Below are 70,290 nucleotides of genomic sequence, written 5' to 3' on the forward strand. Positions count from 1 at the left end.
TATTTATATGGTTCTACACTTTAAAATTCTGATAGTAGTTTTTTTTTAATCCAGTGGTTTAACAAAAATTCACTAATACTTCTATACAACAATGTATGTTTCAAATCTCAGAAGAAAAACGAATTATACAAATTAATTGAGAAAATGTTTACACCAAAATTTCAACATAATGTAAAGAGCACAATAAAACATGGATCTCATATGACAGCTGCATAATTGTTGGCTGTAAAATGTTTCTACCGGTATCAAAACCTAGACAAACTAAACATTTCTAGATCGAGGGCGAAACCCTAGCGGTCAAAGAAAAAAGGAATTTTTTAAATTTGCTTGTAAAGATTTTCTAAATTTTTAAATTTTAACATTGGTTGATTTTATTTGTTTTGTACTTTTTTGCCAATTTACTTTAAATATAAATTTTTTTTAATGTATTTTTTTCAATTGATTTTGACGTGATCAAGTATTAACCACTAAATTCAGACTGCAAGTGCACGTCAATACACGGTAGTACTTTTGGATCAAATTTACGAAGACCAAGGTTACATTACAATTTTGTGGGGTACGAATAGAGTTAGAACAAAAAAGAATTTTTTGTGTTTATCTAATTGCAATGAATGTAGAACCGAATGTAAATGCAATGTAAACTATGAATAAGAAGCGTCAGGTCTCCGGTAATTCCCAAGAATCACAAACAGATATGATTATTAAACAAACAATGTATTAAGAACCGTCCTAAAACTAAAATCTCTTAATTAGACTAGCCTACTTTCGTAGTATTACACTCTATGCATTAGAATCCTAGAGACTAACTTCCATTGAATATTAGATTTTGAACATGCAATAATAATAAGTTTGATAGATTCAGAAACTCCCTAACATCAACTTCTATTGGCTAAAAATATTTCACTTATCTATGTTCGTTCAAGCATTTAATCTAACACTTTCAGTGCATTAAACAACTTTCAGTGTGACTATTTCCTTATTTCCTTTATGTGTTTGGCTTTGGTTTTCTTTTATTATTATTGCATTTTGCTATTAACGTGATAAACACGTCTTAGTTAATACTCCCGACCTCATTAGAATTTATAAGAGGTGGTGTAGTTTAGATTATACAAAGCGACCTTATGGTTTTAATGGACATTTTCATATTATTATGAAAAAAGGCTTTTGCTCTCTTCTTTCCTTGCATTTTGGCTTGAATTAGGATTCTCAACGATTTCAATAAGACATGATCTTATGCATTCACATACACAAAGCTGGTGGAATGTTTGTCTCACATTCACAGACAAGTTCATGATAACTTGCAGGTTTCATCATCAAAGTACAGCCCACAGCCAATAGACATAAGCATGATTTACAATTCTAGGTTGGCAACTTTGTGTGGGTAGTTTTAACAAAGGAATGTGCTCCTCCTAGCTTTTACAACAAGTTGAAAGCTCGAAAGATAGAACCTTAAGAGATATTAGAGAAAATGAATGCTAATGCCTACAAAGTTCAACTACCACCTAAAGTTTTTTGTTCCGATGTTTTCAACATTAAACATCTCTTTCCATCATTTTGCGTGATAATCCTGAAGATTCAAGGGTGAGTCTTTTTCTACCCTAGATGACATGATGCAGCGTGACTATTTTCTTATTTCAATTATGTGTTTGGTTTTGGCTTTCTTTTGTTATTATCGTATTTTCCTTTTAATGTGATAAACACATCTGAGTTAATACTCACGACCTCATTAGCATTTGTAAGATGAGGTGTAGTTTAGATTATATAAGGAAGTGATTTAAGGGATATTTTTCATATTATTATTAAATAAAAGAAGAGTTTTATTCTCTTATTTTCTTGTTTTTCGGCTAGAACTAGGGGTCTCAACGATTTCAAGAAAATATTGATGTGAGGCATTCACAAACTAAATAAGATGTTTATGCTATTCTAGCTTATGCTACATCACTAGGTGATCAATCCAAGCAAGATCTAAAAACAATCTAGATGAAAAAACTGATAGATTATTCCCTATTCAAACAAATTACAATTAACAATCCATAAATTCCCTTGAAACCGTAAGCCTAACTAATGGACTACTTACACATAGCATAATAATCATAGAGATATGATGGATACTGCATAATGGAATTAGAAATCATAAACATGGTTCAGAGAAATCTTTTCTAAAGGGATAGATTAGTTTCCTCAAATCTACAAAACCAATAAGTCTGATGAAAAAGAAAGTATAGCCTAAACAATTGCGGAAATAGAAGATATAGATCTAATTCACGTCATGGTTAAAGTTTGGGTTAAACCAAACCAAAAATGAGGAAAACGAGCATAACATTTGATTTAACCAATGGATCGACCTCAAATCAGTGGCATCGGAAAGTAACTTAACTCTCTATTTTGTTTCAAAACTTAAAAGAAATTTATCGGTGGGAAATCTTTTATCTTTTGGTAAACTTCTGACGCATCTACATAGTTCTACAATGATTTTTTACACTCAATTCTACACAATTTGCTCTTAATCAACCTAATTCCTGAAAATACTCGATAAAAGACTGAATTTTTTTTGAAACACACATATTATAACTTGATAAACAGCTCAAAACAAAGATTAGAAATCGAAAAAACACATTTTATCATATTTGAAAAGATAAAAGTTGCCGTTCAGTTGAACTTCTGTAAAGAAGTAACAAAAATATTTTGAAGCGAGAGGTGGCAGCAATTCTTACAGATTCAATTGTTGATGACAGGTTTTAATGTTGATGTGGTTCTTATTAGAAACTATTCTTGTCGCGGAGTGCAATATGAAATTTTATTTAATCAATTATTTGAAACAGTGATTTCATTAACTCTATTGTTATCAAAGTGATAACTAATAGAGCAAAAAAAAAAAAATGACAATTGTGGTATCTCTCTAGTACATATGTGTTTGTTTATAACTTTTACAAAAAAAAAAGTGTTTGTTCATAATGCTACGTTTTTAAAATTATCGGTGGTACTTGTGCGTAGCATCAAAAATTATCGGTGGTACTTGTTCATAATCCTATCCTAGTACTTTTAATTCATATTTTTATTTCTATAATTTAATAGCTACAAAATAATAAAAAATGATTGTAACCTAACTAAATAACTAAAAACAACAGTCTTAATAATTTTATTATATTTTATGTGTATTCTTCACTATATTTTTTAAATAGTAAATTTGATATTGTTAAAACAAAATATGCCATGACATAAGTGAATTCATAAAATTAATATTAGTAAAAAATATAGAAATAATAATGAAAATGACGTTTTTGTTCTATACTCAAATAAAATAAAACTACTCTCTATTTATTGGTCTTTAAAAATGATGAACCTTGATATAGTTTTTAATATCCGCCGACATATGTTTCGACACATAAATTAATAAGATTCTCAAACCAATTAAAGTAGTCGTTCTATACACAACAAAGATAACATCCCGCGTAGATCAACCACTAGTATTTTACTATAAAATAATTAAGTTTGAACTGTTGGTTGAAAATAAAAATTCAGAAAGTCTAGATAACCAATAATAATATAACACTAGGTTAAGACCCGCGCCTTGCGCGGAATGAACATTATATATATAAATTATTTTATTTATTATATGTTTATAACATATTTTAATTATAAATATATATTGAATAATTAAAAAGGTCATTATCTACTATTTATATAATTAAATTGGTGCGAATATATAAATAAATTTAATAAATCGAAAAAATATTTTTTTTATTTGATATGATAAATAATTAAATTTAAATGATAGTAACATATATATGGTATATGTTAATATTAATATTTATTAGATGATGTTTTTTGCTCATATTTTTTTTATCATTTTTTATCTGTTATAGCAAAAAATCTAAATTAGTGATAACAAAATTTTCACTTTAGGAATAATGGTTTAAGTAATTTATAATATTTTAAAAAATTAAGTTGTCAATATTTTTTCAAAATTTTTATCAAAAAAATACTCAAAGTAAAGTTCAAAATTACGATATTTATGTATTTTTATATGGCATATAGTTTAATTTAAAATGATACATATATTTATATATATTTTATTTTTGATACTTATTAAATGAGACTTTCAACTTATATTATTTTTCAGTTATTTGTATCATGTCATAACAAAAGTTTTAAATCATAGATCACAAAATTTGAATGTAAAACTTTTAATAGTTTTAGTAATTTATACTCGTTTTTAAAAATTCAAAATATAATATATAAATATTTTTTTTAATTTTTATTATATGGTTACTATGATTTTTTAATTTATTTTAATAGCTTAAAATTAAACAAATATAATTATAATACACACTTATTTTTATCAAATCTTTATTATTCAAAACATTAATTGTCATATATACTTTAGCCACATTAGGCAATTCCGTAATCTTATTTAAGGAAATAATGAATCACATTAATAATGTATTTATTGTGGTTTAATAAAAAGCTTATTATATATTTAAATGGACCAACATATTTCTCTAAGGATTCTAAGAATCATTATAGTGATGCCACGTGGCTACAAAAAAATGTTGCAATGCTTCTCAAATAATATATAGGGGATGTGGTATAATAAGAAGATTTATTGCTAGCGGCTCAAAATTGTTTGAATCTGTATAGCTGGATATTTGTTTTTTTTTTTTGTGTCAGCATCCATAGATACGTGATATTTTTTGTCGACAGTATTTGATAAAAATTCAGAAGATGACAAATAACTAAAAAAAAAAAAACAAATTGTTAGAAATGTAAGCGATAAAATGTAAAGAAGAGGACACATATTGAAGAGTTTGTAAGCGGGGAACAGTGAGAAACATTAGCGTTCAGTTTTATTGAAGAGTTTATTGAATGGTAGCTGGACTAGAGAGAGTACAGTACCACTGTACGAGGAATCTTGAATCAACCTCCTCGGAGCCTTCTCACCAACCAAAACGTGTACTATCGAGTCTGTTTAAGCCCATAAGTACTAGTCCAGAGGCCCATTTATTTCCCCATTGACATAAGCTACTCCCAATGTCAGAAGTCGAGTAAAACATACAGTTTGACTCGATACGAAAATAGTAAGCCAGTTTTACTGTAAAATTTATGGCATAACCAATTTAACATCTTGCTGACAAAACTCTTTCATCACTGACCATCTTAAAAGGCTTCATCATCATATATAATTTTCATTGTCCAATATCTGCAATTTAGTTTTTTTTTCTTAACAAAGTAAAGAAAAGTTATACTATGTATATAAGTTATTGGTTTGTAAGGTACATAGTCTAACTTTTCGTTACCTTGTTAGGGATCCAATTGATTTGGACTGTCATGGCTGGGATTTTAACAAAAAAGTGACTTCTAAAACTTTTAAGGCTTTATAATGTAAAAACTAAAAAGGAATCGTAAAAATAGTCTAAAGTCACAAAGTATTGGCTTTAAAAAAAACTAACCTAACAAGTGAAAACAAAGAAAAAGAGGACTTTGAGAAAGTTTAGGAAGACTTTGAGGACTTTTAAATTTTAAAAATGTGATTGATAAAAAATAAACATTGAAGACTGCAGAAAAAAGTGAAAGCTTCTATAGCCTAAACCAATCGGACCCTACGTCATTTCAATTTAGATCGTTTTGTATTATATTTTGAAAATATGGATATAGATCATAGGTCATAAAAATCCAATAGTCCAAAAAGATGAAACAAAATGTAGTAGAAGATATAAGCAAGAAGAAAGACCTAGCCGTGAAAACCCGTCTCAGCCAAGGAGTTGAGTTTTTCTCAGCCTATCCATCTTCACAGCCAACTCGGCGACTTTATCTTTCCTGCCTTCATCGAGAAGCGCTTGTTTAAGCCGGCTAAACATATGCCCCGGTGCCTTAATACCCACATCCAACATCTCACTGAAATACTCACAAGCCTCATCTAACTTGTTCTCATTACACAAAGCTGTAATCAAACTAGAGAACATGTGCATTCCCGGAAGCACACCTTTTCCTTTCATCTCATCCCAAATCTTGATCGCCATGTCCAATCTCTCTTTATTACAGAACATCCTCACCATGATCTCGTAAGTACTCACGGTCGGCTCACAGCTCATCTTCTGATAAACCTCATAAGCTTCTTTCGTCCGCTGCATCCGGATCAGATGATGCAGGATTATATCATAAGTCCTAGCATTTGGCCCTATCCCTTTCGTTCTCATCTCTTCCACCACCTTAAACGCGTCTTCGACTCTCTGCGACCAACAATAAGCTCCTACTAACGCGTTGTAAGTAGGAGCTTCAAGGGGGAACCCCGAACTCTTCGACCTCTCGAAGAACTCAAGAGCTTGATTCAGCCTCCTCTCGGAACCAAGCCCATTGATCAGACTACAGAAAATATGAGGACTTGGCTTGCAACTCCTCATCTCCATCTCACTAAAGAATCTAATAGCCTCGTCATGCTTTTTAGCCTTACAATGCGCGTTGATAATGATCCCATAAGTAACAACATCAGGCTCAAAACCTTTGTCCTTCATCTCTCCGTAAACCTCATTAACTCTCAAAAGATTCATCTCCTGACCCCACCCTTCGAGTAAAATAGTGTAAGACTTCACATCAGGCTCAAACCTTTTCTTCTTCATTTTGTCGAACACCTTCTGTGCATCACCAACGTTTCTTGATTTGCTTAAAGTATCCAGCATACGGTTAAAATCACAAACCTCCATCTTAAACCCATACTCTTCCATCCTCTGAAACGCGGTGATCGCTTCCTTAACCTTCCTGGCTCGAGCGTAGCGTCTGGAGATCAGCGCGAACGTGTCTTTGCTCAGAAGCTTCTTGTGTTTCATGTCGTCTACCAAACTCCACGCGAGCTTGAACTGCTTGATCTTGCCTAAGGACTCGATCAACGCGTTGTAGGTCGCGGTGGTGTGCTTGAAACCCTTTTGATTCTCGGCGTATTTGAAGACGGAGAAGGCTAGGACGCCGGCGTTGCTCAGCTTCTTCAGTACTTCTTCGACTAGCGACGGGGAGAGTTCGATGGAAGCTTTGTTGAGGAGGGTTTCGACGGTTGAGTCGGTAGATTTGGAGAGGATCTTGCAGATTCTATCGGCGTCTTGCGAAACTCCGACTTGGGTTTCGACGGAAGGACTGTGTAATGATTTGTGGAGAATCAAGTTTGAAGCTTTGTGAGTCCATTCGAGATTCAAGCTCTGTTCTCCGACAGATAATATTCTACAGTAGACACGACGAGAGAACTGTCTCCCGGCTAAGCGGATGATGCAAGCGAATATCATTGGAGTAGAAACTTAACATTTCATTTTCGATTACCTTTTTAAATCCCCCGGTTCTCGGTTTAAATTTTTCGATTTGTGAAATTCGGTTTATGAAATTCGGTTTGATGTCATTTCTCTTACTTTGTTTGGTTCAGATAATAAAATCAAAGACGTAATATCCAAAAAATAATCAGATCCAATTAACTTTCATTCAGTTTCAATTTATCCAGATAGTTTAGGATAAAAAGTTAAAAAGTTAGACAGTGAGTTTTTGCGATTAAACGCTAGATAATTCAGTTTGCTCGTATAAAATAGTAAATCATTTAAATATATGTTTTTTTAATAATTCAACTTTTTGAGTAACTTGATTATTTCATAACTAAATATAATATATATTTTTGATACAAATTATATTTTAGAATTTTAAAAACCAATTCGATTCATTCCTGATTTAATTCTGGTTAGGTTTCAGTTTTCCAATATAAAAAAAAAACATGAACCGTGCAAGTATTTGACCATCAATTTTCTTTTTTTTTGGACCATCAATTCAATTTCGTTTAAAATGCCAGGCTTACTTTAAACCCTACAAGTCACAGTCCGTTAACTAAGAGATACAACAAGAACAAAGGTGGACAACGACACATCATGCGTTAACAAAAGGAATTACAAAATCATGGGAAAGGAGAAGAAATCTCTCCTTTCTCTTCTCCTCGTATAAATACAGCCCCACTATTGTCCAAAGAATTAACCTTTCAGACAGAAAACAAATGTAATCCTGTGTCGTGTCCCGTGTGTAATGATTTCAGACAATCCCACCATTCTTCTTCACTTGCATTGATTTGTCTGTGAATTCAAATCATCAAGAAAATTCGTTATCGTCTCATCCAGCTTCTTAGCCTGAGGACCAGCTTTCACCACGTTGACATCATCCCACTCCGAGCAAGGATCAGTCCACCAGCTACTATGGCTCGCGCACCAAGCTCCAGGGGTCACCCTGTACCGTCCCCGTTTCAAGATCTCTCTATCGACCTTGTCGAGGACCGGATCGTCCTTCTTGAACTGCCGGGCGAAAGCCGCTCCGCTTGAGGCCATCTGATCGAAATCCGGTGTGGTGAGGAAGTGTGGCTCCATCTTCGGAGGGCTGTCCCATATCATGTAGCGTAAGTCAGCGTTGACCGTCGTGTTAATGAACTCGGGGGCGTTGCAGATGACCGTGTGGAAGTAGCATTCTTCGGAGAGGATGACGTTGTTGAAATACATGAGGAGTATTCTTGGTAGATTGTCCCAACCGAAGATGCTGTATTCAAGGAAAGATCTGCTCAGTACGATCCACGGCGAGCCTGCGTGACATTACATGTTAGGGACTATGTAACCCCAGAAAGTATTATTAGGTGCTGAATATTTTAACCTGTAAAGACTTTGAAAGCATCTGGTGTTGGTCGTTTCTCGGTGGCAGTGAAGAGCTGTGTTCTTCTGGCCAAGTAAAGTGCTGGATCCACAACAATAGGCTTGATTCTCTGAGATCTACCGAAACATACCATTATTCATTATCCACACTGAATGTAACAAACATTGTTAGTATATATATACTTACTCTTTCCAAGCAAGATCACTAGTATGATCAATGAAGTTGACGCTTCTATTCACCGAGGCAAACACATGAGACAGGTCTGAAAGAGAAATCATGAGTGGAATAAAACGTTACTTTTGAATCATATGAAGACAAATAGAAGAAGTGAGTGGATTAATAAATATCTAAAGCTTCTGTTATGCAATAAAGACCAAACATAACAAGCTCACAAAGAGATGTCCAAACAAAGATCTAGAGTGGAAATGATTCATTACCGTCTTGAGTCATCAGGGGATAATCCAAGGCACTCAGCTCAATAAACCAGTTCCAAGAACGACCAAGCTTCAGCAAGATCGACACGGCGTGAAGAGTATCAGCAACCTTAGACGCGCCATTCTCGGAGAGCCGATGAACCTTCCCCAACACATCAACGTTCCCAAAGGCACTCACAGCAGGCACAGATTTCAAGTCGGAGAGAAGAGCAACCCTCTCGGCGTCAGCAGCTTCAGCTCCCAGGTGGAGAAGGTACCGGTTCCTAGGGTGATAAACCGCGAGGAGCAACCGGAAGATCCGGTCACCGTCCCCACGACCGCCGGTTATGTAATAAGCGAAAGATGGCGGGTAGTGAGGACCGTGGCGGATAGGGGAAGGGAAAGGGTTAGAGGTGAAAGCGGAGAAAGAGTAGAGCAAGAGGAGGAAGACGGAGAGGAAGGCTACGGAGAAGAGTGTGAACAGCCATTTCTTCTCAGCTCCCATCGTTGCATCTATGGAGTCTTTTTTTTAGGGATCAGAGTTAGAAGGTTTGAGAGAGGTGGAGGTTGAGATCTTGATTGGGATCGGACTCTGGTGAGATCTCTAGGTGGCGGAGAGAAGAAGCAATGAATAAGACAAGATGGAGGTTAGGGAGAGTGGAAGAGAGAGAGTGAGAATAAAGGTTAGGGTAAGAAGAGAAGGAAGAAGACAAGGATTCTCTCAGGTACAGGTTTCGATCTCCGATCTCAGTCGGTTGTGTACCTTTTTTTTAACTCGCTTGTGTTAACAGTAATTGCAAACTCTTTATTCCACCACTCGATCCTTCTATAGCGCGTGTGTTACACGCTCCTTGATATATGCCTGCGTGATTATCACACGCCGGTTAGTGCGAGGAAAAAAATAAAAATGGGCAGCTTTAAAACACAAAGTAGATTTTGGATTCAGATCTTATTAATATGTCCTAGCTTCCAGAAATAGTAACTAGATCATATCATTTATAACTTGCTCGTTCGATCTTAGTAAGTAAAAACTTACCCTTTTGGATTTTCAAAGCAATCACAGAGACACAAGGTCTTTTGTTTGGAAATATTGTTGGTATAAGTTTGTTTGAATTGTTGTTTAGTTACACGGAGTTGACCTCCTTGCTTACGTTCTCAACATATTCAGGTTTATTACCAAGTTGGTTATTTTGAAACTTAACTGAAACTCTGTTCTCCTTCTTCTTGTGTAGAGTTTCTGACCTTTTCTTGTCAATAGAAGCCGGTTTGAATTCATATGTATATCACCTCAACATAAATGCTTTTCCATTAACAAAATCAACTTTCTTTGGTAATCAAAACAGAAAAAAATAATAGAGGGGCGTTCCGAGAATCGAACTCGGGACCTCTCGCACCCAAAGCGAGAATCATACCACTAGACCAAACGCCCATATGTGATAAACAAAATCGAAACAGCACTTACAGTGAAAAATACAGATCAGAACTTATAGAAGGAAGCATCCTTAGCAGAGGAACCCAGGACAAGAACATACCATTGATCTGTCTTCCGGGCGGTACTCGGTTCTTCTCTAGAGTGATTTAGGAGTACTTGGGAGGATGATCAAGGCGAATCCATCAAGAAGACGACATTCGAACCGAAGCTTCAAACCAACGACGTAGGTCTTTCTTTAGGGCAGAAGAAATCGATCCGGGATCTATCGGAATTTCGGATCCGAACCATGTTGTAATCCGTTAAACCAATTATATACAAACACGTGTCAGTAAGTTTGCGTAGGCATCCCACGTGGAACTGTTTTGGTTTGTGACAGATATTTTATTCCCACGTGTGTAAACCCTTATGTTCGGTGTTTTAACTTTGAAGTAGCGCGGTAGTGGTACGATTTGTTCGGTCCGGACTTAACTTTAAACCGGCCGTCAGTAAAATCTTTCTTGCAAAATGTAAACAATGTGATGGATCAGTCAATACATTAACTTTGGTAAATATGTGACCCATTTGAAAAGCTATATGTTTTGATATTGTATATGTATGCATTCCTACCAACAATGGCATGAACCGTGCAGTTACAAGTTACATGATACCTTATTTCCTGGTTTTAATCATCTAAAATAGAAAGCATCATCCGTATTCACATGCTTGAGATTAGATATGTATTCACGGAAGAGTGACCTTTCTTAATTAAAATGTAAAAAGAGACGGGCCACCGTCATCATATCCAATGGTGGAGAGAGGTTGCTTTGAAAGATAGTGGGATTGGAATATGCGAGGAACTTACTCATAAACGTGTTATGTCTCGGAATTTGATTCTTTGGAATGGATATTTTGGCTACTTCACACATACAAAATATAATAAGTATTTATCTATGATTTATTAATAATTGTACTAACTATATCAATTTTACCAAAAAAAACTATATCAGTCACTTTATATTTTCCACAACGTTTATATATATTTTAAATTATTTTATTCATTATTAACTAATTTTAAAACATAAATGTATCACTTAAAATGTAAGAAAAAAATAAGGAAATGTGTAAAAAAGTTCAACACCATATCTAGAGTAAATAGAATGAAGATGGATTATATGAAAGTAAATTATTGCAAAGATCCAAAAATAATGCCTCTTTACTTCACCATTCAATGGTATCCAAATGGCATGATACCCATGGCCTCTGATTGGTGACACAAAAATCATGCTAATAATAAGAGAGTTAAGCTTTTAGATACTGTGTATAATGTGAATAAGATAAAATCCATACTTTTAAGTTCAAAAAAAAAAATCCATACTTTAATATATATTTCTTGAGAGATCTCCGTATCAATCTGATTACATATAAACTTTAGGTTTACCCTTTTAAATACGACCGTCAAAGAAGGCGAATACGATTCTTCTAAAGTTCTGTCTTTGTAAAGTCTCTTTCTTTAAAACACCACTAGATCTTGACCCGTGCTTCCGCACGGGTATTTGTTTTTAATTTTTATAAATATTTAAAAATTAAATACATATATTATTGTACTAATTAAATTATAAGATGATAATTAGTTAAATATAACTGAGTTAGTTTTATTATTCTGAAAATTTTAAATGATTTTGATTAGTTTAATTTTTAATAAACTAATAAATTAATCTTATCATTTAATCTATTTTATAGTTTTTTATGGATTGTAAAATTGATTTTTTGATTTTGATTTTTTAAATAAATGAATGATTGGATATCTTCTAAATTTATTAGATAGTTAAATATTAGACAATTTCATAATAATTTTTATAGAAATTGCTATTTATAAGGTCAGTGGCATTGAATGGTAATTATTGAGAAAAACTTAGGGTTAAAATTTATTTGTACTTCAGTTTTAATAGTTTAGATCATAACATTTTGTGCATTCGAATCACAAAGCAAGTCCGCATCTCTTGAACTTAAACACAATGGGTTCTGCCTCCAATCCTCTCGTCACATCCTCCGTCGTCGACGACTCGCCGCTTCCCTCAAACCTCACCCAAGACGATCTCAAGAAACTCGCCGCCTACAAAGCCGTCGAGTACGTCAAATCCGGAATGGTCGTCGGCCTCGGCACCGGCTCCACCGCCAAACACGCCGTGGCTCGCATCAGCGAGCTTCTCCGCCAAGGCAAGCTCCGCGACATAATCGGAATCCCCACTTCCACCACGACGCACGAGCAGGCGGTTTCTCTCGGGATACCGTTATCCGATCTAGACTCTCACCCCGTCGTGGATCTATCCATCGACGGCGCCGACGAAGTCGACCCCGCCCTCAATCTCGTCAAAGGACGCGGCGGGTCGCTGCTGAGGGAGAAGATGGTGGAGGGAGCGTCGAAGAAGTTCGTGGTGATCGTCGACGAGTCCAAGCTCGTGAAGCATATCGGCGGAAGCGGGCTCGCCGTTCCCGTGGAGGTCGTGCCGTTCTGCTGCAACTTCACGAGGGGGAAGCTGGAGGAGCTTTTCAGAGAAGCGGGGTGCAAGGCGAAGCTTAGGGTGATGAGCGGCGGAGAGGCGGCGGCTGTGACGGACAACGGGAATTACGTGGTGGATCTGTACTTGGAGAGGGATATGGGAGATTTGGAGGCGGCGAGCGAGAAGATATTGAGGTTGCCCGGAGTGGTGGAGCACGGGATGTTCCTGGGGATCGCGACGACCTTGATCGTCGCCGGGAAATCCGGTGTAACCGTTAAGGATAGGTTTGGGTAAAAGGGTCATTTCATCGAAACAAATTAGGGTTTATGGTTTAAGATGGATCTTTGCTTCTGTAAACCCTTTGACTTATTCTTGGTCAGTATGTTAAGAGTTTGACTCTTGAACTGCTTACTGTTTGTTTGGTTGGTTTTAAACAAGTTCAGATGGAATTGCAAAAGTGGTCCCGAACTTTCTCTATTTTACAAAACAAACTGGATGCTTCATACTGTTACTCAATTGCCCAAAACATCCACCATTTAATATTATGTTTTATTTTACTGTTGGACAAAGTAAGTTTCATACGGAAGCATTGCATTCTCTTAAGTCTGGTAAATCAGCCAGACTAAACTGTGTGGGGTTCTCCAGAACGTGACTCAATATCTCTGATGTGGTGGGTGAAATCGAGACATAAAATGTAGAAATGAACACTGCAGCAGAGACATTAGAAGTGAAAACAACAGATAATGAATGATCTATGTTGGAGTGTTACTATATGTCTGGTGCTGTGGATATTCTATGCGAACTGCCCCCAAAGGGAGGAAGTGTTTGTGTATCCATCACTCAGGTCAGGTGACGAAACTAAACTTTCTGTAGAATACGTATAGTAGACAGGTATAAGATAGATAAAATCATATATTGTATTTCATAGAAGATACGAACGAAAACAATAACATCATTGTGTAGCTTTTTATGTAACATTAGAAGAGAGGAGACTAGAAGTGGAGCAAAGTTTCACTTTCTTGCTTTTAAAATGTGAAGTTGGTGGCAAGAGCCATGAGATTGAACGGTCTTATCTTGTTCTTGTTTCCATTCCACAAAGCTTTTGACATGAGATGGTAAGTACGTTCTGTCGGATGATAAAAATCCCAAAACATAAACTCGTTGGGGTTATTACAAATCTTGTATCCTTCTCTTCCACACTGCTTCAACCCTCCCAGTGTCCCGCCCCCACAACACGCGTTCGACACATCCGAAAACCCTTTAGCCAAGGGCATTATTCAGTTTAATAATAGACATTTGAAAAATTTATCAAAGAAAGAGAAATTAATCAGCTGTATTGTGTACCGTAACGAGCGGGGTAGGTTTGGAATCTGTGAGTGATAGCATACACAGCTCCAAACACTGCAATGGATCCAGGGTACTTAGTGGGGATTATGTTCACTATATCTTCAAGTCTTCTGTTATACTTCTTGGCCATAACATTCATCTTGCCAAAGCATTTATTGGTTGGGGCATTAGGAAGCAAGGCTCTTGCAGGGACACATCCTACTGGACCTAAAGAGAAGATGGCGATGCGACGAGCTCCTAGTTTGTAGATTTGATCAATGGTTTTGTTAACTTGGGTTAACATTGAGTCTACATAGTCGTCTGGAGAGAGTGTAGTGGTTTGGAATGGAAGAAAGTAGTTAAAGATGTCGTTAGAACCAGACTCTAATAAGAAGAGAGATTCTTGGATTATAGATTTTTCTATTTTGTTCTGCTCTACAAGTGTTTGGAATTGCTGAAGTTGGGTTTGGATCGGTGTCACTCTCTGGATTTATACATGTAAACGGATGATTCATAAGAAACAAAACATTAAGAGAGAGAAATGTTATAGTTATATAGTTACCATGTCTTTGTTGGTATCAAGCAAGAATCCACTACCGGCACTGGCGAAGTTAATGCCATTAGAAGGGAATCGTTTTAAAGTTCCGTTCATGATTTGGATATGCAGTTCCAAGAATGGTTTCTGTAATGGAAGACCTATAAATTGTGCTGCAAGGAAAAAAAAGGATAGAGAAAAGTAAGGTGTCTTGAGGAAAAAGCAAGTAATTAAAGAGTTGGGAGACATTATTATTATTGTTACATATGAAGTCAGCTACGGTTCTTCCATTGGTAAACCTTCCGGTAGGTTGGTGGAAGAAGGAAGAGCCATAAGGAGGAAAATCAGCTTGAGCAGTGCAGTTTTTGTTGAAATGATTGTTTCCTGCGTCGAAAATGGAGTCGCCAAAGGTAAAGATGGCAGGAAGGGAGGGAGAAGACTTGGCCAGAGCCACGGGAGAGGCTAGAAGGAGCAGAGTAACGAGTAAGTCCATTGAAGACATGTGTGAGGATAAATTCAAAGACATTAGTTATATATATTAACACTCACATGATTTAGATTAGTGTAGAGTCAGTCACACTGAAATTAAGGTATGGAAAAATTTGCAACGGAAAGGCAAGAGCATTGTTCATGTTTATACAGTTTCTCTTTGGTGTGATTAAAGTTAGGAGTTGTTCCTAATTTTCTGTTTCTTCTTAGTTATATATGATTCCTGTGATTGTTCAATTACCTTAAAAACAATATTAGAAAATAAACAATATTATCTAACTAGTATTTGTTAACTAATTAGAAAATAAACTTTTAAGAATTGTGTTTCTATCATGTTTTCAATTTGTCTATTATCAAAACACAATAACTAAAAAAAAATCGAAATAATGATATCTGCAAGAGAAAAAGATCAAAATAGCACTAAATCAAGTTTTTGTTCCCAAACTAACATTCAAGGCCAAAAATCACAAAAATAGCACTCAAAGGGTGGGGTTTAGGGTTTAGAGTTTAGGTTTTAGGGTTTAGAGTTGAGAAATGAGGTTTTTGAGATAAGATTTCAAATTTTGAAAAATAAAAAAATTTAAATTTTTAAAAGATAAAATGCTATTTTGGTCATTTTAGTTTTTGAGTGCTATTTTTGTGATATAAACTTAGAAAGTTGATATTTTGGAGATTTGATCTATTTACAATTTGTCGAAAAAACAAAACAAAACACACTTATTTTCTTGCAATTTTAATGGACCGTATGGGCCTGACCTCAAAAGCTTATCGATTTTAGGACAAAAATAATAAAAAAAACAAATGGAGAGGCATCAGGAAAAGGAGATTCTAAAAGAATAAAAACATATTCTCAAAGCATCAGAAAATGCCCAAAGCAACAGGGGAGCCTCTCTCCCTCCTTTATTACCCCCCCTGAGACGAAACCCTAATTTTCAAAATTCACCATCCCTAGATGAAGCGCATCGTCAGAATCTCAGTCACCGACGCAGAAGCCACCGATTCTTCCAGCGACGAAGACACGGAGGAGCCCTGCCGAGAAACAACAACAACAGCCCAGGTCCGCCGCCGCCGCGGGAAACGCCTCGTCAAGGAGATCGTAATCGACCCTCCCGATTCCGACGACAACCGCGACGCCTGCAAGACGCGGTTCAAAATCAGGATCCCGGCGGAGTTTCTCAAGGCGACGGCGGAGGGGGGGAAGAAGAAGTTCCGCGGAGTGAGGCAGAGGCCGTGGGGGAAATGGGCGGCTGAGATCAGATGCGGCCGAGCTCTCAAGGGACGGCGCGATCGTCTCTGGCTTGGGACTTTCGACACGGCGGAGGAAGCTGCTCTTGCTTATGATAACGCGGCTGTTCAGCTTATTGGACCTCACGCGCCGACCAATTTCAGTTTCCCGGCGGAGAGTCAGGAGGTAAAGATGGTGGCTGGCGCATCCGCCGTAGCTCGAGTCGCGTGAAGTTGGGGATTTGTTTTGTCATTTAGTTGGTCGTGTTGAATTAGCAATGAAGGTCTGTTGTAATGGACTTTGTAAATGAATCTGTCTGTGCTGAATCTCCTCATGTTGCTTGTGGTCTCTCATGTTATGGTCTCTCTGTGTATGTGTTTGTTACATCGACGACGAGATTGAAACCCTGATATAAAGATTAGGAAAGTTGGGGTTTTTCTTAATTGGGATTTATTCGTTATAAGAGGAAACTCACCTGGAGATAGATTGGAGATGTTTTAAGTTAACCAAACCAATCATACCAAATCCAATCAATTTCGGGTTAGTTATTCGTTAGAATTCAGTTTATATTCGAACTAAATTGAACTGAATATTAACCGAACGAAACCAAAATAATGAATGTTGGGCATTTTTTCAGAGTTTCGGACCCATCGAATTCAATCCAGAAAATATCCAAAATTATATAAGATGTTTATAACATATTTTTTTCTAAGATCCAAATATTTTCTGTGTGTGTTTTGTTGACAGATTGTGTTTTAGTTATTTGAACCTCAATTTATTTTTGGATTTTTATGTTAGTTTGGTCTAAATATAAGTTTAGATGAAAACCCCAAAAACATTTTAATATTATATGTATTTTTGAATAATTAATACAAAGATATAAGATTTTGGTTACACCCAAAGGTTTCTGAATCCAAAACTTACCGAACCCTCTGATCCACAGAAAAAAGGAAAATCTGAATGGATATTAAATTTCTAAACTGAATATTCGAAAATATGAATGACTGGACCGAATCCAAACGATATCTTGACCCTCATGTCTACTTTGAATAGAGGTTTTTCACTGATTAGAGTTCAATTGCAATTACTAAAAAGAAATTAACATAACTGAACCCGGAAAAATAACGAAACCGCTAGTTTGAAAATATAATTTGTAAATATGTAAAGCTATTCGAACACTACACAATTCTTGTTTCTATAAATGTACTTGTGTGTAGTTATTCATATTTTTGTACATGGAAAAAACTTAAAAACAAGAAAAGGAATCAAATCGCAAAAAAAAAAAATGGAATCAAAATGTCTACTAATTTGTCGCCACCATAAAATACAAACATTGTATTGGCTTCACTAAACTAATTTATATGTTTTTTGCATCTTTTGATCCTTGTATGTGTTCAGCTATACATGTTTAATTCCTAATTTGCTAGTAGAAGCCTATGAAAACTTTAGGCGGCCGAAGGAAACGTTTTTTCCTTTTCCTTTTTAGAGGAGTAGAAGAATCACAATACGGCTGACCGCTAAATTCCAAAAGGAAATACTTAAAAATTATGGAGATTGGAAGCAAACATCTCTGAAGAAAACAAGAAAAGAGTGAGGAAACACATTGAGTGGGTTTAAAAAAGGCATACAAATTTTCGCTTGTATCGTTGATTATAAATTTGAAAATGGGTGGTTCCCAACTTGACATGATATAAAAGCATGAAGAGTTTTTGTTTTTTAGTGAGTGCCTTGAAGAGGAAGACACAAGCATCCGTATTGCCAATATAATCAACATTGAAACTAAATTTTAACCATTTCTAATATATTTTGCTATTTTATAGTATAAAATAGAATAATTTTAAGGTAAAATTTATTCTAATTCACTTTAAAATAGCATTCTTATATATTCTAAATATAATTAAATGTTATTTTTCTAAAATAAAGAAAGAGAAAAAAACTATTTCAAAAAAATGGATTGGAATAAATTTACCTCTAAATAATATTATATGTAAATATAGACATGAATTGGAAATGTTATAATAAACATTGAAACTCTTTTAACCAATCAGAGAACTATAAATTTTGTTCTCTTTTAACAAATTACAATGTATTTAAGTTTGGTAATTTCAATACAGAAACTTTTCACCAACGGTTGATCTCAGATGCGTTTTCTTAATTAGGCATCAGTATAATGCCCCAATTAGATGAATGACAGAGAACACATGCATTGGTGACAAAGTGAGACGCTGCTGCATCTTGAAGAGATATAGAATCATAACACGACACTCCGCTAACTTCCACAAATATAAATAACTACTACTACTGCTATACAAAGTAGGGAGACTTTTATTAATATTCATCACAAATCTCGAAGTCTCCGGAGAAACAGCAGATAACTCAGGAAAAATGGACACGGCGGAGAAGGGTCTGCTCGCTCTGAGCGGCGGAGGAGAAGAAGAAGTCAGCACGAGAGATCGGTTTCTCCGGGAGATGAGGAGGCTCAGTTACATAGCAGGTCCCATGATTGCAGTGAACTCTTCCATGTACTTTCTCCAAGTCATATCGATCATGATGGTTGGTCATCTCGGTGAGCTTTACCTCTCAAGCACTGCCATAGCCGTTTATTTCTGCAGTGTCACCGGCTTTAGCCTCGTCGTATGATCTCTTTCTCTATCCTCTCTTCTCTTGAAAAACCAGTTCTAAAAATCACGGCGACCCCCAAAAAATCGACCACCTAAACAATAATCCTCTATTAAACGCCTAACCATCGCCTAGCTATTTTTAGAACATTGCGAAAAACTATGCCAACTAAGATTTTGGAGCTATATATAATTTAGTAAAACATTTAATAAAAAAATTTAGTAAGAATTTTAATAAAAAGAAAAGATCTATGCTTATGTAAATTTTTTTAAAAAAATTGTTTACAGTTTGGATTGGCTAGTGCGTTGGAGACTTTATGTGGTCAAGCTAATGGAGCTAAGCAGTTTGAGAAGCTTGGCGAACATACTTACACAGGGATCTTCTCTCTGTTCATTGTTTCTATCCCTTTGTCTGTTCTCTGGAGTTACATGGGTGAGATACTCTCTTTCATCGGACAAGATCCTCTTGTTTCTCAAGAAGCAGGAAAGTTTGCCACTAGGCTCATACCAGCACTCTTTGCTTACGCGACATTACAACCCCTTGTTCGGTTTTTCCAAGCTCAGAGTTTGGTTTTGCCTTTGATTATGAGCTCAATGTCTGCTCTGTGTTGCCATGTTGTTCTTTGCTGGAGTTTGGTTTTCAAGTTTGGGCTTGGAAGCTTAGGTGCAGCTATTGCGATCAGTGTTTCTTACTGGCTTAACGCGACTGTGCTTGGATTGTATATGACGTTTTCTTCTACCTGTAGCAAGACTCGTGGGAAGATCTCCATGAGTGTGTTTAAAGGAATGAAAGAGTTTTTCCGGTTTGGAGTCCCATCTGCATCTATGATTTGGTATGAACAAACCCTCTTTGTTTCTTTTTTGGTTTTGGTCACACTGTAATGATCATATTATTGTGTGTTATGGTGTTGAATTAGCCTTGAGTGGTGGTCATTCGAATTTCTTGTCATGCTCTCTGGGATTCTACCAAATCCAAAGCTAGAAACCTCTGTTCTCTCAGTGTGGTATGTTCCTTATCTTTTAGACCGGTCCTACCATTTTAGGGACCACAAACAATTTAGTAAGAATTTTGATAAATCTATTTTCTTATCAATTTAGGAGCATATGTTCATTTATACTGATTTAAAAAATTTGGAGAGCAAAGACCAATGTTTCACTTCTCTAAGCCCATGACCGGCTTTGCTTGTATTTTGGAATGAAATATCATCATATAAACTTACTTGCATGCTTCCTTGTTTTAACAGTCTATCAACAATCTCCTCCTTGTACCAAATACCGGAGAGTCTAGGCGCAGCAGCAAGGTTTTTTCTCTTTTTTTTTTCCGATTAATAAGAAAAGGAGATATCTAAAAACCATCTGATCACAGCTGTCTTTATATTTTATTGGTGTTGTATGCAGTACAAGAGTTGCAAACGAATTGGGAGCTGGAAACCCAAAAAAAGCTCGAATGGCGGTTTACACAGTGATGGTTATCACAGGAGTGGAAGCACTGATGGTGAGTGCGATAGTCTTTGCTGCAAGAAACGTATTTGGTTACCTATTCAGCTCTGAAACCGAAGTTGTGGATTATGTAAGAACAATGGCTCCTCTGGTTTCTTTATCAGTCATATTCGATGCTCTTCACGCAGTTCTTTCAGGTTAGAATCTGTTCCTATAGTGTTGAAGTCATTGAATAATTAAGAGACTAACTTAATGAATAAAAACAGGTGTGGCTAGAGGATCAGGGAGGCAAGACATTGGAGCATATGTTAACCTAGCTGCATATTATCTTTTTGGAATACCAACTGCTGTTGTGTTAGGATTTACGTTTAAAATGAGAGGAAGAGGACTCTGGATTGGTATCACTGTCGGGTCTTGTGTACAAGCTGTTTTGCTTGGTCTTATCGTCAGCCTCACCAACTGGAAACAACAGGTTAGTAAATTACTGAAAGTGATACGTACGTCTTTTAATTTGATATGTTGGTTTCATAAATTTAATGATTGTGAAAGCACAACCATGATTAGTCAATGTAAGAGAGTTAAGTGAAAGTGATGTCTATTTAATATTCATATGAATCATGTGGGCATTGCAGGTGAGGAAGGCAAGAGAAAGATTGATGGGTGATGAGTTTGAAGACGACGAACATGTAGAGATCATCAGTTAAAATCAAAAGAGTTATTGGATCATTACTTTGTCATTTAAGAATACACTAAAACAGTAATGGGAAGGATTAGAATGTGCACACACATGTACGTGCACATGAGTTATGGCATCTACTTTCTTCCCAAACACATGAACATGATGTTCTTTTCCAATCAAAGGTTGATAATCGTTAATCAAAAAATATTAGTTATTTAAAAATATCCAAAACAAAGACCTTGTCTAGTTAATTTGAAATGGAATAAAATCCTAACGAGAGACACTAAGTAAAGGGTTGGCATAACTCCCAACCGAATCCAGTCCAAAAAGTCTGAACGCAAACCTGATCAGATTTATAAAAAAAATACTTGAATGGATATTGAGTTAGCAAACTGTATATCCAAACCTGATCATATGTGCTCCATATATATAATATCGAAAGTTAATCCGAAGATATCCGAAATTGTTTCTATATCATAAGTCTTTCCTAAACCCGAAAATGTTATGTCATTTGTTAATATATTTTATGTTTGGTTTATTTGAAGTTCAGTTTCATTTTTAGACATTTGTCTTGGTTTGTAAATAAATATAAGTTCGGATGAAAACACTTAAAGAGATGTCAATATTTTGTTAAAAATTTATATAACCACATTTTTTCTTAATTTAAAGTAAGCGTGGACGTAAAATTGGTAACCCAAAGTCAATACCTAACTCAAAGCAAAAAATAATCCATACCATTCTGAAATGTAAGAAATCCATAATAGTTATTGTAGGATGGTACACCACGTATCCTAACCCAAAGTGTTATTAGGTGAATCCAAATGGGCAACATAAAAAACCAAACCCCCCCTCCCCCCACCCCCCAAAAAAAATCTAAAAAATAGATCCAAAATTCCAAATTAATCGCAAATAAAAATATTTGAAACATAATATGTACTTCAAATATTCAATTCCATAATTATTTTGAAATTATATCTAAAAATAAGTATTAAATCCTCAATAAGTGCCTTAAATATTCAATCCTATATAAATAAGTTTATTTTTTATATTTTGCTTTTCAATTTTGAATTTAACTTCAGATCTATTCGAACCAAAATCACATAACCTGAATCAGAACAATATACGGTTACTTTATGGATTTTATATGTGATACAAATTAGAAGCACAACCGATGTGTTATATCTGACTCGATCCGTACTTACAAATTTACCAGAATGAGACTTAGGATATGATATAAATTAGAACCAAAATTTCAAATACCCAACCCATATCGCAATGGGTACATGAACGCTCAAGTATAATTTAAGTATATTTTATGTTTTGTTCAATTAGTTTTATATTTGATAAATATTTTATATGTGTTGAAATAACCTGTGAAACTATACTCATAAAATATCAATAATAATATGTTCCAACATTTCATTAAATATTAATGACTGTTACTATTTATTTTATCATATATATATATATATATATATATATCTAATTTTAATATTTTATCTATAAGAATTATATTATATGTATTTGGTGAGGGTTTTACAGAATTTGTTTCTTGCATTTGAATTAAAGTACAATTGTATATATGAATTAGTAGGCTTATTTAATTCTTTTTAAATTAATATTATTTATTTAAAAGTAGTGTTAATATAAATTGAATTCATTATTTAAAAAAAAAATAGATTAGTTATCTATTCTATTAATTTAGAGTCCTATTTTTTATCTGCTTATAAATGTTGTCATTTAAGTTTGGACCTATTCATATTTCACTAGGAATATACCTTTAAAATAAGATATCTTTAAGTTCCCTTAATTTACTTTTAATATTACAAATGTGTCTCTCCTATTTTTATGGTTAACAACATTAACTTCATCCTAATTACTATACATTTGTAAAACATTCACCATTTATTTTCATTTAAAACTACAAGATTTCATTGTACTTAATTGTTTCTTATTTATTCATTTAAAAATTTTCAAAGCCTAATAGAGTTGCTGTTTTAGTTGTAAGGCATCAGAAATATACAACAACATTGGTTTGAATTTGATTATTAATATGAAATTATGGATGGTAAATTATAGTTATACAACTACATGATTTTTATAATATAATTAACTTTTAATATTTTCATAGCTATAGTGCTATATAAATATATAGTTGCTATATTATATGATTTTAATTAAACATATTTTACTCAAATGTGGGCTAACATATTATATCATCATTTCTAAAATGGTTAGTTATACTATAAAATATATAACTAAATGTATTGTAAATTAAATTAATTTAAAAATGTATTGTATACAAAAATAATATTTAATAACAAAGTAAAATAAATAAATTAGATCAATATATATTTAAGAAATCTAAACAAGAAAATTTACATAATATTTAAAGCTAAAATGTAAATTTAATATCAAAATTATACATTTATAAAAGAAAAAAATATCCGCACGGACGTGCGGGTTCAAACTCTAGTTTAGTTCCTTAATTCTAGGTTAGGATATATATTTAATAATAATTAAGTTAGATATAAGTAGAAATAATAGGAAAGCTAATTAAATGTAATGGTCTAACTTAGACTATTTGTAAGTAGATAAAAAATATGACCATAAATTAATAGATTTGATGTGTATGTATATTCAGTTATATTCAAATTCTTGAATTCAAAGCTTACCAAACCGAACCGACCTAAATATGGAAAATACTTGCATACATAGTAGATTCTTAAACCGAATTATCAAAAAATCTGAAATATCCGAATCAAATCCAAACAATATTAGAATGCCTAAACCTACTAAAATTAAACCACTGGAATATTTTTCAAGGTTCTCAGGCTTCTTAAATTTCAGTATTTTAGGCATTGCCTGACTTTTGTGTGTTCTTCAGTAACAGTTATACGGAATAAAATGGTTGCATGTGCATACTAAATGAAAAAAGGTGCATACTAAATCTTGTTAACTGGTAAGACTAAATCCTATTTCAGAATGCAATAACAATAAACTTCTGAGAGGAGTGATCCAAAAGAAACTGCTCAAGAATCGAAGAATGTGGAAAGTTTTTTTCCTACAATGCATGAAGATGCTCAAGACTTTTGGATAAACTTGAGTGAATGTTAAGAACAGCTGTAGAAACACTCCTTCAGCAAGCTAGAGTAAATGTGAAGGATTGGATAAACTATTCTATGGAGCAGTACTGAATCAATGTCAAGAAAGGAGCTATGTTTCCAAGGCACTTGAACCATCCCCAGAGACTGGATACAAGTGTATTCGATCAGACCATGCATTCCGGTCTTTTGAATCAATCTCGGAGATGCATTTCCAGACAGCAGTGTTAGCCTTAAAACCACTTCCAAACCCAATCTGCCATACTCTATCTCCCTTTTTCATTCTACCTTTCGCCTCCAGGTATTGCAACTCATACCACAGCGAAGACGAAGATGTGTTCCCATACCGATGCAATGTTGACCTTGACGCTTCTACATCTTCTTTATCCAGCTTTAGATGCTTCTCCACACCGTCAATTATAGCTCTTCCTCCAGCATGTATACAGAAATGCTCAAAAGCTTTCTTGAAGTTAGGTGTGTATACCTCCTTCTGCATACCCCATTTTCTTTTGATGAATGAGACTATGTATTTGAGCTGCTCTGAGTAAGGTAACACTTGAGGACCTAACTCCACCACGTTGATCTTCAAGGCCTTTGATGCTACCTTCACAAGCTGCTTAGACAAAGCTACTCCCACATTTCCTTCTTCATCAATCTGCTGCATTACACTCTCATATGATTCATTGTCTGATCCGACATGAGTTCTAATAAGATGCTGGAGTTTATACTTCGCATTAGGCTTGTCTTGCTCCCTATTGGAGAGAAGAATCGCTGCCCCACCCATTCTGAAGATGGTGTTAGCAATGAGCATTGACTTGCACTTGCCTCTATAACCATTTGGACTAACAGCTTCCATGCTCAACACCAACGCCAAAGAGTCACCATGAATCTTCATAAGATCCTTTACTAGGTTTATCGAAAGAAGCCCCGCGCTGCACCCCATTCCACTCAAGCTGAAGCTCTTGATGTCACTCCTCATGCCGAACCGGTTTATAATAATCGAAGTTATAGACGGAGAAGGACAAAAGAGACTACAGTTAGAGACAAGGATGTCAATACTCTTGGGATCTATCTTGTGCTTCAAAAAAAGGTCTTCAACAACAGTGAAGAGGATGTCATGAGTTTCTTCTCTAGCTGCTGAGAGAGAAGAGTTCGGTGGAATCTCATGAACCGTCACGGGAACACTCGCGCCATCTCCAATTCCTGACCGCTCTAGAATCTTTTGCTGGAGATCAAGGCTTTCTTGATCAAACACCCCGGATATGGTAAGATGCTCGATGAAATTGGAGACTGTAGCTCGCAAGAAGTCTGGAGGTTGGTAACATGAGAAGTCAATGAGGTATATACATTTTGGTCTGAAGAAATAGTAACTAAAGATGGCTATGACGACAAAGGCTGATGCTACGTGTGGGAAGCTCATAAAGGTTTGGGAGACGTTGATGAAAGGAGAAGACGAGTCCATGTTGATGGATCGAAGCTGAGAAAAGAGAGAAACAAGAGGGTGAAACACATGAACTTTGAGTTTTGTGTGGGTTATAGTGTTTAGCGTAAAGGTTGTTGCATCACAGGGTAAGCATGTGAAGGGGGACGAAGTTCAGTTCTCGTGACCTATCATTTGCATGATTTCAAGGGAAGTGAACATTAACGTGTCTGAAGAGTAGACAGACAGTCTCTATCAGTAGTCTTAAGACAAGACAGTGTCTATCTCTGTAAATGAGCACCAGATTAATAGTTAAATTATGTAACAAATAGTTAAAATCCGGAAAAACAAAAAAATAATTTATTAATAAATAAATTATTATTGTTGTACAGAACACAAAAAAAAAATTATTTTTTTAATTATCCTCGCATCGTCGTCTCTCAGAGATTCTTCAATTATTCTCAAATGGAAACTCCACACCCGAAGCTCATCACTCCCTCGACGACTCGAATCGGATGGATCGGCATCGGAATCATGGGATCGGCCATGGTCTCTCACATCCTCGCCGCAGGCTACTCCGTCACCGTCTACGCTCGCGACCTCAAGAAGTCAAAGGCGCTCCAATCCAAAGGCGCTCGCACCGCCACCACCCCGAGAGAGCTAGCCGAGATGAGCGACGTCGTTTTCACCATAGTCGGAAACGCCAACGACGTCCGATCGCTCCTCCTCGGTCCCGACGGTGTACTCTCCGGCCTCAAACCGGGAGGAGTAACCGTCGACATGACTTCCAGCCAGCCAGCGCTCGCGCGTGAAGTTCACGCGGAAGCGAGGCGGAGAGACTGCTGGGCGGTTGACGCGCCGGTGTCTGGTGGCGACGCGGGAGCTCGGGAGGGGACGTTAGCGATATTCGCGGGGGGAGATTCGGAGATGGTTGAGTTGTTGTGTCCTGTGATGAAGAATATGGGGACGGTTAAGTATATGGGAGGAGCGGGGAGTGGGCAGAGCTGTAAGATCGGGAACCAGATCTGCGCTGGGAGCAACTTGGTGGGGCTCGCGGAAGGGATGGTGTTCGCGGAGAAGGCGGGTTTGGATGCGAAGAGATGGCTTGACGCGGTGAAGGACGGTGCGGCGGGGTCGGCGGTTATGAGGCTGTTCGGGGAGATGATGGCGGAGAGGGATTATAAGGCGACGGGGTTTGCGGAGTATATTGTGAAAGATTTGGGGATGGCGGTGGATGAGGAGGAAGGTGGTGACGTGGCGGCGATGCCTGGGACTGCTTTGAGTAAGCAGTTGTTCTCTGGGATGGTGGCGAATGGAGATGGTAAGTTGGGGATTCAAGGGGTTGTTTCTGTTATTAGGAGACTTAACGGCATGTCCTGATGCTTTCGTGTTAATGATTTCAAGAAACTTGTCTTCGGTTTGGTGTGTCTGTGTAGTGAAGTTGATCATAATAACACATGTATCAAAAGTAAGAGATGGATCTTTACATTACTAACATAACCTAACGAGTTTCTTCCACTGCTACGTTGGAGTAGACAGGGACCATAACGACAACTAAGAATAATAGAATATGATGCGTCCAGGTATATATGGGCTTTTTTGCAGCTTCTTCCACCTTGGATAAGAGATAGAATCCTGGGACCAAGTGACTCTAGAGTAAGAACATCTTCATGTGTTAGAAAAGAAAGTGAACTAAAGAACATATCAGCTCAACAGTGAGCACTAACCTGCAGCACAGAGACAATATGTATACATTGAGGGTAATGTGATAGCCACCAAATGGAATGACAATGTAGGGAACAAACTGGAGTAAAGCATACGAACGATGACCATCAAGAAAAACCTTCAATTACAACAGCCTCATGAGACAATGTACCATCTCAAGATTCTTATGTATTCAGATAGACTACTTGCCTCCAATAGAGTATGGTAACAAGGACAGCGAGAAGTAGAGGGAAAATGGAGTTCGTACCCTTGTGCTCATCAATCCTCTCGATTGCAAATATAGTCATGATTGATTGAAGGCAACAATCATCTACTCGAAAAACCATTGAACAGAGAAGAAGTAGAAGCATCAAAATACAAGAGAAGAAAGAGGAACGAATTTAAGAAATTTCAAATTCATAATATATACTTAACTAGAGAAAGAACATATATTAGATATATAAGTAAATATAAAAACAATTATAATTCTAAAAAGAATAAGGAAAACCAAATGTTATTTTTTCTAAATTTAATTAGAAACAATGTAGACGATTGTAACAAACAAAATTGTGACATACTTATGTTAATTTAGATTGTGATATATGTGAATAATATAAATAATATAATTTTTAGTTGTTAGTTATTTTCTGTATGAAGAATATAAAATTACCAGTTGTTTTGTCCGTAATTACAGACATCATTATCTTTCACTTATTTATTGATATATACATTATTAGTTCAAAGATCATCATGATCGTTTATAATCTCAAAAAATTTAACCAAACATCAAATTATATAAGACAAAATTTTGTATGTGCTCATGCGAGTAAAATCATTTTACACTTACTTATTAATACATACATTACTACTTCAAAGACTATTATGATAAGTTATTGTTTATGTTCTCAAAAAATTTAACTGAATATCAAATTATTTATATATGACAAAGTTATTCATCAAAATAAACATGCTCATTATTTTGCTATTTTTGTTGAAAACTCTCACATATTATATATAATTTTAAAATTATTTTATAGATTTTATTCAAATTTAATAAATAACTCGATATTTGCTTTTCAACTTTATAAAATTAAGAATTTTACTTAATTAATATTCAATTACTTTTATTTTTCATTTATAGTTTTTTATTATTGAAATATATTATTTTGGATAACAATATTTAATAGATAGGAACTGTATTTTTTTTTTAAAATACATTGAAAGATATTCTTTTTGGATAACAACATACTAATATGTATGTATAGGGATTATTTGTTTTTGGCTAATTTTGATTATATTACTTTTAATGAATTATCTAATTTAATAAACTTAAAATTTCTTTATAATAAATAATTTAATTTAATAAATAAATGTAATGATTCATTAAGGGTAACAAATAGTTTAACTAATCTAACTTTAATGTGAGAGCTCAGAAAAATAAAATTTGCAAATAATAGTATAGATACGATAATATAAGTCATTGTATAATTTGTTATTGTTTATTTAGTTCATAAAATATGTAGAAGGAATGATATAAATTAATATACATTTTATTTAAAACGCAAAAAGAAATGATTTTTTAACATGCTACAAAATTAAAATTAAGTAAAGTAAGATGAGAGACACTATAAGATTTAAATTTTAAAATCTTATAATACTGAAACACATTATACCTTTTCTCATTTTTTTTTACTATGCAGCAACATAATGAATTGATGTTCATGTAGCATTTGTCATATGTTTTGATTTAAAAACGAAATAAAATTTAACTATCAAATAAAAACATTTTAAAAAATAATAATATTTGGTTGAGATTATCCAATTTCACCCTTATACCGACGAAATTGCTCTAAGGTATTGAGAACTATCATATTGATGTTAGTTATTTTATAATATTGTATTACAGAGTATTAGAATTTTAAAATAGAAATATTAACATTAGTTTTTATACTTTTTTTGTTAGGTTGCATGGAATCATAAAAGGATACTTGGAAATGAAGCGTTTCAAAAAGTAAAAACGTGATCATTTAAAAAATATATAGAAATGGAGACGTTTTGGAAACTCTGTATAAGCTTGATTTGTTTTGTTTTATTTAAGAGAGAAAACCAAGTAATATAAGTGTTGTCTTTCTTTGTGCAATTTATTAAAAAAATTAGAAAATAAAAACATGTTATCCTTAGTCAACAATGCAGTCAGTTCATTCCAGGTCAAATCATTATACGAAAATGATAACAAGTATCAAATTAAAGATGATATTAAAATACAAGTTAACAATTAGTCATGAATATATACAAAAGTAAAATTAAACAAGTAATCACTAACATCAAATCAAATGAAAAATAGTTATCCGTTTGCATTTTCAAATCAAAATTTCGAGTTTCTAAAATGAAAATGCAAGTTTTCATCGTATTTCCAAAATGAGACTTTTTTGAAACGCGTTTCTGATGCAACTCCACAAGTTTCCAAGAAATTTTGATTCTGCAACATTTCTGAAACAAAAAAAACAGACCTCGAACGAAGTTTCCATGCAACCTAGGTTTTGTGTATTAATAAGAACTAAAAAGATTACATATGTTACATTTTCCTGTTAACTCGTGCAAATTGGTGGCAACGGCGTGAATTTACCTAATTGGTCGGGCCAAACTTGAGTACAAGCATGCTCCAAGCTCAACGCCAACATTTCTTATAACCGAGTTCAAACTTGTTCCTTTAGAATGATTAAAATGTCACAAAACTCCACGAATCTAATTCAACATTCTCACAACATGTTTTGATAAGTACGAATCACGCGAGTTCAATAAAAAAATTGCTTATTTAGTATCACTAAGAAAGATTTTAAGCAAATGAAAACATATTCTACATGTAAATATGATTTATGAGATTTCTGATTTATGAGATTCAAACACCAAACCAAACATCATCAAATATGCGTCATCAAAGCTATTCCATAGTCTTCATCTCAATTTCATTTGCATTTTGTCTTGTCAAAAGAGTGTAGAAATGATGTTGTTCTTCAACACTGTGATGTAGTCTTCACCTTCAGATGGCTTTTCATCAATCTACATTTTTCCATAAACTTCTCAATTGTTAGTTCTCTAGACACAATGTCAGCTTCACTATCACCACAGTAGATAATTGTTATAAACTAATTACTGAACTATGTTTAGTGTTTTTTGGCATACATATATCATCACATCAATCAGATGTTGATAATACATAAATATATGTAATCAACCCTCTCTATACCCAATACGACACTCAGATATATGTAATCGAGATCCAAATAGTTTCTCTCAAACCGAAAGAATCTGCATGTATCTTAAAAATTCATTCATTGTTAACTAGAAACTATATCCTCCACCCTAGTTCGTATGTGTTCATCTATGTTCATATTCAGGTCTAAAACTTATTTACAAAACATTTATGTGCTTATTTGCTAGCACATTTATTAGATTCTATAAAAAAACCTAAAATGAAAGAAAAAAGAAGTATAGATAATGAGCAAACACGTACTTTAACATGGAAGTTGTAGCAAACCACCCTTTGATCTCGGCACACTAGAGACGTGGAAGCACTTAAAATACTAAAACGTTGCATCTCCATTACGTGAAGCAAGTTAGAGAACTCATCTTCTTTAACCCTTTTCATGCTTATCTGCACAATAACCTCACCACCTGATCCCTCCAATTCAAGAACCGAGATTGTTCGATTATGAGGATCTTGTGGCACTAATACTCGGGACCTCCTGCTCTCGATTGCTTCAACAAGCTTCTGCTTTCTGAGAGTTAGCTCTTCCACTTCATTGTGTAGCTTGGGAATGTAAGTGACCACTCTATCCATTATAGACGGCGCACACCATTTCTTCTGTTAACAAGCCTAATCATAGTCGATATGATTGATATATGTATACGTATATATTCAAAAGCAAAAGGGAGATGATCAAACCTTGGAGGAAGAAGAATGATCAGGAAGAAGAGTGCCGAGAGTGAGGTAAGAGGCATGAAGTCTCAGCCTCCTTAGACGCTCATTGGCGCTACGTTCTTGTTTCTTTGCTACACTACTTGGGGCATGAGCATCTTGATCATGTAATACTATTACTACTTCCTTCCCTTTACTTTCTGATTGAATTGGGCACGTATCGTCCTTCTCTCCGGACGCACCGATAGTTTCTGCAGGGATATGCAAGAGATCGTCTACGTCTAGTAAACTGGATGCAAAAGTCTGATGATTGTCCATACGCACCAACGGAAAGAGAAACAAATATGGCAACAACAAAGAGGCTTCGATCTCTCTTCTATTACCCGTACGAGATGGTCTTAATTTACACTCAACCTAATGAATCAACCTCTAAACCCTAATCAAGTTAACAAGATGATCATGAATGACGATATGATATATGTATGTAGGTGTGTATATACATATAATAGAGATATAAATAAAGATATAGATTGGAATGAGCCCAAGTCAACCCCCACAAGTAGTATCTATGAGAATGAATAACAATGCAATTTAGCCCCACAAACTATATTTTATAAAAATAAAGCATTCCAAAGGCAGTCTTATGTACAAAAAAAGTGTAAACTCAAATATATTAGAAGATAATAAGTAAAAATAAAAATAAAGATAATCTTAAATTTACAGCTCACACCAAGTTGGCCGGAGTGGGGAAGAAGACAGTACTCCAGTATATAATATCATGGGCTCTGCAGTACAATACCGGTAGGAGAGAAAAAGAAAAAAACAAAAAAAAAACGAAAAGGAATCTTACAACAGAACCAAATATTCTTACCTGATTCATCTTCTTCATAAGGATGCAGAGGTTGTAGTCAAAGTCTCAGTTTTTCCTAATGTCTTGTCTGGTTTATGTGTATGTACGCAGGTCTTTTATGCAGTACAAATGGTGTTAAACTGTAGTACACAGTACTTACATTATTGTATATTATTTTTTAAGAATGTATTCGTTGGGATACATGTAATCCGGACTCCCCACTCTCTTCTATAAGCCCTTGATCTTTATAATTCCTCATTTGTATGGAATCTATTGTATTAATTAATATATCTCTAATGTATTATAGTCTTTAAAAAAAAGAATTATCTCCAAAACTCAATTGAAATTTTACTCCGACCTCACTTCATTTTAGAGTGAGAAATTGAATAATGAATTATAAAAAGATACAACAATGTTTCATTCTTGAAGCAAAAAAGTGGAATTGAAAATATCTTATTTCATTATGGAGTTTGAAGTAGAAAATAAATTAAATATGATTTAAAGATGATCTAACCCTCTTGTATTTTCAGTCCAGATATTGTGTGTTTTCAATTACTTTTCTGATTTTCCTTTCTTTTCATAAATTTATGTTTATGTGTTTCTCCTTCGTTTTTTCTACTAGTACTATCTTAGTTTGGTCGTTTTACTTATAGAGTTCAAAAAAAAGAAGGTAAACCGCTCTCCGGTGAGGAAATATTAAATTACCGGTGGCCACGTGTTATGGATATCTGAGTGTAGTCGGATTCGAACTCAGTTCGTTTTAGCGACGCTGGAACGCCATGCTACCACCCGACCACTAGCACGTGGTTTTTATTTATAGACTTCTCACATGTAATATGCTTACGCGGAAGGGGCTCACCGACAATGGTGACTTGGAAGACTGTTTGGATCAGCAATCTTCAAAAATTTATTGCTGCCAAAGATGCTGGTATGGAGAGCTATCCCAGAACGTGAATGTTGTGCTTCTAAAGCTACCAGACAATTGTACTATCACTGAGGAATATTATATCCTATTCACTCGATTGTGGGATATTCCTTTTGTCTCAGTTGAGTAATCTTCTCATATATAAACTAATTAATTACAGCTAATCTTATCATCTTATACCAGTCCCTCAGTTGCAGCATGGGATCACACACTCCCAAGCTGCCGTTGAAACTTGTAAAGAGAAATGATGGAAAGCTTTTAGTAAAAATGTCTGCATATTGTAAAGAAGCTGGTATATGGTGAATTCGAACTGCTCCCATTTGTACCTTTTCGCGAACAAAATGTATGTATGTCTCTATATGCTTTGTTCGTTGATGTTGAACATGATTAGAAGAGAGATAAACTACAATTATGTTATCACAAAACACCTACTGTTGCTTGGCGAAGAGGCTGTCCCATTTCAAGCAGTAGAATTACATATCTAACACGCCTCAGCTACCTCCTTATATTCTGCATTAGCCTCTTGCTCTCTGCACTGGACTTTAACAGCGTTGGTTGCCTCTTTGCAGACCACGATATAAGATTGTCTCCTAGAACTGAGCTTAAAGCACTTCTAGTGAAGATTCTAATCAGAAGTTTCTTAAAATACATATATATATATATATATAAATATATATATGATTTAATTATAAGTTTCTAAGAATTACAGGAAACTCAACCAAAATTAAGTATATTTTTAATTAAATACTAATATTTATATATACGCATATATATATATATATATATATATATATATATATATATATATATATATATATATATATATATATATGTTTGTATATTAAGAATCTTGTAACTAAAACTTTCATTGGAGATGCTCTTATCATCTTATACATACATGTTTAATAAGAAGTGTTTGCATTTTTTTCTTCTCTTAGAGCTTCTCTAATAAAAGGTTGGAGGTGCTATTAATAAGTTTCTAATGATTAAAATTAAAGAAAAAATAAGAATTTAAAAGAAAAGTAGGAGGAAGGTTAAGTTAAAATTCTAAAATTAGATCTTCTTAGAATCTCATTAGAACTTACTATGATTAAATTATTTTTATTAAGTCAATTAAAATTAATCAGTAATTTTTATCAAATTAAAATAATAATAATAAAAATTTCTTAATAACCTTCAAATGAGAAACTTACCAATGAGGTTGCTCTTACCCGAGGATTCCTCTTAACGGTTCTTTTTATCAATTTGGTCTTCTCATAAATGCCACTCTTCTTATAAAAATTATCATATCAGACCCGAAGTTCAAAATGTAACAAGAGAACACTCGAATTTACAAATCTATTGAACAACAGCTAGCGATAGGCCCAACCTTGTTAATGGACCTAATCAGTAGTGCAGTAATGCGTCAAATATGAATGGACCCGACCGTCGCGTTTATTGAACTTACATTTTTAATAATGGGGGTAATGCGGTCGGCGGTTCAATTTATTGCATAACATTCTTGGTTTGGATTCCGGTTTAGACGTTTGCCTTTTTTCTTTTTTTTTTGTAACACCAAACTCAAAGAACATGATAATTTACAACTGAATCAGAAGATCTTGGAAACATGCTCGACGGTAGAAAGAAGCTAGAAAATAATACAAAACAACTAAAGATAAAACCATCGAGAGGTGAATCACGCTCAACGAAATAAAACTCAAAAGGAAGCTTCATTTTTGATCTCATAGCGATTATTCGAAAGAACAATTGATAGTCGAAAACAACGTTGATACACCTATAAAAAAAATTGGAATGTTGACTGCCAAAAACTTTAGGTGAGAAGTTTTAGAACCGTAGGCAACATTGAAAGTTTGAAGTCCTATCTGACTTGATATGACAATAGGTTTATGTGCAACAACTCCGGTTTGAAAATCGCATAGTTGACTCTGTGAATAACCGTCGATGCTTGAGACAGCGTAATGTGATGGAGGCGCATCAGTGATGTAGTTAGTAAATATGGCGGATCCACACTCTTGCACAATAGTCCACACGTTTGCCTTTCTTAATAAAGGGGTTTAGACGTTTTGGTTATAAAAGACGGTATCAGACGTTTTGATTAGTAATGCGGTGGGCGGTTCAGTTTATATTGCGTTTCTCTTTCTTATTTTGCTATTCAGAAAATAAATTTGTTTATTTTCACATCTTCCTCACATTCGTACATATTGCAAAGAACTTCTGGAACGGTAAAAATTTCAAAGATCAACTGAATGGTTAATAACTTTTTCTGGTTAAATTTACAAACTTTTTATCTGGTCTTGTATTCAATTTCCAACCTCTAAAATGTAACACATTGATAATGATATATTTGGAGCAATTTGATAGGTTATATGTTTATTTTTCAATAGTGGTTATGCTTTTCTTTTCTTATAATATTTTAGAAAGAACCTTGTCATATATTTTGACAATAATAGTTCGAGCCGCCCCACAATGATTATAGTTGGCTACTATAAATATTATTTTTCCTGTATTTGACACAATTGTTGCGAATGATATAAATGACAAAACATATGCTGTTTTATATGTTTTGGCATTAATGCGAATTTGTTTTTATTTGATCGAAAAATAGAGCAAAAAATAAATGTTTTACAATATGCATGGAAAGTTAATAATTTGCTGGGTATAGTGCCTTAGTGGTATACACATTATACGAACGAGTGACTCACGCTTCTACCACCCCACCTAGCACCACTTCCTTTCCAAACTCACTTTTTCTGTTTATCTATTGAATATATGATTAAAGAACTTACAACGTTAATCTTGTGAGCAAATAGATAATTTATCAAAGAAAAGATCATGCATAATCCACTTTAATATTAAAGAAAGTAGTTGAATTGCGGTCCAAAAATTAAAGTCCAAATATAGCTGAGACAATAAGTTTTATGTAAAAATTCAGATTAAAAATAGCTCCCGTGGGAGTTGTTGACCGCGTCCAATATGTACCTTGTGTACATATTTTATAGTTCATTTTTGTATAACAAGGGTTATATTCTGTAGTTTTTGATTCCTTATATATTGGCAAACAACTTTTGATTGGTTGATACAATCAATGACCATAACGTAACAAACTAATATACTGTGGTCTAATCTTTGAAAAGTTCACCATATAAGTTTAGATAGGGACCGGACAATAATCCGAGTTATTGTAATTTTCATCAAATGAAGCAATTCTATAATGCCTATAGACAGTAAAATAACTAAACATTTTTCATATGCGAGTAGTGGATTCTGGTTATAATTTCCCTACTAGATTAAGATCCGCGCAATATTATATATAAATTATTTTTATGTATTATATATTTTTTACATATTATGAAATAATAAATATATATTGAATTGGTGTAAATACATAAATAAATTTTAATAATCCACACAAACACTTTTTCTTTTTTTTATGGTATAAAATTAAGTTTAAATGATATTAACATAGACTAGGTAAGGAACCCCCGCGATATCGCGTGGGAACTCATTTTATAAAAATAAATATATTACAGTTTATAATTTTTATTTTATATAAAAGTTGTCTATTTTTGTTTGTAAGAAAGTGCACTTCTCAAAACTTAAATTGCATGTGTCTATATTCCTGTTTACTTTTACTAAGAATGTGTATTTTTTTTTGTAACACAGAATGTGTATTTGTTTTATAATTTGAATAATAACTAATATATAAATATATCAATACCAATAAAAATATATCTATTATACGCAACTTATTCTAAAATTCTGAACAAGACTTGATATTTTGAAACTAATTAAAACAAACAAACACATTTAAATCTAATCATTTACTTAATAAGATAATTTATAACGACATGTAGAACATTAATTAATTTTTGAAGCTATGTAAGAATACATGTATTCTCGAAAATATGGTTGCATTGTAACTTTAAGGGATCTTTGTGCAATAAAACGTTTGTCTCATTAAATCACACACACATTCATTTTTCTCAATATATGTGTCTTATATAAAAGACTAATAGTTGCAATTTTGAAAACCAAACATTGCAATGATTGGTTAATGATTGCAGTGGTTAACACTTAGCACCAAAATTGCAATGACTCATTACCATAAGTTACAGTCACCAAATGCTATAATCACTAAAATGTACAATTACAATGGTTCATTAAAAGAATGCAATGGTCAACCACCAAAAAATTGAATTACTCATAGTTACAATATTTCATTTAATTGGTAGTAATTATTCATCTAAACAATTGTTATAGTTCATTTAAACGGTTGTAAAAGATTCATTTTAATCTCTAACAATAATTTCTCTTTTAAGTGTAATTAGAAATTCAACAAATAAACATGTATATCAAATTTAAGCATAAATGAAAATGTGCATATATAAAAATACTTTTTTTTTTGTTTTACATTTTGGTAATATCTATCTATCAATAAATAATATTGTCTAAATAGGCTCAGGTATTTTATCTGAAACACAATAAATTAACGAAACTAAATATTAGAAGAAAAAAACCCCACCAGAACATGATATCATACACGATAAAATATTTTGTGTTTCAAAAATAAAAAAAATAAGCCATAGAATATAACTGGAAAATAATATATATTACTTCTTAGCATATAATTTATAAAATGTAAATTTTCCAACAAACCGAATTATATATTTTATAAATAATTTAAGATTATTTAAAATGTATCCAAAACAGATATGAAAATGAAAGCAAAGAAAATTCATAAAAAATGTATGCAACCTTTAGATTGAATAGCCATATCTTTAGACATTTTTAATAACCTCTTAAGAATTTGGAATAAAAAGATATACCTTTAGACGAACTGATAATTACTTATAAATCTTTAAAATTTGATTACAAGACACTATCATTATGAAAGACATGTCCTTAAATATTTTGACAACTTTTTAAAAGTCAGTGCAGCCTCTAAGATGAAAATACACAACTTTTTAATATGTTAATAACCTCTTAAGAATCAATGCAACCTCTAAAATAAAAAGACACAACTTTTTAATATTTAATAACTTCTTAAGAATCAATACAACCTCTAAAATGAAAAGACACAACTTTAATATTTTGATAACCTTTTAAGAATCAATACAACCTTAAAAATAAAAAAAAATACAAAATATGAAAAACGTTATCATTATGAAAATACATATCCTTAAATATTTTAATAATCTCTTAAAAATTAATGAAACCTCTCTAAGATGAAAAGACACAACGTTTTAATATTTTAATAATCGCTTAAGAATCAATAAAACCTCTAAAATGAAAGACATAACTTATCAATATTTTGATAATCTATTAAAAATCAAAGCAATTTCAAATATGAAAATGGACAAAATATGAAACAATGCAACCTCTAAAATAGAAATAGACCTTTCAATATTTTGATAACCTTTTACAAATCAGTACAACCTCTAAAATAAAAAGACACAATCTTTCAATATTTTTATAACCTTTTAAGCTTTTTAAGAATCAATGGAGCCTCTATATATAATAACAAAGCTATTTATCTAAACTGTAATGTCAGCATTTTTATAGGAAAATAAAAGCTAAATCTAACGGTGGAGTTTATTCTTTACCTTTAATCTAATGGTTTGATATTAAGATCTTGAGTATGACATCATAGTTTCACTTAGCAAAAGATAATCTTTGAAGAGTTATATCTTTTCAAAAACTTAACCATTGAACTTTTTCATTAAATCTTTTCATAACAGAAAATTGTATATTTTCATAAGTTTAACCATTAATTTTTTTTATAGTAAATTTTTTTTAAAAACTCATTCACTTAAGCCAAAAAAACATGTTCATTTATTGAGAATTTGTATTTTTCAGAAATTAATTACTGAACCTTTTCACTGACCCTTTCATGATAAAACGTAATATATTTTCAGAAAATTAACTATTGAACTTTTTCATAATAAGTTAACAAATTTATCTAACATCCACTTAAAAACTCTTTTTGTACTTGACACTTCTGGGCATCCTAAATTGTGACCTTTCACAAACAATTTACTTAATAACTGTTTCTACAAGAAAAGTCTGTTTCTATAATTCTAGAATTTAGTATGCAACCTTTCATGCATACACAAATAATATTATTGAACATATTAACCAAAAGGTGCAACTATTCATAATTTTTTATTCTTCGTGACTCTACAGCATCTTTAACGATTTTTTCTAATTATTGTTTTATTGGTTTTACCACAATAAAAGAAATTCATCCGTATTATCACTACCGTTGAAAAATCTATTTAGGTGAATCAATATACAAACTCTCATAATGCAGAAAGTCTACATTATTGTTTTTATGCACTTGAGTTGGTATTCTTTTCAACTTTAACCAAACAAATGCTAACTCTTAGTGCCCTTTTCAAGCTTGTTAATGAATTTCCTTCAAACCGACTAACAAAACATGTATGTACTTTAGTTTAAAAAAACATGTACGTACCTCTTGAATATTTTGTGTCTACCATTTTATTATTAGTTTGATCAGTGAAAATTTTATTTTGAGAAATACATGGCAGAAACTATTTATAGATTTTAAAAATCCATTTGAATAGTCACAACTTTTTAATTTCAATAGTCACAACTTTTCAATTTGAATAGTCACAACTTTTCAATTTGAATAGTCACAACTCTTCAAATTGAATAGTCACATTCTTCCAATTTAAAGGTAGTTATTTTGAAAAGATACTTATAAGAATAGTTACAACTTTTCACTTTTGAAAAGGTACTTATATGAATAATTACAACTTATCAACTTAACCCATTACACTAACATATACATATCTCATAAAACAAAGAATTATACAAAGACATTTTTGAGTATTTACATCATAAGAAAAAAGCAAAACTATTTAGACAATTTTTAGAAAAGACACAACCTTCCAACATTAAACTTTTAGAAAAGATATAACCCCTTAAACATCTTTTAGAAAAGACACAACTTTTCAACATAAGTGAGATTCACAACCTTTGGAATTAATTGGGATTGCTATTATTAGTAGATATATAATACATTTTTAATATTGACATCTGTTAAAAAATATTTTATACTCATATTTTTTTTGATCATTTGTATTTCTTTATAAAAAAAAAATTAAATCACTGATAACAATAAAACATTTGTGGGATGTTGAATAGTTTTAATAATTTATAATTTAAAAAAAATCAATGCAAAGTTTAAAATCTAAATATTAAGTTGTCAATATTTGTTCAAAATGTTTATCAAAAAAATTCAAAGCAAATTTCGAAACTAAAATAACTATGTATTTTATATGGTATATAATTTATTTTAAAAAAATACTAATATATATATATTATATATACATATATATATTATATTCATTAAATGAGATTTCCTACATAATTTCGTAATCATTTTTATCTTGTTATAACAAAAATTTTAAACCATGGATCACAAAAATTTCAATGCTAGATTTTTAACAGTTTTAGTCATTTATAGTCGTTTTTAAAAATTCAAAATATAACATGTACGAAAATATCTAAATTTTTATTATATAGTTAATCTGGTTGTTTAATTTATTTTAATAAGTTAAAATTTTAAAAAGTGATAGAGAATAGACTATTTTTTATCAAATCTTTATTATTCAAAATCATTAATTGTCATATATACTTTAGCTACTTTAGGTAATTCCATGATTTTTATTTTAGGTAATTCCGTAATTTTTATTTAAGGAAACAATTAAGAGCATTAATTATTAATTTATGGTTAATTTAATAAAAAAAACTTATTATATATTTATATGGACCAACATATTTTTCTAAGGATTCTAAGAATGATTGTCGTGATAACACGTGGCTATAAAAATATGTTGTAATGCTTCTCTTTTAATATATAAGAGATTTTAAATGCAAAATTAATCCCTATTTACTTTTTTTAAATGCAAAATTAACCATAAAGTCAAGAGAAGAATTATTGTTATTACGCCATTATTATTATTTTTATTTTTTTATATAAAATGTTCAACCAAAAGAAAACAAGATAAGACAAAATTTTAAAAGTTTCAGCACTTTCCTCTTTATTAAAAAAAGATCTATAAATACGATTTTCATGTCGTCTTCAGTTGCTGAACCTGCCGGGACGATGAAGAAAAGCTACCGTTGTCAGAAATTTCAGGTAAGATTCGTCGTGTGTCGTTAAGGTTAAATATTGGTTCTGAACAAAAAAAAGTGTTGGATGATTTGATAACACAGAGACTATGGGCAAAGCTGGTGATGAGGAAGTGGTTGAACAGAAGTGCTAGTGAGCCTGACTATGGTGCCGATACTGAAGACGAATCCGAAAACGTCGACGTTGGACTTGAAAACTATTACTCCAGCTCCGATGAAGGTTCTTGTTTCTTCTTTCTTGCTCTCTCTCAGGAGTCACCGGTTCATCTTTTCCGGTTACCTAAGCCGTTTAAATCGGTTTAACAGATGGTGAAATATCTAGCACGCGAAGAAGTGAATCTACTCAATCAAGGGTATGTGAAAACGGGGAGGATGCCATGGCCGCCGCAGCTGCCGCGGAGTTTATTAACAATGGTAGAGTCATTTGCATATGTAGTTTTTAGATGCATATTTTATGAATAAATCTTTTAAGTATGATTAAAAAAAAAAATCAGATGCTCCAATGAAGTTAAGGAGAAGAAACTCGGAAACATTTAGAGCACAGTATATTAACAACAAAGAAATAAGGTACAGTTTCTGATGTTTCTTTAGATTTATTTGTATTTTTGTTGTATATTTATTTTTATTATAGTAGTACTATATATAAGTTATAGTCTACTCTTTCTTTTGTTTTTTTGGAACAAATAGTCTACTCTTTTTTTTGTTTCAATCTTGCTGGGTGAAATGGAGACATAACACATAACATGTCGGAATTGAAGTAACGAAAACTTGTTGTTGTACAGAGTATGTGTTGGTACGTGGAGCGTAGGAGGAACATCACCACCTTCTGATCTTGACATCGATGACTGGATCGAAATTAATTCTCCTGCTGATATTTACGTCATTGGGTAAGCAATTTTATTTTCACAATATGCTCATGTTTCTTATAATGGAATTATTGTTTCATTCATGTTATTTATTTTTATTTTTTTATTTGTTTGGTATGAAGTTTACAAGAGGTTGTACCTTTGAATGCTGGAAACATACTTGGAGGGGAAGATAATCGACCGGTGGCGAAATGGGAAGAAGTAATCAGAGAAGCATTGAACAGAGTCAGACCAAAACACTCGGCGGTTAAAAGTTACAGTGATCCACCATCTCCAGGGAGATTCAAACCATTTGAGGAAACACACGATGTTATAGAGGAAGAAGTAGGGTACGAGAATGATAGTGACTCTGGCGTTGAGATTCACCCTATTGACGAGGAGGATGTAGAAGAAGAAGAAGATAGCGAGTTAAAACATGACGGTGGAGTTATCAGCGAAGTCAACACACTCGTTGACCTGAAGTCCGGTTTGCCGGTTGTTGAGATCAACAGGCAGTTCTCTTCTCAGCTAGACAGACAAGTCTATTTACGTTCTAATAGCTTTGAGAAGAGGAGGAACCATGATGATTCCTCTAAAACCGGTATGAAAACGCTAAACCGGATGCTGAGTGGGCAAGAAAGGATCGGTTTAAGTTGGCCTGAACCGCCTTTGAACATGTTAGGACCATCAAGCGTTCTCGATAGACAGCCGTCCATTAAGACATATACCTCCTTACAGACATTAAAGTCTTTCAAGGCTTACAATTCGTTTAAGTCTGTAGCTGGACACTGCACTGGGATTCCGCCGGAGGTAGTGGCTCTAGCGTCCATGGACCTGAAGTCGCTAATGGAGAGGAAACGAAGACCGGCTTATGTGAGGCTAGTGAGTAAGAAAATGGTTGGGATCCTTTTGACCATTTGGGTTAAACGAAGCATGCGAAAACACATTCAAAACGTAAGAGTCTCTACTGTTGGAGTTGGCATCATGGGATATATTGGTAACAAGGTATGTAAAATATTACATATATTATGTTACATTGTTTCAAAATCTTATAAAGTGATTTTGTGTGGTATGCAGGGAGCTGTGTCTGTGAGTATGTCGATAAACCAGACGTTCTTCTGTTTCATATGCACTCATTTGACGGCAGGAGAAAGAGAAGTTGATCAGATCAAGAGGAACTCCGATGTTCATGAAATACATAAAAGAACAGTCTTTCACTCTGTCTCAGCACTTGGACTTCCTAAGCATATCTACGACCACGAGTCTGTCTTTTTTTTTTTCTTTTTTTTCTCTCTTTTGCTAACTTTCTTACATAAGTTTCTATAACTTTACTCTGTTTTGACCTCGTTGCAGAAGAATAATCTGGTTAGGCGATCTTAACTATCGGCTTAATTTATCGTATGAGAAAACCAGAGACCTCATCTCCAAGAAAGAATGGTCCAAGTTACTTGAATATGATCAGGTAATAATAAACGTTTTTTAACTGTTACAAGTTGGATCCAGGATAGGTCTTGAAAACTATAAGGAGTGAAACCATTATGAACTGAAAACTAAATGATCAAAGACATGTTTTTCATAATCAATTTAACAGTCAAATAATATTATACATATTAGCCACTTAAATGTTAGAAGCGGCTACCAATGTTTTATCTCGCTATATCCAAGGCCAACTCTGTTTAGATTTGCAAATATGATATTTAGAAAACTATTAAGCCTCTAGTAATCAACTTGACACATTTTTACCAATGAACATATGTTGCAGCTGGTAAAGGAATACAAGAAAGGTCGAGCATTTGACGGATGGTCAGAAGGAACCCTACAATTTGCACCTACCTATAAGTACCAAGCAAATTCAGAGGAGTACACTGGGGCCAATGGAAAGGCAACACTGAGAAAACCAGCTTGGTGTGACAGAATACTATCTTATGGTAAAGGGATGAGGTTGGTTCATTACCACCGAACCGAGCATAAATTCTCAGATCATCGTCCGGTTACAGCAACATACATGGCTGAAGTCGAGGTGTTTTCCACGAGAAAGCTTCAGCGAATGTTGACATTTACGGATGCTGAGATAGAAGACGAGTCACTTGTGGCCGTAGTCGTTTAAAACAAGAATAAATAAAGAAGAAACCTAAAATTGGGTGTTTGTCTTACATGTGAAGTATTGACGACATAGTTTAGCAGTGTAATATTCATTGTTCGGATGCGTTTTAATCTGATGTATGCCATTTTATATAACAAGCTTACTATGATGGTAACTATCTCATCTGTTCTTCTTTGAAGCCGATAAAGGCATGAATCCCTATTATATCTTTAGCTTCATGCTTAAACTTTTAAATTTCATTTGTCAACGCAATTTTTAATCTATACTATTAAATCAGGATCCTATTGTCATAATTATCTTAGAAGCATGTTTCCTTCACTAACATTGCATGTTTCATTAAAGGCAATTAAGTAATATTAATAACAAATCTATATTGGGTTATTATTTTTGGATCCAACCCAAATCAAATATCTTTTGGGCCATTTGGGCCTATTAAAAAATCAGATTCAATTCTCACTTTTTTTTTTCCTTTGGACCATTGAGTCCAAGTTCAAATAATTTTTTTTCAACTATTCTTAATTATTATTTTTTTCTATTCTTAATATAATTTAAAAAATAATTGAATTATTTTTTTGAAAAGTATAAATCTTTATTAAAAGTATATAATTTTTTAATTAAAATATTAACCCCATAATAAAATTAATTTATCAGAGTTATACCAACTTAATTCATTAAAAAATAAAGTTTATTTTTTTAACATAAATAGTCATTTAAAATGAAATCGATAAATAAAGATAAAAATTTTAAGTCTTTTGTAAAATAAAATACAAATATAGGAAAATATGACATTTACTAAATATTTGTTAACTGAAAAAATAATAATAATAAACCCGCGCTTTGAAAGCGCGGATCAAAATCTAGTTATCTTTTAGAAAAACAATCAAACACTAAATCAAGACATTTCAGTTCTCTAGACGAGATAGGAACACACCAAACTTCTGGTAGTAAGAGATGAGATGTAACACCAAAACACATGATAGTACAACTCTTTCTGCACTTGTATGATATTATATCAAATGTTTACTGGGCAACAACTACACGAGGAATGGGCTCAAAGGGGTTCGAACTCTGGTTTTTGCTTATTAGAGTAAAAGAGTTAATCATACTGTTATTGATCTCCTAGAGGATTGTCTTTGCTTCCACAGGTTAGATCTCACTCTTCTTTGCAACAAAAAGAAGAGGAAAGCTACAACCACCACAAGCGCAAACGTGATTCCGTTATTAGTCTCCGTGAAAAAGCGCGTTAGAAGTAACGGCTGACCGTAGCTACAGTCACAGCTGCTTCTCAGAAGTTTGCCTCCATAACTTGCTTCTGGGATGAGAATGAAATCAGCGGTGACAGCGTTTTCGCCTAACCAAACAGTTGTTGTCTTCGGTTTATATCCAGGAGAGGACGCTGTGACTGCAAATCAGCAGATTGAAACTCAAAATGATGCAAAAGTATTCAACAATAACAACATAATCACACATATTTTGTAAGCTGAATGTGAGGAGAGAACATCAGACCTTCATATATTTTTCCAGGTTCAAGCAACCGGTGGTAGTCTGCGTAGGCTTGATGGGCTTTAACCTGGAGAGGACAAGGATTAGGACGAGTACTGAAGAACTAACAATATTCATAAAACAATGTTAATATGAGTATTACCGTATAGTTGATTCCCTTGACCACAACAAGCCCAGGCAGCGGCTTCCCCTGGTCTAATGAAAAGATCCGACCATGAACTCCTGTCTAATGTAGAGAGAGGAGGGGGGTCTTAATAAAAGACAGAAAAATACAAAAGGATGCACGCAAAGGCACTTTATATTATAAAGTCATATAAGAATTCCGATGCAATTTATACCTTATTTAATAAATAAGCTTAATATTAGTTACAAAATGCATTGATCATTAAAAAATTAATTAGCAAAAATACTATTGGTTAAATAATATAACTAATATGAATATAAATGCATTTCAACCATTTTTAATGTGTGACATTTTTAGCAAAACGGAAAGGAGAGTATATTAATGATATAACAAGATTAAAACTTTGGGTTCTGAAAAACAATGATTAAAACGGTGCATACCTTCACTAAGCTAGCAACAAGATTCAGCATGCTCTTTCTGTTGTACTCCCAAATCGTGGGAAGCTGAAAAAGAGATACGAACTCTGTCAGCTAACTGCTTAGTAGAATAGAATCCAAGGAGAAACAGGTTAACGCATATGAATATAAGACTTAGAGACCTCTGAGGCACGAGGCCACTTGTTGTCACTTATTTCCAGAGTCAACTCAAAGCATCCTCCATGTATGTAATTCCAGTCCTGCATCCCACCATATATTGGGTACCTGCAGAGCGTTTTTGCTTAAAGCACTAATCGGATTTGTTGGAGAAGACAGAGGAAGTGGATCAGATGTTGATACCAGGATGCTCCATTTGTGATTCCATCCTCAAACTCTATGCTGAAAGACATGTTACGGTGAGATTTGCTGTATAGACTCGCCAAGAACCGGAATGTCTGATCATCAGGACACCCATAATAGTATTTCCTGTAAGAAACAGCTACATGGTTATTGCATTGCACAAGGGACCACACAATTATATAAAAAAAAAAATCATTTTGAAGAGAAGCAAACTACCTCTTATCCTCCGTACCATCCCATGGAAAATTTGCGACCAGTGCGCCCTGTAACAAACCAAGGTATTCACAAGCAACAGTCATTACAACTTGTTGTGGAATTAAACCCTTCGGAGAATCTTTAAAGTAAGCTTCTAAATCTAGAAACTTACCCCATGCAAAGTAGCTGACGCTGTGAATCGTATCTCTCTCAGCCAATTCATAATTGCCGTAGTTTCAGGTTGCCTCAAACTCAAGTCCTCGTTTATGAGAAAGAACTGAGACATTAGGTATGTGTTAAAGCACCCAAACGTGACTAATGACTATTTGAACAACCAAAACCAATAAAATTAAACTAGACAGCATTCATGATTACTCCGAGCATGGTACTTATGAAAGTGAAAAGCACCAATAGACAAGTCACCTGGTCAGGGAAGTCGCGATTTAGATCAACATTGTTTGCATTGTTACGTCTCCTGACTGAAAAGCCATCTGGATTCAGTGATGGCAGTATATGTAGGTGAACGTTTTCTACAATCAACTTAGCCTGCATACCAAAATATAGATAATATCAGTGTAGGCCTAGAACATTTTTTTTCACAAATCCAGAACAAAAGAAGCAGAAAGATCAATTACCAACGGATCTTTCTCATAGTTATCACAAATCCAGTTTGCAAGACGTAATAAGAGCTCACGCCCTACAGGTTCGTCTCCATGCACATTCCCAATGTACTGCATGAACAAATTATTCAACTAATTAGGCTTTCATCAGCAGGAATCATAACTGATAATCACAGAGAGATATTTAACCTTGAATGCAGGTTCAGCCTCAATCTCTCCAGGCCTGTCTGATATCTCTATGACCCACTATAAAAGGCAAAACAAGGCAACAGTGAGATTAAGACACGCACTTTGTAAAAAACAATAAGATTCAGTTTTGATAAAGGTAAGAAAAGTGGATTACCAAAGGAAACCCATTGACACTCTTCCCGATGCTGAAAGGACGTTCCAGAAAACCCTCAAAGAGAGAAATAAAGAACCACAAATCAACAACACCATATTACTAAATCAAGAACATCAGCCAAGTGATCAATTTACCTGTATAATCTGGAGATCTTGCTGCATCTCTTGGTGAAATCTTTCATTGCTTTCTCAAGATCAGCATTCGTCATGTACCCTCGAGTCAGTTCCACACTTTATGCAATAAAAAAAACATAGCTATCAGTAACACAAGACACTAAGAACATCACAGTAACACCCAAACAACATTACCTCGGTCGCTTTTCTTCTTGCGCAAATAAGTGCCTCGCAGTACCATGAAAACTAGCATTTCCATCACCTAATAAAATATTAATACACAAAACAAAAAAAATCAAGATTAACTAAAAAGCAGCAGTTATGCATAAACCTTAACTAATGTCTGAACCGTTACATGTCATATCTGACATTATGCCAATTCAAACCAAGCGCAATCAATGAAGGAAATAATCAATCTGCGAGACGTAAAGTATATATTTTTACGGCGGACCTGGCTGGATGTAGTCGGAGTGGCCGCCTCTAGCGGCGATCTTCGGAAGGAAAACGCAGATCGCCGTGAAAAAGAGGAGACTTTGAACGAATCTGAGCTTGATCATAGCTATAAAAGAGCAGATCACACTCTCTATCTCAGTTCCTTGCTGTTTGATTCGTAGTTAAAGCAGTATCGGGTTCTCGGGGCTCCACCATTGATGGGTATATGAAGAGAGAACAGTGAGGGAGGGAAGAACCGAAGAAGGAGGTGGTGGGTGGGCATTAAACAGTTGACCCTGAAGATCGAAGCAAAGGTACGACAGTTTGGGCTTTGAGTATGTGGGTTACTATATCTTAATGGGCCCAGTTATTTTCAATATTTATTTTCATATACAATTTATTTTTTCTAAGAATGCTAATAATGATATTAGCATGAGTGTGTATACAATTCATATACAATTTACACAAGTCATGTATTACATGACTAAGAAATGAGCAGACCAAAATGTTAATTCACTGATTAGTACACTTAAACAAGACATGTATTTACCATCTGAAAAAATAGGTGATGAACTGATAAGTTTCTTGGGCTTCCAACTTAAAATCAATTGGCAATTAGCGGATTGGCTCAAGTCCCTTATATATTACCCAAGTTTTTTTCATATTTCCGATGTGAGATATTCTCTCCAATATGGACTCATGATCATACGTTGAGAATTGGATTCCACTAATCTTACTTTCGTGCTCCAATACTCTATTCAAAGGCTGTGTGAGATATTTGTTGTGAATGACCCGATGCATTATGCATTGTGTGAGGTATTCTATTCATGCACTCCAAATGTTCATGCTGGAAGCTTTATGCTTAATTAGAGCCAAATATTTGTTACCAGATATTCAATTCCCCGTCTAATATGATATTGTTGCTTTGGATCTAATTCTTTACAGATTTGTTCTAAGATCAGTTAATTTCCCAAAATGTCTTATAGTAGGATTGAATCATATATAACATTTTTTTTTTTTATGTCTAATATCCGATGTAAGATTTGGATTGTAAATTTATTCTAACAATCCTCTCTTCAAACCAAACCAAAGATCACGTAACCTTTACCAATTTGTTGTGACGGACCAAATGCACTCCTTGGCCATATGCTATACTAGAGCTAGGTTGGATGTCTATGTTGGAGACCAGATGCTTAACTAGTGCCAGATATCTGTCACCAAATGCTGAACATATTTATCCGTTTTATACCTAAACCCTCACGAATTTATTTTTGGGTTGGCTACTCTCCAAAAAATCTCGTACTAAATAGAATTGGACCATATAAATATTAAACTTTGATTGCCAATTTTTTTCTAACAGTAGCATTAGGTGTATTCTAACAGTATTAGGTGTCGGTAGCAAAAAGAAAGTACGAAAATATGAACTTTTTTTCTCGAATTCTTTAAAAAACAATCAAACCATAGGACTAAACATTTATCAAAACTGAATAAGTAGCATATGAAATACATAACATTATCTATTTTATTATTTACTTATGATGGTAACCCAAGAACAAGATTTTAGAAGATTCTACTTTACCGTGTAAAACGTCTTCGATATATCTGATTATGGCTATCAACTCCTTACCCTTTAGATATTTTTGAGTGAGTTTGCTGAGAGCCAGAGACTATATAGAGACCATGATAATGTATCCGAAATCAGAAAATCGATGACAAATTAATGACGCCTCTCAACAAATCTATGACAAAAAATACTTTTGGGATACGAATCAATTTTTCGTAGTATCTTCAAATTAGTAAATTATTATTTTCTCACATGTATGCCACTAGTTATACTAATATGAATTTCTTTAATCTTCATCGTTTTCACCAAGTTATTTTTATTTCCCCCTCATCATCTCCAATTATGTCTCCTCGATCTTACTCATATATGACAAGCATCAGTATTGATTCCAACTTGGCTCGGTGTTTAGGTTCTCTTAATATACGAATTCAAATATTTAGCTCTGACTGTAAAGCACTTCTGGCGATAATCTATTAGAGTAAAACAATTTTTCAGCTGTATTATGCTGATATCATCCAATCAAGAGAAAAGTGTTTTTAATCAATTTACTCCACAATAGCGTAAAACTAGAGTAATACATTACTCTACTTTAGTCAAGAGAAATTTTTTACTCTAGGTTCCATTTTTCTCTTTCCTCTATTTTCCACCTTTTGTTTTCCTCTCATTACCTCCACTTATACTCTCTCATTTACTCTATTTTAACCAATCACACTCATAGAGTTTTCTTTTGGTAGGTAAAGTCATCATTAGCAGAGGTTAAAAATGACATGATTAACTATAAGCCGTGGGGTATCATCCTAAAGATTCAGGTGGAGTACGACACGTGTTGTTCATACTTTATTCGAACCCCTCTTATATTCATACCCTATTTGAGATTTTAATTTAATTGAATCAAGAGTGTGCTAGGGATATTTTGATACGACCGTAACCTGGAAAAAAAAATCACTCATCTGCTCATTTTTCTTCTTATCAGATAAATTTACGTCTTTCGTGTAGTTCACTAGTTCTTTTCCATTCCATTATTTTTCTTATCAAAAGTCCATCAATTATGTACAGCTAATTAAAACATATTTGATAAATGCAATTTACAATGTATCGAAATAGTTGTAATAAAAATAGAAAATTAGCATCAACGAGAGGCAGTACAGTACTAATATACTTTTGTAATAACCGAATCACTTTGGAAGTAATTGTTCATTGATCTCCAAATTCATTCGTATAGTAAATGTCATGATTTTGTAGGAAAAGAATAATAAAGTTTTTTTTGTTTGAATTATAGTTTTTCCCAAATACAGCATATGTCCCAAAATATTAGAGTTAGAATCATAGAATATTGTAAAATAAAAATAGAACGGAATATAAAAAAAAATCAAATGCGTGCATACATCTCTTTTTTTTTGGCATCTCATATTTCTCATTTAACTAAATCAACTTGGAGTTTGTTAAATATCAACTTGGTGTACGGTTATTCTATAAGCTGTGAAATCATGTTGTGGATGGCTGGATGCTCCACTGTACCCCATGATGCTCCACTGTACCCCATTCGCATCATTACGAATAATTATAACTTTAATGAAAATGAATTATTTAATTTACAGCTTCATTTTTAATCTCTAGATAATATCGTGATCTGATCAAGTTAAAATTATTAGGAAAAGTTAATTTTTGACAGAAAACTCTCTTTCATATCAAATTAAGAACCCGAAATGCTCTTTTGTACTTTTGCTATCAGATGTCGAACTAAGAACCCGAAATGCTCTTTACCAAGAAAATATAAAGTTCAAATAGTTTTTTTTAAAGCTTTTACCACAAAAAAATATTTCCAAAGAAGAAAATGATCAGAAGAGGTTTCATTAAAGAGTAAAAAAAACACTTCTACCTCTTGTTTTACAGATATTTAATTTCAAGTTATATGTTTTCAAATTCAAATATTTTAATAATTTTTTCAATTTTTTCAAAGTTTCTTTTTGAAATTCGATAAATGTTTTTTGAAACTATTTTTCAAAATTTTATTTTAAATTTTTTAATATTTTTTTCTATTTTTTTTAATTTTAAATATCATCTCCAAAACTTTACACTTTAACTATAAACTCAAAATCTAGGATTAGTTGACCTAAGAGTATAAAAATATATTTATCCTTTAATTTATAATTATTTTTTTAAAGTTTTTTGTGAAATAAACTAAAAATGACTATCCGAGAGAATTATTCTTTATTTTTTACCATCATTTTACGATTTAATAATAATCAAGTTGATAAATGGAGTACATATACTAATACTTAGGAAGATATATACACAAAGAATGAAAAGTAAATATAGGATATACATTTATAGTTTGTATTAATGTTGTCGTTGTCTCGACATCCAAATAAAACCCGTTATACCATGTTGTTTGAAAAGAGTTGAGTTCAGGATATCACAATACTAAAAGCAAGATATAGAGAGCAAAGAAGTTGTCCACGTCACTAAAAATATTCCTCCAATCAGAACATTTCATTTGAACATGTCAGATGGGCTTCAGTCTATTGAGTTACGTTTGGGCCTCAGGTGCATATGTTTTTTCGCTGGGCTTTGTTTAGTAAAATCTTCCAATAACAATCATTTTTCCTGTCAAGTCATATTACCTGTTCATCTGCGGCCCAATTAACCCAAGTAAAAAAACTCTATCTATTATCTTTTTTTTTGACTCCATCTTCTCCGTTTCTTCTTCATTCAATCTCTGTTACTGAACCTCAACTGTTATCCATGTTCTTCAATACCCTCTTAAGGAATTCCTTCCACCTCCTCTCGAAAAAACAAAAAAGAAAATCCCTTTCCTCGACCTTATGGCCAGATGGTGAGTCAAAGGTCTTAATCGCCGAGAGAGACGGTTTAGTCGGCGAGCTAATGAAATCAATTAGAAGAGACTCAGATTCGAGCTTAATCGAAGCGACGCTATCCTGCTTGATCGCGATCAGCTCACCGAGGCGCGTGAAACTCAATCTAATCCGAGAGAAGCTCATCAAGGATCTTACGAAGCTGTTAACGGATCCAACGACGGCGAGCGTTTCAATGACGGAGAAATCTTTAAAGCTTCTCGAGAGTTTAGCATCCACAAAGGAAGGCAGATCGGAAAACTGCGGAGGAGACGGCGAGTGTTTGAAGACGGTGGTTAAGAAGCTGATGAAAGTATCGACGGCGGCGACGGAGCACGCCGTGACGGTGATTTGGAGCGTCTCTTATCTTTTCACGGATCCACAAGCGAGCGTTTCGGTGATGGAGAAATATTTGAAGCTTCTCAAGAGTTTAGCATCCACAAAGGAAGGCAGATCGGAAATCTGCGGAGGAGACGGTGAGTGATTGAAGACGGTGGTTAAGTGGTTAAGAAGCTGATGAAAGTATCGACGGTGCCGTGACGGTGCTTTGGAGCGTCTCTTATATTTTCAAAGAAGAGAAGGCGCTTGAAGCGGTTACGAGTACTAACGGCGTTACGAAGATTCTGTTACTATATATGAATACTAGAACTATAAATTTTTTTCTACTTGATGCTTTTTACTGTTTTGAGTTCTTGGTTTTAAGATTTATAAAATAACCGAAGGTATATGTTTTTTTGGTTTCCTTCTCTCTCTTTTGTTGTTGAGAATTCATGTATTACATATATTCCTGATGATGACACAATGTTTCGTTTGGATTTTTTTCACCCAGGTTTGGTGCAGAAGATGTTTTAACCATCTAGGCGTTTTGCATGTTCAAGGTATAAGTTTCAGTTATGTGTAAAACATTGTAATTTTCTTTTCAGCTGAATGATTGCATAGATAATGGTAATACTGTTCTAAATTGTTAATGTAGTGATTTCATGCTCTCTTTACGGGGATGATGATACTTGGAAAGCTTGGCTTAATGTTGATAACTCTATGCTCCACAACTACTACTATTTTTACAATCTTTGATAGTTTTCACAAGCAAAAATTGTCTAGGCTTATGCACATATTCTCGAAATTGTAGTTCTAATGCTAAAGTCACACATTTATATCATTATGCTTACGAGTTGAGAGCTGCTCTTCACTTTCTCTAAGGTGAGAAAAAAAAAGATTGATTGTGGAGCAACAAAAGTTTTAATGTCTTTTAGTTTCCCAGAAAATAATTAACTATGCAGCCATTAAAAGTAGTAATTTGGACTAATCTTTGGAAACTAAATATAACAATTTATCTAACAGAAAAAACATTTGAATATTAAAGTTTCGATTTTTGTCTATTAATGTTAGAACCAATACAAAATCACTGGCAAAAAACCAAGAAAAATCAACTTGATTAAAATATTAATTCCATGAAAAAATTTAAAGACAATGGAAATCATGTAAATATTTCATCTAACAGAACAAGATGATGTCTTAAAAATAAAATTAATATCAATATAATGTGTATATAAATCATTATAAGAAGTATCTTGAAGGAGATGAACATTTTTTAGACACTATAAAAAATTATATCATTTTAAAAAAAACAATCATAGAACAAAATGGAAAATAACAATAACTAAACAGTGAGTACATAACTGAACATATAAAAAAGGACTAGAAAAACATATAAATAGGAAAAATAACTGAAGACATAAATAACTAACAAACTTAATATAATTAAAACATATAGAAAAAATGACTGAGAACATATAAATGAAAAATACATATAACACAAGAACCAAACCAAAAATGAATGAACGTTTTTTATCATAGGTCCACATTTGAACAACCAACTATTTAAGATGTAATATATATATTTTCACAAAACTATCGAACATCAAAGAGTGAAAAAATTATCTTGGTACGAATAGTCTTAAAATATATAATGATAAAAACCACATTAACTAACTATATATAATATATTATAAATTAATCAACACAATGCATGAAAATTAATACTCGCCATAAGATTTTTAACAATATTTTACTTTAACAATTCCATAATAATTATTTGAAGCTTCAAATGATAATTAACAAAAAAAAACTAAAATACATAAACATCATACCACATATAAAGTCAATAAATATTAACGACTGAGAACAAGAAAATAACATCAAACTAATTTATTATACTCATTTGTAAATTTCATGAATTATAAATCTATTGTATAGTGTCAAAAATATGTGGTACAAAATAAAAAAGTTAAACAAGTCATACTCCGAATTTATTAAAAATTAAACAAAATAATGAAAATTATCTAACATATAAAAATTTATAAAATACAAACTTAAACAAACATCTTTCTTAATGAAAAATTATAATAAACTTAAAAATATAATTATAATTTTATGATTGTAAATTGTTAGTTATGAATTTCAATTACCATCTCAAAATAAAAATACGCAAGTTTAATTTAATTTAATAATATTATAGGAAAATCCGGGCGTAGCCCGGAAAACCCTCTAGTTATTAATAATATATTTTCCATTTTTTATCAGAACGTCTATTTTTGTGTATAAAGTGTTAGTGTTTTACAAAAAAAAGTGTATTGGGGTCTGATGAATTAGATCATTAACAAAAAAAATATATTACACCGTCTTCTAGACCAATTTGAGCAAAATTGAAGCATTGGGACTGTAGTGGACTCTGATTTGTGATTGGTTTTGCTTAGGGATAATGTTCTGGTTAACAATCATATATGTCGACCGCATCCACCAAACTTGTTGCTGACCTCAATATTTATTTTTATCGTTCCTAATTCATATTGAGATTGTTCTATTGGTTAGAATATGATTTTGTGATAACAGTATCTACTATTTTTATTCATCAAAATGCAAAACTTTACCGTCTGAAATCATTCAAAATAAACCAATTGACATTGTTCTTAATCGAAAAGTTAAGACGACGTAGCTAGCTATTGTTCACAAGCTTTTTTCGAAGGTCTATTTTTAAAAAGAAGATCTATTCTTTAAGATATTGTACAGAAAATATTAAATTTAAAGAGAATTTTATTCCCAAATTTTATTCTTGAATAGAAAGAAGACTAATTATCATCACATGAAACCCCAATGGCTGAGCAAGATCGCTTATGGTCAAAATTCTCTTATCAAGAATAAGCTGTGGGTGCTCTTTAGTCTTTATGAGCGTACTTTTGACCCCTGCATGATTATTGGAGACATAAGTTTGTGAAACATAAGTTTGTGAAAGGCATTGAACAAATATGTGTTCTTCAGTCTTACGGACACTTCTCAACCGCTTGTTAAAATGATTTACAACCACCAACAATTAAATTAAAGGCTTAGTATAATGACTACCATGTACTCAAGTTCTGCTTGATCCAACAAATGGAAAGCATTTTAGTGAATATAAAAGAATTGACGTTTTATGCATCTCAGATTACTCATTTCTTTCAAAACGAAAAAGAACCACATTTTAATACAAAACAAATATTAAAACCAACTAAAAAACATAACAAAGTGTTGGTAGTATAGTATAAAGTGAGTTGATTTTGTGTCCCAAGTTTAAACCACCTTTGTGTCCTAAGTTTAAACCACCTTTAATATTATAAATGAAAAGATTACTAATCCAAATTTCTAGAAACTAAATTTACATATAACATAAGTCGTGGATATAAGATCTAGAACTTTCACTGTTATATAAAAAACATAACACATCTTATATCTGAAAGTAGGGCTGGGCATTCGGGTATCCATTTGGGTTCGGTACAGATCTACTCGAGTTTTGGATTTTCAGGGTCAAAAATTTCAGTCCCATTCAGGTATTTTTAAATTTCGGTTCAGGTTCGGTTTGAATCTTTGTGGGTTTGGTTCGAGTCCGGATAACTCATTTAAATGATTTTAAAATTTTTTAAAATTATTATATACTTTAAATTTCTCAAAATCTATAAATAAAATAATATATTGCGTATAAATTTGAATAACATATGTCAAAATACCTAAACTTAACATATAAATTGGTTTGGTTTGAATATTTTGATAGAGAATCAATAGATATTTTAAGTATATTTTAGCTATTTTAGACATTTACTTTTGACTATTTGTATATATTTTCAAATATTTTAGACAACTTAAAAGTATCTTATATATTATGGATGGTTTTTTAATATATATTAAATCTAAAAATAATTAATATATTTAGGTATATAAATCTATTTTAGGATACATTCGGGTATCCGAAATATCTCGGTTCACATCGGATTCGGTTCCGGTTCTCTAGATACCAAAATTTTGAAGCCCTTTAGATATTTAATCAATTTCAGTTCGGATTCGTTACTAATTTTTTGGATTCGATTCCGGTTCTTCGAATTCGATTTTTTTTTGCCCAACCAATCTGTTTGATCTTCCTTTTACTTTGTAAATTCTTTCTAAAAAAAAAAAAAACTGAAACTCATACAATCCCAAACACCAAAAACCGGATTCAACATCCGCTTGAACAATCACTATACCATTTTTTGATTAAACAAAATCCTTATTAATTAAATAATGGAGATGTTGATGACAATCTTCCATCCCTTGCAAAATCAAGTCATGTTAATGGAAGAACTCCCAAACTGCAACAACAGCATTTTGTAATTTATCAATATAATGAAATTACAATAATATCTTCAAAATAAATTTATTTTAAGAAATAAGTGCATAATTCATTAAGAATAAATTAGAGCATAAAGGCCAACCTTAATTATCCTAAGGCATCTCCTTTCTTTTAAAGATTCAATGCCGATGGGAACATAAGTTTAGTGCTTCTTGTAGATTTAGATATTTATAATATCTGAGTTGTATTTTCTCCTTTTCTTGCTTCCTTTAAATTTTTATTTATTATCTTCCACACACATGACACATCGCATTTGCAAACATATGATGCAATAAGCTTCGGATTAAATTACGATACCATTGACTCATGTGCTTAATGATTTGTTCGAGCGTCTAACATACACTCATGCGGATTTGAATATGTTAAAGTCACTGATTTATGCTTCTCTGAATCGAAAATAGTTTCTACTTGTATGTGGTAGCTGCAGGACCTAAAATTTGTTCGGATCTCCATCCAAATAATTTAATTGTTTTCTTTTAATATTCTAAGATCCATATATTCGAAAAACATAATTGGTTCGAATTTCCAATAGTACTACTTTAGTTTATCACATATTATATTAATGCATATGTTAAAGTTATATCAAGAAAATCACTGTCGCAGATCGCATTGTACATAAGCTAGTTACATAGTTAATTAAAAAGCATGCACTAGGATACATAATATACAAATAAATACATGAAATTTAGGGAGTGGAGAATCAAAAGAAGCTTTATTCCCCCTACAAGACAAAAGAAATGAACCATGTGTCAATCATAGATACGATCTTGAGAGCCAATGAGCTCAAAGATGCGAGGCAAAAGAAACAACAGATCGAACACACACTTTCTGTGTTTTGCCTTTGATGCATTTTGATTTGACAAAGATTCTTGATCTTTCACCATTATTGCTTACTTAACCTGACCCATCTATCCATCACCTCTTCGTAAGGACACGTGCCCTTTATCCTCTTTCTTAGAAACATATTACTATCAACAAATTGAAACCGAAAAGTTTCAGGTAGTTAGAGCATGATTATGCATGTCTTTTAGAATGAAGTTTATATCGTAATATAAGAAACGTCTCTTAAATTTTAATTAAGAAAAACTAAGAAACGTCTCTTATATCTCTTATTTAAGAAATATTTCTTAATTTTTCTTAGTTAAAAGCTAAAAGACGTTTCTTATATTACGCTAAGAACCTTACCTTAAGAGATCCGCATTAATCATGCTCTTAGAGCATCGTTACTGGTATAGTCTCTTTAGAGAGTCTCTTAGCCATTTAATAATAATTTTGTTTTATTATGTAGTTAAAATTAAATAAATGAAAAACAAAGCCATTAAGAAAGTTACACTTGAGACATGAATCTTTTCCCATTAGATTGAAATCTTTACAAGAAGCTACGTTCCTCATCTTTTTTTGTCTCTCTCTTCTTTTTACAAAATATTAATATTATTTATATGTGAGAGACTCAGCAAAAAATCATCAATGCTGGTGCTCTTATATAAGTCCAAATATCTGAGATCTGAAAAACCTGGATTTAATGGAAACCGACCCTAATCCGAAAGACGCGAAAACCTAGACCTAGTCTAAAAGATGATTATTTGAATATATCACCACTAAGTTATCATATGTTTAGTTATGGATTCTCTAAAATGATATTAAAATAATTAATGGGAATATACTCTTAATTACATTTGCTAAATAAATTAAGTTTCTAAAGACATTTAGGTTAGTTCATAGGAGAACGATTATGCATTCCAAAAACAAGACTGTTATGTGCAGTACAATTTGTTTGGATGAAAGGATGGATGAATGTCTGGTTCGAAGGTGACAACAAATGTTAACTTTGGTGATTAATAAGAAGGATGAAAATCTGAATCTGGGCAATCTAGTGTATAATATATCACACTGGGTATGTCTACAACAAATGTCTACTATGTGGCCTGCAGACATTGTGATTTCAAGTTTACAGCTCTAATGAGCTCATGTGATCGGAACGAATTCAGATGTTGCAAGCATGAGCGGTGATTGTTGTGAGGACATCTTTCTTGTAGACCATGGATTTTACCGGTTCTCAACCATGGTATATAAATGTTTTAGAATCTTTTTATTATGTTTTAAAATCTTTTTAGTGTCTTTACAGGTTTATGTATGTTTTAGAGCAATGAGGTAATTATGGAGCATTTTGGAGATAAAGACAGAAGAAACTCGTATCTGTTCACTGAAACAGCCAGAGTCGGTATTCAGAGTCAACCGTCGATCGTAACACCACATGTCAATGATCGACAGCGACGCGCAAGAAAGGGCCGACTTGTTCAAGGCCAACTTGAAGCCTAAGTTCCACATAACTACAAAACTATCACTGGCCAAATTTAACCTTATATTTATGTACTCTGCCATTGTATTGTGCAACACACGCTTTCTTATTTTCTATTATTCACAGCATAAGGTTCTTAGAGTTTTTAATAGTTTGGAGAGAAGATCTAAGACTCCTTTAGATCTTTGTATTGGAACTCCAGTTTTTCTACCTTATTCTATTTATGCATTTTATTCAGATATTTGCTATGTTCTGTTTGGCTATGTCTGAGTAGTTTTCTCTGTTAGATTTAGAGTTATTAGGGTTATGAATGATTAACCAATACTATAGAATTGATAAGGTGATAATTAAACAACCTTCAAAGAATTTCTATTAATGCATGTGTTCTAAAGTAGCTAACTAGAACTTCTCTTGAGATAGAATTACTAGAAACAAGCGACAACTGATTTAGTTAAGACTAGTGAACATATCGATCAACTTTCTAACTCTTGTCTAAGGTAGCATCGATCGATGCTAACTTAGTAGCATCGTCGAGTTAGCATCGGTCGACGCTCGATCCGTGTCAACAAGCGACATCTGAGATACTAGACTTAGTCAACATATTTGATTCGCAGCGGAAGCTAGACATCTTATAAATTAGACATCAGGTTCTAAGATTGTCATCTGCATACCTTAAGCATTCTATATCATTATAATCATGATTACTTGAACTCTAGATCTAGCTTTTTTCTTTTATTGTTTACAACCTCAATCAATTGAACAACTGCTTGTTCATCCTGCTTTAATTTATTTACTTGTTTATAATTTACTGCCTAGCTTAATCATTGACTACTTTAGATCTATTGTATGCCATCGCTTCTTCTGAATTTGATCCTTAAGTACTGCAACTGAACATCTTATTTGAGAGAGTAAAAATTCGCTCTAGGATAATTTGAGTGATATCACTTTTCTTAAAGATAATAAGGCTTCAACCATAAAGAATGAAGACACATCAAAACAGCCTAAGGAACCCATGATAGTATGATATTGATTATCACCAATCATAATCCACCCTAAACCATCAACCGTTGAAATTCAGGACCAAGTTGCGTCTGAGTTGCATGTTATCATATTTGGCAGAAAAGGTGGAGAGAGCAGAAGAAGGCGAGCCACATATAGAGGTGGGTGATCTGACATCTGTGGTCGATGGTGGATCTTTACCCCTCGGTCGCCACCCCAAAATTGCTCCTTTGTCTAGCCTCCTTCCCTGTCAAGCTCTGGCCTCCCCACCTCTTCTTTGCTTCATCTACAATGGTTCTTCGTCTGGATAGCCGCTGGATCCAATAAACCAAATCGATTTATGGGTGTGTACTCAGCTTCCCAAGAGTGACGGCAAGGTCATAGATGGTCGGATCTTAGTAGGAGGTGTCGTCTTAATAGTAGATATAGGCTTTGTCTTTAGCTAGATATGGATCAAAAAAATCCAGAGGGTTTGTTAGAGTGGCATAGCGTTATTGCCTTCGCTCCACTGGTCAGCTCACTGCCTCCACTATCTTCCCATGTCTCCTTCTTCGACTGCTCATTCAAGAACTTCCCATCTTGTTCTGCTGGTCCAATATGAAAAGGTGTTATTAAGGCTTTTTCTGGAGACTTATTTTTCTTTCTGATTTTGCAACAGCCACCATGGCGTTTGTTAGGTTTGGATATGTTTGGTGGTTCAAGATTGCTCAGGGTTTCGTGTTGTTACTCTGCTTTGTCTTCCTTCCACATGATGGCTCTTTTCACCTTTTTGTCTTGTTGGTGAGAGCCTCCAGCTCCTTCGCATTTTATTGTTCCATAAGGAAGTTGACCGTCAGAATTTTACCTTTCTCTATGCTCTGCATCCGGAATTTTTAGTGCTTTACTTGTGTGATAGGACTGGATCTGAGTCTTTAAAATCTCCGCTTCCATCTACCAGTGCTTCATCGGTGCCTCAACTGTTGGCTTCTTAACGTCGGTTTGGATTCTCAGGGAGACGGTTCGTTGTCTATTGGAATGAGCAACATCAACATTAGACTTCACCCAGTGTGATGGCCAGGCCAGGATTTTTGTCAACCCTAGTTTGAATGTTACCGTTTCATAGTCGCTTTTGGGATGGTCTTTGGTGTCTCATAATATTTTTCGGTTGTTTCTCTAATGATCTATGTTCTTGTTGCAGGTTCCGATAACAAGTCAAACCAATGGTTTACTGCACTTGAATGGTTTTTCTTGAAGTATTATCACTAAGTTAAATAATATCCTTAGGATTGTGATTGAATCTTCTTTGTTTTAAAGTCTTTTTAGCTTCTTTTCTGGATTCTTTGACATATGCTTTGATTAGCTATTTAGATACACTAGGATTTGATTTTATCAAAAATGATTGTATCTCTTTGTGTTGTTATTTGGTTAATGAAAAATCAAGTTCTTATAAAAAAACATTGGTCTTAATTGAGCTTAACGGAAAGTTCGTTCTTCAGTCTGTAAAGATCAACTAAACGTCTAATGTATAGTAGTAGAGGTATATCTTTGTAACGTTATTTTCAGACTTTTCAGTACAAATTGGTGCATTTTTATTCATGTTCAGCAAACATAATCCCATATTCCAAGAAGAAAAGTGAGTTGAAAACCGCGTACCGAGGAAAAGAATAAGATTCAGGAGTTTTTGCCAAGTAGATAAAGGGCAGGCCAAGAATCATTTAGAAATGATAAATTATGCATAACAAGAAAAGGCTGCATCGGAACCTAACATGGGCAGGTCATTGGTTCTCCACCACGAAATTCACACGATATCCTATTTAAATATTGACTAATTATGCTTCTTGCTTAATGAACATCACTTAATTTTCTATGATGGTTTTTTTACTGAAAAAGGTTAAGAATTAGTATTCATTAAATGGGTTTAAATGGGTTAAGATAAAATAACTAGGTATTTTGTCCGCGATGTGGGCTTAAACATTTTCATAATTTTTGAAAAGTTCTTTGTACACTATATTTATTATACTAAATTAAATCTTAAAATAACTTAATATTATATTTTTAATTATATAATTAAAAAATATTATTCGAAACCGGATGAAAACCCTAGCACTGACTCCTAGACCTGCCACGCCAGAGCTGTCACTACCGCGAGAAATAAACCACTATGAATAGACTGTATTCTGATCGCCCCACTAAGGTGACATCACCTGGAGAGAAAACGCCTCACCATAGATGGATTATGTGGGGTATTAGTTGAACCAACGTAGAGAAACCCTAAAAGTGAAGGCTTTGATTGGTGACATGAATTAATTTTAATTAAGTTTGAGTTAGTCTTGTAATTCAAAAATGTTATAATCAATAATCAAATTTAATTTTCTGATATTAAGTTTGATTTAAGATGTGTTATAGTTTTTTTGTTTTTTTGTTTTTTTAGGATATCTTATAGTTGAGTTACACCTTTAACTTAGACCCTTAATAAAATTGTTAATTCAACACTTAAACTTACATCAACCAAAATTTCATGTTTTAGAAGTTGAGTTACAAATTTGATTGTTTTTTTTTTGTTTTAAAAAATATGAAAATCGTGAATTTCAAAAACTTGTCATAGATTTTTTGTTCCTTTGTATATTTTAAATATTATTTATGTTTCCAATTCCATAATTAAAGTTCATGCTATTATTATTATTTTATTTAATAATTATTTATTATTAGAATAAATAGTATTATTAATTACTACAATATTTAGAAAATAATATATACTGAAAATTATGTTTCAAATTTTTCATATACTTTATTTATTTATTTAATGGTTAGCTTAATGGTTTATTTGGTTTTTTTGTTAATTTTTATTATTTATATATGTTTATATATTCAATTCTTTTATTTAGAATCCATATGCAACTTATATATCAAAAAAAATTTAAAGGTTAATTCTATGTTTGGAGGGAGTTATGAGCCTAAAGCTCATAATTTCAACGGTTCTTGCAAATATGATGGAGCTAAATATAAAACTACAAAATCTTAGTAAGGTTTACCCAATGTATATATATCTTATTAATTTGTTTAATCAATATATGTTGTGATATGTATTATATTGGCTGATTTATGAATTTTATTTATTCACTGTATTATATGACTAATCTAGATATTTCTGAAAGTAGTAGAGAATTTTGATGGTATCTTGAATGTAAAGTATGATATCTGATAAGAGTTTAAGTTTCCCACATCTAATCTGTTGATTGTTAGGTGTTATGTTTTAATGCTTGTATGACTAAGACATGTGTATAGATAGATAGACAAAATTAGATTGATTAATTCCTTTTTAGCCTGCTTAAGTATCAAATATACTAAAATATCAGTTACCCATAAAGCGGGTAACTTTAACACAATATAATTTTTTTCTGACATGAAACTGTGATTTGTATATATTTGTGAAATTGAATCATGTATACACAACTTTTGCCCTAATTAAGTCAATACTTTAAATCTCACACCATGGTACATTCGTTGATAGACACAAAACTTGTCCCATCATAGGTAGTTTATTAATTTCACCATTCTTTTTGGGTTTTAAGCCAATTCAATCTATATATTTTCTCTGTTGATAAAAAACTAATATATTTTCTCAGAAAACTTATTGTAGATTGGAAAGAAAAACACTGTTTAACTAAGCACGAAGCTAATTGTATATACACGTTAGGATAACATGTGTGTGTGGGGGAGGGGTTTGTTTCCCATGTTCAAAAGCTCGGCTGGAGCAGAGGATTACGCGGCGGTGGAGTATTTAACGGTGGCTCATTGTGGCGATTTAGCCATATTATGTAATCTATAAACATCTACTAATTAATTTGGATTGGTTTAAATTTTTAAATTACATGCACAATCTTTGATGCTAATATCACATATATTAATCAACTGACTACTAAAAATTTAGTCTGTGTTGAAGGAAAAATAGTTACTGTAAATATGAGTAGTTAGAAAATGGATTTTTTTTTTGTGAAAGAAAAATAAAGGTTTTTAGAGAAAATGTGCAGTAGTTTTATTCTAAGAGCAAGATGGGCAAAGAGAACGAAATCTAGGAAAATGGGAGGCAAAATGGTTTTTAGTATTGATAACTCAAGTTCTTACAAGAATTAGAAAAAAAAAAGAACAAATACTAAACTAGTATGTGAAGAATTGTGTAATCCCTAGTTTAATATTTAGTCTTTTTAAAATAATTTAATTTTCAATTATTCCAGAATTGACATCAAATTTGATAACATGAATTTGACCGTGTCATTCACATCATGTGGGTGTAAGTTCACTGTTTAGCTTTGGCATGAATCTTACACTTTCGTAATTTTGATTATTTTACTCTTTTGTTTTTACTTTTGATGTATACTTTTTTTTGGTGTAAGCTTTTGATCTATACTTATTAGACATTAATTTTTAAGCCACAATTTACGTATTAAATGTCTGTTAGAATTGACATATGTAACATTGTAGTGATCTTTCGATCCGAAGCATGTAATTCTTTTTTCGTCAAAAAAACATGTAATTCTTTTGAATAAGCTAAGTTGTGCTTTTAATAGCATTTGAGTTACCCCGTTGTATGTGCGCAAAGACGTGTTAAAAAAGAAGCGTTGCTAAATAAAGCTATTGATAGAGTTATTTTTAATTTATTAAAAAACAGTACAAAGAATAATTGGCCGTTCAATTCGAAATTTTGAGAATTATTAAGAAAAAAAAAGAATCATGTCATTTGAGAATTTAAGTTTTACCATAGTAGTTATTTGTATGTCATATATTAGACCATTTCCAATGGTGTTTAATTTGTCATTTTATTTTGAAGAAAATTTTGTTCTAATAGTATTTTTTCTTGTTTCTAAATAAGGCAATGAATATTATTGTTTCAAAATTGTATAAATATTGTTTATATTTTCATTTTACAAAGATAAACTTTTTAATTATAAATTGATCTTTATTTTTATGTTTTGCATAAATAAATTATATATGTAATGTCATCAAATTAATTATTATGATTTAATTATTATTTTCATTTAATTGATAACGCATAAAATATTCGTTTCTACGAACTTTGGCTCGCTTTAATTAGAAGAATTAAGATAGAAAAATCTTATTTCTCACTTTAAAATGATGTAGTTAATCACGTATAGGAAATATATGTTTGTTGTTTTTCATAAAATCTAATGTTCATTTTATTCCCTATTTATTATGTTAGGGGTAAATTTTTAATTATATGATAATGTTAAATGTATATCAAATGGAAATTGGGTTGGGTTTTTGTCAAAAATGTTGAAAAACATTAACAAATATGAGAAATATTAAATTATTATTATTTCATAAAAGTTGGAATTATTATTAATAATTAATGAAAAATTGAAATATAATATATTTGAAATATATTTTTTAGAAAGAGAAAATAAAGTAAACTGTTAGAGAAAATGATATTATTTTCTTCATTTGAAGAATGTTAGTTTTAAAAATAATAACGCCAACCATCGATGAAAACACTTTAAATTTAACATCTCTCTTTTTTCAAAACATTTTTGGTTAACAGAAAGAGAAAAGCTGTCCATATTTTATTTTATCTTATTTTTTCACCTCACAAAACACAAGTGTTAAATTTTCTATTCTGCCTTCTCAATTTGACATTTTCACCATATTTGATAATAACCTTTCAAAACAGAAAATATTTGGCTTATTAGAAAGTTAACATAGTTAAATTTCGTATCAACATCGTTAAGTTTTGTATCAGTTAGTACATGTCAGGTCATGTCACATCCGATGTTAGATCAATCAATCAAGTGTAACATAGAAATAAATTTGTACAAGCTAGAAAAGAAAGGCTAGTATAAAAAAGGCTAAAAAAAAAAAGAAAAGAAAAGAAAGGCTAGTATAATCTGCAAACCCGTAAAGTAACAAACAATGCTTTAGATGAGCTCTCACATGTAAAGCAATATATATTTTGTATGAATGCATACTTAACATATAACATATATGAAGTCTTTCAATATAGTCTCTCGATAGATTGCAAGAACACGTTAACAAGAATTAGCTTCTCTTATTAATCTCTTAGGGAAAATTACTCAAAACCCTAAGCTCACAATCACAATGTTTCTCTTGAGTGTTGCAACAATTCTGCAACTCCTTTTATATCAATAGATAACTCCTAAACTTATTAGTAAATAACTCTTCAAGATAATCCTAAACCTTATAGATAACCATAACAAGATAGGAATAGGATTGCTTGTTTCCCAAGCTATTTTAAGATTACTCCAACATTGTCCCCTTTAAATTGTGATTGTGATTGTGAGCTTCAGGTCGAGTATGAAGTAAATATCTGAGACACCCGATGCTTCTTCTGTACTCTTTCTCGTTCACGCTTTGCTCATCTAGTGCTTTGGACATCTTTAAGCTTGGATCCATAGGTACGTGAACTGTGTTGCAGTCACGCATTCCACATTCCTCTAGTATCTTCTTGGCGTATCTTTCCTGCTTCAGCGTGATGCCTTCATTGTGTTGATCAACCTCAATGCCCAGATAGTATGTTAATTTACCCAAATCACTCATTTCAAACCTTTCAGACATTCCTTTCTTAAACTCTTCGATCATCACACGACTTGTACCAGTCACAAGAAGGTCATCAACATACACTGCAACAAGCAATAGATGTTCTTTCTCTTGGCGTCGATAAACTGCTGGTTCTTTTGCACACTTCACGAATTTCAGCTCCCCCAAAACTCTGTTTAATTTTTCGTTCCATGCTCTTGGAGCCTGACGTAGACCGTAGAGTGCCTTTTTAAGTCTGTATACTTTTCCTTCCTGTCCTTTAACCACGAATCCTTCTGGCTGGGAGACGTACACTTCTTCTTTAAGGTCTCCGTGTAAGAATGCAGTCTTGACGTCCAAGTGATGAACTTGCCAACCTTGTGATGCTGCTAATGCAAGTAAGAACCGGACAGTTTCAATACGTGCCACGGGCGCAAAAACCTCATCAAAGTCGACACCATGTCTCTGTATGTAGCCCTTTGCTACTAGTCTTGCTTTGAATTTGTTGATGCTTCCGTCAGCGTTTCGTTTGATCTTAAAGATCCATTTTAGCCCTATTGCCTTTGCTGCAACAGGTAGTTCAGCTAAGTCCCATGTTTTGTTTTTGACTATTGATTTGATCTCGTCTTCGCAAGCATCTCTCCATACTTTCTTTTCTTTAGCTTCTTCGAAGCTCCATGGTTCATCATTTATGCTCAGCAATAACCGCTCTCCTTCTAGCTCTGCCAGAAGGATGTAATCATCAAGGTAGCCAGGCAACTTTCTTTCTCTAGTGGATCTCCTTAGTTCTGGTTCATCATGATCATCATCGTGATCCTCATCTTCTTCTCCTTGGTTTATTGTACCTGTAGTTTGGGTTTCTGTTGCTTCTTCTTCGTTGTCGACGTCAGTGGTGTCGTCATCAACTCCGTGATTCCCAAACTGACTGATACCAATGCGGAACGCTCCTGTCTCTCCCTTTTCATTACGATTCTTCCAGTCCCAGCTCTTGGTTTCATCAAATATCACATCTCTACTTACCACCATTCTTTTTGTCGTTGGATCAAGTAACCTATAGGCCTTAGATCCTGGCTCGGTTCCGAGATGTACGAGCTGTCGAGACCTGTTGTCGAGTTTCTTGAGATGTTGTGAGTCTACTTTAGCATATCCAATACATCCAAAAATCCGCAGGTGCTCTATGTTTGGTTTCCTGCCTTTGAACAGCTCGTAGGGTGTTGTCTTGATGACTCGGGTTGCAGCTCTGTTTATGAGGTAAGTCGCATGTCTCACTGCCTCGCCCCAGAGGTAGTTTGGTAGCTCCATATGTTTCAACATACTTCTAGTCATGTTAAGAAGAGTTCGATTCCGTCTTTCTACTACCCCGTTTTGTTGAGGGGTGTAGGGAGCTGTTAGGTGTCTTGTAATTCCATTAGACTCGCAGAATATGTTGAACTCGTTAGACACAAATTCACCTCCTCTGTCTGTTCTAAGAGTTTTGATCACATTTCCTATTTCCTTCTCAACTACAGCCTTGAATTTTCTGAATTTGTCGAATGCTTCTCCTTTTTCCTTCAGGAGTATACTCCACATATATCTGGAATGGTCATCGATGAGAACAAAAATATACCGGTTTTGAGAGGGTGTGGATGGTGTTATAGGCCCGCAGAGGTCTCCATGTATAAGTTCGAGTGTTCTCTCAGCTCGATATGCAGTCGCCTTTGGAAACATCTGTCTTGTTTGTTTGCCAAGTAAGCAAGAGGAGCATGTTTCTTTATCAATCTCGATCTTAGGTAGTCCACACACGAGTTCTCTGTTGGCCATTAGTCGCATTGTTTCTCTCCCTATGTGACCTAACCGTGCATGCCACTTTGCGGAGTCGCTTGGAACTGAGAGCTGTAGGCATTCCTCATTGCTGTCAATAGTTACCTTATATAGCCGATTCTTAGATCGTCTTGCTTTTACGATCAATTTTCCATCTTTGTCTTGTAATGTAAGGTAATCATCCTTCATTCTGATGTCACAGCCGGACTCTGTAGCTTGACCTAGGCTAATTATATTGCTTTTTAGGTCTGGTATATAATAGACATCAGCAAGAATTTTCTTTCCTCCTTCCTTGGTAAGGAACAGTATTGGTCCTTTTCCTTTGATGTCGATGCGAGAGTCGTCTCCAAATCTTACTTTGCCAGTGATTGACTCGTCGATTTCCTTAAAGTATCTCCGGTCGCCAGTCATATGATTGCTTGCCCCATTGTCTAGATACCATACTCTTTCATTTTCTGAATTTGCTTCAAAGTCAAGTGGGTTAACGTTTTTCTCGTTAAGGTATACCACCTCATGCATCATCAGTTCCTCTGCTTCCTGTGTTGCATCATCTTTCTCTTTTGTTTCTGTGGCTATCTGTAGCTTGAGTAGACGATCAGGACATACAGACGCGAAGTGACCCATCTTGTCACACCGAAAACATTCGATTTTGGACATGTCGAAAGTATTTTGGTACCGGTTTTGGTACTGGTCGTTGTACCGATCGTTGTACCTTCCCCTTCCTCGTCCTCTGTTATTAAATCGACCACCACGTCCTCTACCTCTATAGTTGTTGCTGTAGGTTGAAGCAGGTTGAGATTCAGTATTCTCTGCGTACATGAGTTTGTTCTGTGTTTCATCTTCTTCCTCAGCAACTCTCTCTTCATAAGCTTTTAACCGTCCAATTATATCCTCGAAGCTTGTGGTTTTAAGATCAAGGACTTGTTCTAATGATGCCACAATATGTATATACTTGCGTCGTGGTAAGCTGGATAAGAACTTCTTCACCAATTTTGTTTCTTCAATAACTTCTCCCAGAGCAGATGATTTAGATGAGATCTCCGATAGCTTTCCCACAAAGTCATCAATCGTATCACTGTCTTTCATCTTCATTCTCTCAAATTCTGCGGTTAATGTTTGT

At 33.3% G+C, this 70,290-nt stretch overlaps 10 protein-coding genes, 1 non-coding gene and 1 pseudogene across 13 annotated transcripts; 5 read left to right on the forward strand and 7 right to left on the reverse strand.

Annotated features, from left to right (window-relative positions):
* Positions 1–5,608: 5,608 nt before the first annotated feature.
* LOC106394962 (pentatricopeptide repeat-containing protein At1g71060, mitochondrial) lies at positions 5,609–7,291 on the reverse strand. The gene has a single exon (XM_013835509.3). The coding sequence runs from the start codon at positions 7,269–7,271 to the stop codon at positions 5,751–5,753; it is 1,521 nt and encodes a 506-aa protein (XP_013690963.2). The 5' UTR covers positions 7,272–7,291; the 3' UTR covers positions 5,609–5,750.
* A 510-nt stretch (positions 7,292–7,801) lies between these two features.
* Positions 7,802–10,772, reverse strand: LOC106432972 (beta-glucuronosyltransferase GlcAT14A). Its single transcript, XM_013873821.3, has 5 exons — positions 10,604–10,772; positions 9,096–9,933; positions 8,845–8,920; positions 8,659–8,774; positions 7,802–8,590 (listed from the first exon to the last, which is right to left on the reverse strand). Exons 2-5 carry the CDS (start codon positions 9,574–9,576, stop codon positions 8,076–8,078), a joined length of 1,188 nt encoding a protein of 395 aa, XP_013729275.2. The 5' UTR covers positions 9,577–9,933; positions 10,604–10,772; the 3' UTR covers positions 7,802–8,075.
* TRNAP-UGG lies at positions 10,429–10,500 on the reverse strand. The gene has a single exon. It is a non-coding gene; the product is annotated as a tRNA-Pro (tRNA).
* Positions 10,773–11,804: 1,032 nt separating the features above from the next.
* LOC125587003 (probable ribose-5-phosphate isomerase 1) lies at positions 11,805–13,460 on the forward strand. Its single transcript, XM_048757067.1, has 2 exons — positions 11,805–12,002; positions 12,437–13,460. Exon 2 carries the CDS (start codon positions 12,498–12,500, stop codon positions 13,275–13,277), a length of 780 nt encoding a protein of 259 aa, XP_048613024.1. The 5' UTR covers positions 11,805–12,002; positions 12,437–12,497; the 3' UTR covers positions 13,278–13,460.
* Positions 13,461–13,880: 420 nt separating this feature from the next.
* LOC106441485 (GDSL esterase/lipase 6) lies at positions 13,881–15,385 on the reverse strand. The gene is made up of 4 exons (XM_048757068.1): positions 15,109–15,385; positions 14,872–15,017; positions 14,328–14,793; positions 13,881–14,241 (listed from the first exon to the last, which is right to left on the reverse strand). Exons 1-4 carry the CDS (start codon positions 15,368–15,370, stop codon positions 14,009–14,011), a joined length of 1,107 nt encoding a protein of 368 aa, XP_048613025.1. The 5' UTR covers positions 15,371–15,385; the 3' UTR covers positions 13,881–14,008.
* Positions 15,386–16,058: 673 nt separating this feature from the next.
* LOC106432931 (ethylene-responsive transcription factor ERF070-like) lies at positions 16,059–16,996 on the forward strand. The gene has a single exon (XM_013873779.3). It carries the CDS (start codon positions 16,286–16,288, stop codon positions 16,787–16,789), a length of 504 nt encoding a protein of 167 aa, XP_013729233.1. The 5' UTR covers positions 16,059–16,285; the 3' UTR covers positions 16,790–16,996.
* Positions 16,997–18,748: 1,752 nt separating this feature from the next.
* Positions 18,749–21,342, forward strand: LOC106432898 (protein DETOXIFICATION 14). Of its 2 annotated transcripts, XM_013873750.3 has the most exons (7): positions 18,749–19,192; positions 19,465–20,009; positions 20,094–20,180; positions 20,421–20,477; positions 20,575–20,813; positions 20,883–21,088; positions 21,249–21,342. In XM_013873750.3, exons 1-7 carry the CDS (start codon positions 18,944–18,946, stop codon positions 21,318–21,320), a joined length of 1,455 nt encoding a protein of 484 aa, XP_013729204.2. In that variant the 5' UTR covers positions 18,749–18,943; the 3' UTR covers positions 21,321–21,342. The 2 variants fall into 2 exon arrangements, with proteins under 2 accessions (XP_013729204.2, XP_022558284.2); XM_022702563.2 differs by lacking the exon at positions 20,094–20,180 and having other exon boundaries at positions 18,751–19,192.
* A 2,955-nt stretch (positions 21,343–24,297) lies between these two features.
* On the reverse strand, positions 24,298–25,991 carry LOC106443150 (3-ketoacyl-CoA synthase 7). The gene has a single exon (XM_013884743.3). The coding sequence runs from the start codon at positions 25,859–25,861 to the stop codon at positions 24,512–24,514; it is 1,350 nt and encodes a 449-aa protein (XP_013740197.2). The 5' UTR covers positions 25,862–25,991; the 3' UTR covers positions 24,298–24,511.
* Positions 25,992–26,180: 189 nt separating this feature from the next.
* Positions 26,181–27,291, forward strand: LOC125587007 (probable 3-hydroxyisobutyrate dehydrogenase-like 2, mitochondrial). Its single transcript, XM_048757073.1, has one exon. It carries the CDS (start codon positions 26,285–26,287, stop codon positions 27,197–27,199), a length of 915 nt encoding a protein of 304 aa, XP_048613030.1. The 5' UTR covers positions 26,181–26,284; the 3' UTR covers positions 27,200–27,291.
* Positions 27,292–30,214: 2,923 nt separating this feature from the next.
* LOC125587010 lies at positions 30,215–32,407 on the reverse strand (annotated as a pseudogene).
* Positions 32,408–41,183: 8,776 nt separating this feature from the next.
* Positions 41,184–44,535, forward strand: LOC106413937 (type IV inositol polyphosphate 5-phosphatase 3-like). Its single transcript, XM_013854663.3, has 9 exons — positions 41,184–41,381; positions 41,459–41,594; positions 41,681–41,788; positions 41,869–41,941; positions 42,157–42,261; positions 42,363–43,224; positions 43,297–43,481; positions 43,573–43,681; positions 43,982–44,535. The coding sequence occupies exons 1-9, from the start codon at positions 41,316–41,318 to the stop codon at positions 44,324–44,326; spliced, it is 1,989 nt and encodes a 662-aa protein (XP_013710117.3). The 5' UTR covers positions 41,184–41,315; the 3' UTR covers positions 44,327–44,535.
* A 747-nt stretch (positions 44,536–45,282) lies between these two features.
* Positions 45,283–48,718, reverse strand: LOC106411731 (carboxypeptidase SOL1). Of its 2 annotated transcripts, none has more exons than XM_013852543.3 (15): positions 48,449–48,718; positions 48,193–48,259; positions 48,020–48,114; positions 47,885–47,940; positions 47,731–47,787; positions 47,557–47,652; positions 47,345–47,467; positions 47,094–47,198; positions 46,943–46,989; positions 46,727–46,852; positions 46,549–46,651; positions 46,391–46,453; positions 45,969–46,052; positions 45,830–45,893; positions 45,283–45,725 (listed from the first exon to the last, which is right to left on the reverse strand). In XM_013852543.3, the coding sequence occupies exons 1-15, from the start codon at positions 48,552–48,554 to the stop codon at positions 45,424–45,426; spliced, it is 1,494 nt and encodes a 497-aa protein (XP_013707997.2). In that variant the 5' UTR covers positions 48,555–48,718; the 3' UTR covers positions 45,283–45,423. The 2 variants fall into 2 exon arrangements, with proteins under 2 accessions (XP_013707997.2, XP_013707996.2); XM_013852542.3 differs by having other exon boundaries at positions 47,885–47,915; positions 48,019–48,114; positions 48,449–48,717.
* Positions 48,719–70,290: the final 21,572 nt, after the last annotated feature.

The sequence above is a fragment of the Brassica napus genome, chromosome A2 (genome assembly GCF_020379485.1).
Source record: "Brassica napus cultivar Da-Ae chromosome A2, Da-Ae, whole genome shotgun sequence".
Lineage (NCBI taxonomy): Eukaryota > Viridiplantae > Streptophyta > Magnoliopsida > Brassicales > Brassicaceae > Brassica > Brassica napus.

Coding starts and splice junctions, on each gene's coding strand:
- LOC106394962 (XM_013835509.3), bottom strand. CDS start 7,271: ATGATATTCGCTTGCATCATCCGCTTAGCCGGGAGACAGTTCTCTCGT.
- LOC106432972 (XM_013873821.3), bottom strand. CDS start 9,576: ATGGGAGCTGAGAAGAAATGGCTGTTCACACTCTTCTCCGTAGCCTTC. Junction 8,921..9,095: donor TCCCCTGATGACTCAAGACG/GTAATGAATCAT, acceptor TTTCTCTTTCAG/ACCTGTCTCATGTGTTTGCC. Junction 8,591..8,658: donor TGCTTTCAAAGTCTTTACAG/GTTAAAATATTC, acceptor AATGTCACGCAG/GCTCGCCGTGGATCGTACTG.
- LOC125587003 (XM_048757067.1), top strand. CDS start 12,498: ATGGGTTCTGCCTCCAATCCTCTCGTCACATCCTCCGTCGTCGACGAC.
- LOC106441485 (XM_048757068.1), bottom strand. CDS start 15,370: ATGTCTTTGAATTTATCCTCACACATGTCTTCAATGGACTTACTCGTT. Junction 15,018..15,108: donor AACCGTAGCTGACTTCATAT/GTAACAATAATA, acceptor TTTTCCTTGCAG/CACAATTTATAGGTCTTCCA. Junction 14,242..14,327: donor AACCTACCCCGCTCGTTACG/GTACACAATACA, acceptor CCTTGGCTAAAG/GGTTTTCGGATGTGTCGAAC.
- LOC106432931 (XM_013873779.3), top strand. CDS start 16,286: ATGAAGCGCATCGTCAGAATCTCAGTCACCGACGCAGAAGCCACCGAT.
- LOC106432898 (XM_013873750.3), top strand. CDS start 18,944: ATGGACACGGCGGAGAAGGGTCTGCTCGCTCTGAGCGGCGGAGGAGAA. Junction 20,010..20,093: donor CCATCTGCATCTATGATTTG/GTATGAACAAAC, acceptor GTGTTGAATTAG/CCTTGAGTGGTGGTCATTCG. Junction 20,181..20,420: donor ACCTCTGTTCTCTCAGTGTG/GTATGTTCCTTA, acceptor TTGTTTTAACAG/TCTATCAACAATCTCCTCCT.
- LOC106443150 (XM_013884743.3), bottom strand. CDS start 25,861: ATGGACTCGTCTTCTCCTTTCATCAACGTCTCCCAAACCTTTATGAGC.
- LOC125587007 (XM_048757073.1), top strand. CDS start 26,285: ATGGAAACTCCACACCCGAAGCTCATCACTCCCTCGACGACTCGAATC.
- LOC106413937 (XM_013854663.3), top strand. CDS start 41,316: ATGTCGTCTTCAGTTGCTGAACCTGCCGGGACGATGAAGAAAAGCTAC. Junction 41,595..41,680: donor TTACTCCAGCTCCGATGAAG/GTTCTTGTTTCT, acceptor TCGGTTTAACAG/ATGGTGAAATATCTAGCACG. Junction 41,789..41,868: donor CGCGGAGTTTATTAACAATG/GTAGAGTCATTT, acceptor AAAAAAAATCAG/ATGCTCCAATGAAGTTAAGG.
- LOC106411731 (XM_013852543.3), bottom strand. CDS start 48,554: ATGATCAAGCTCAGATTCGTTCAAAGTCTCCTCTTTTTCACGGCGATC. Junction 47,199..47,344: donor ATCGCGACTTCCCTGACCAG/GTGACTTGTCTA, acceptor CTAATGTCTCAG/TTCTTTCTCATAAACGAGGA. Junction 46,853..46,942: donor GATGGTACGGAGGATAAGAG/GTAGTTTGCTTC, acceptor TGTTTCTTACAG/GAAATACTATTATGGGTGTC.